Source organism: Arvicola amphibius, chromosome X, assembly GCF_903992535.2.
Source record: "Arvicola amphibius chromosome X, mArvAmp1.2, whole genome shotgun sequence".
Lineage (NCBI taxonomy): Eukaryota > Metazoa > Chordata > Mammalia > Rodentia > Cricetidae > Arvicola > Arvicola amphibius.
In genome coordinates this window covers 92,265,659-92,337,747 of record NC_052065.1, presented here as the reverse complement: position 1 = coordinate 92,337,747, position 72,089 = coordinate 92,265,659, and the positions used below count along the sequence as shown (strand labels likewise).

The 72,089-nt window shown below is 39.7% G+C and overlaps 2 pseudogenes; one reads left to right on the top strand and one right to left on the bottom strand.

Annotated features, from left to right (window-relative positions):
- Window positions 1–17,184: 17,184 nt before the first annotated feature.
- Window positions 17,185–18,634, bottom strand: LOC119804710 (annotated as a pseudogene).
- A 15,664-nt stretch (window positions 18,635–34,298) lies between these two features.
- Window positions 34,299–66,144, top strand: LOC119804379 (annotated as a pseudogene).
- Window positions 66,145–72,089: the final 5,945 nt, after the last annotated feature.

Below are 72,089 nucleotides of genomic sequence, written 5' to 3'. Positions count from 1 at the left end.
AGATTTGGTTTGTTTAGCTGCAGTTTGGTTTTGTAAATAGCTTTTAAAAGGTTGAAGATTGTACCTTCTATTTCTTGTATTGCTTTAGACTTTTTTTTACCAAGAATAAAGAATAATAATTTTTTTCAAATTCATTTTTGACATCTCCTTAGATTTAAACCAGTCACATGTAGTTCTTCCTTTCTTTCTTTGATCATAAGTATGACTGGTTATTATATTCATTATTTTTGAGTTGTTAAACCAACTTACAATACCCAAAATAAATTACATTTGTCTATAATGTTCAACTTTTATAGGAATTTGAAACCTAAATTGTGTTAAGAACTCTTTTAACCTATATATCTTAAAACTATTGCCATGCATGGCCACACCTATGTCATAGCCAAGCATCATAGGATACAGATGCTCAGAAGAAATGGGAGTGGAAACTGGATGAGACAAACATAAACAACAGCTACTCTCCACAGAGTCAGATATGACAAAAATGAGCTTTGAAAATTGGAAATATAGTCATGTTCCTTTCCTGCCCCACCAAACTGAAACCATTTGCTACTGCATTTAGCATAAAACACGAATTAGTTCTAAAACTGACTGCTCTATAGTAGTAATACTTGAATCAATAAGACAGGAAACAATCCCCCACAGACAGGTTTGTGGCAGAACTTATATAGGACTGGTATTTTTCCTAAATATTTGATAGAAACAAACACTGTGGCCATGTTGGCCAGAAGTTTCCATTATGGGGATATTTTTAACTCCCAATTCAATTTCCTTAAGAGGTAAAGAACTTTCCGCATTATCTATTTTTTCACAAGTGAGCTTTGGTATTTTATGTTTTGTGGAAAAATAACAGGAGATGTAACTAAGGCTTCACCACAAACAGGCTTGTTAAAATCAGGTTTTGTGTCACTTTGCCTAGAGATAGAAAGAAAAATAGACACGTTTTAAAATACTGACATGTGATGACAGACAGAAATACTGGACCACTCTCTATGTGAGTTTGGGTAATTCCAAAATATTTGACCTGAAATTTGACTTTGTTTTTGACACGTGATGATTTGTGTATACGAGGATAAGGGGTCTTTCTCCGTCTCTCTGTCTCTATCTCTGTCTCTCTGTCTCTCTCTCTCTCTCTCTCTCTCTCTGTGTGTGTGTGTGTGTGTGTGTGTGAAAGAGAGAGAGAGAGAGAGAGAGAGAGAGAGAGAGATGCCTTTTAAAGTCAGTTTCCACTAACAAAGTAGACTACTTGACTAGTTTCTATTTTCTGCAGATGAGAAGGGATTAGGGCTGTTTCTCCTAAATTTAGAAATCCAGGCAACATGACAAGTTGATTTGCCTTGTTCATGATGCAAGAAAAACTAAACTTCTCTTCTAAAAGAATTTTTGTCTTAAAATTTCAGTCATAAAATGAAGTAGAAATAAGTTCATGTTCTTGGGAAATAAAGGCCGATGTCTTGATCTTCTATGGACTTGGTTTTGTACTTTGTGAGATATCCCCCTTTTATTGAAAATAGATTATTTTCTCTCGAAAATATCTTGATTATAGTTTCTCCTCCTTCTACTCCTCCAAGTTCCTTCCACCTCCCCTCCCTTCTAGAACCACTTCATTTCTGTCTCTCATTAGAAAAGAACAGGATTCTAAGAGATAACAACAAAACATGACAAAATAAAATATAATATGATGAAGCAGGAATGGATGTTGGACATGGCAACCCAACAGGAGAAAAAGAGGCCTGAGAGCAGGCGCAAGAGTCAGAGACCCACTCCTTCACATGGTTCAGAGGCCCATAAAAACATTAAGCTAATATTCTAATGTATACACAGAGGACCTGGAGCAGACCCATGTAGGCCTTGTGCTTGTTGCTTCAGTCTCTGCTCCCATGTTCTTTCCTCGGCTGATTCAGAGTGATGTGTTTTCCTGGCTGTCCTCCATCCCCTCTGGCTCTGAAACTCTTCCCACCTCCTCTTCTGCAGGATTCCCTGAGGCCTGAAGGGAGGGATTTGATGGAAATCTCCCATTTTAACTCTCTCGCCCTATAGTTTCTGACTGTGGGTCTCTACAACTATTTCCATCTGCTGCCAGAGGAGGCCTCTCTAATGATGACTGTATATAAGAGTATAGTAGAATATCATTAGGAATCGTTTTATTGATACTTTAAGTTTCTTAGACCAGAGTGTTTAGTTTTATCCTAGGTCTCTGAGATATCTATTCTCTCGTTCTTGGTTACCAAAGCAATGTTGGGTATAGGTTCCCTCTTGTGGAATAGCCCTTAAGTCAAAACAGACATTGGTTGGCTACCCCAACCTTTGCCCTAGCATGCTTTTCAGGAAGGACATTTTAGGTCAAAGGTTTTGTGGCATGGTTGGTGCCATGTTTCTCTTTTGGTAGCCTGTAGAGTACCTTGCCAGAGCAAAGAGAATAGGATGTAGAAGAGAAGGCTCCATGTAGACATCAGCTCAACTTCTCCATGAGTTGTGTGAGTGTTGTCCTTGGCAAAAGATCCTCACTGTCAGTTTGCAGAGAGTAACACCTTTGTCTTAGCAACAGCCTAGGTTGTTTGATAATTTCCATGAGACCTGCTTGGCAACCAACTGAACTGAATGTACTCGAGTACTACCACTGGAAGTCTTGCGTAGCAATAAGAGATGACCAGTTGAGACTACAATTACCCCTTACTAGGAGTCCTCATTAGGATCACCTTCATAGATTCCAAGAAGTTTCCTCTGTACTAGGTTTCCACACAAAACTCCCCGCAAATGCTCCCCAATTCAAACCATGTCTCCCTGCACACTCTCCCCTACCCTGTTTCCACCACCACCTGATATCCATGTGTCTGTCCCCAACCACCACTAGTCAACCTGTAAAATCCATTTGATTCCCGCCCCCCAGAGATAGCCATGTGACCCCACCCCAACTTTTCCTCTTTACCTAACCTTTCTGACTCTATGGATTGTAGCTTGGTTATCATTTACTTAACAGTTAATATATACTTCTTAGTAAATACATAGCACATTTATCTTTTTGGGTCTGGGTTACCTTTAAGATGAGTTTTTCTAGTTCCATTCATTTGCTTACAAATTTCATGATGCCATTTTTTAACAGCTCTGTAATACTCTGTTGTGTAAATGTGCCACATTTCCTTTATCCATTCTTTGGTTGAGGTACATCTAGGTTGTTTCCAGTTTTTTTCTGGCTATTATGAATAAAGCCTCATTGAACATGGTTGCTCAAATGTCCTTGTAGTAGGATGGAGCATCCTTTGGGTATATGCCTAAGAGTGATATAGCTTAGTCTTGAGGTAGATTGATTCTGAACTTTATGAGGAACTGCCATGTTGATTTCCATAGTGGTTATACAAGTTTATACTCCCACCAGCAGTGGAGGAGTGTTACCCTTACTCCACATCCTCACCAACATGAGCTGTTACTTGTGTTATTGATCTTAGCCATTCTGACAAGTGTAAAATAAAATCTCAAAGCAGCCTTGACTTGTATTTCCTTGATGTATAGGGATGTTGACCATTCTTTAAGTGTTTCTCAACCATTTGAGTATCCTCTGTTGAGAATTATTTGCTTTTCTCTGTACCTCATTTTTAATTGTTTTATTTGTATTTTTGATATCTAGTTCTTCATATATTTTGGATATTAGTCCTCTATTGTATGTGGATTTGGAAAAAATCTTCTCCCATTCTGTAGGCTTCCTCTTTGTCCAGTTGACAGTGTTCTTTGCCTTACAGAGGCTTTTCAGCTTCATGAGGTCCCAGTTATTAATTGTTGATCTTCGTGCCTGTGCTATCAGTGTTCTGTTAAGGAAGCTGTCTCCTGTGCCAATGTGTTCAAGACTATTCCTCCACTTTCTTTTCTATCAGGTTGAGTGTATCTGGTTTTATGTTGAGGTCTTTGATCTTCTTGGAGTTGAGTTTTGTGCAGGGTGGTAAGTATGGCTCTATTTGTATTCTTCTACATGCAGACATCCAATTTGAGCAGCACCATTTGTTGAAGATGCTGTCTTTTTTCCAGTGTGTATTTCTAGCTTCTTAATTAAAAAAAAAACAGCTGTCCATATACCTATGTGAATTTATAGCTGGGTCTTCAGTTTGATTCTGTTGATCAATGAGTCTGTTTTTATGCCTATGCCAATTCCTTGCTGTTTTTATTACTGTAGTTCTGTAGTACAACTTGAAATATGGAATGGTGAGACCTCCAACAGTTACTTTATTGTTCAGGATTGTTTTAATTACCCCATTTGTGATAGTTTCTTTTTATTTTCTTTTATCCCCTCAAGTTTATGAAGGATGGATTTGGTTTTCATCACCATCATTATCATGGTATATCAATTACATAAACTATTATATAGTAATACTTGGATCATATTTACCTCTACCTTACTATAATATCTTCCCTTTGACTTTCTTGTCTTAAAAACCTTAATCTTATGTATGAGAGAAAGACATCTTTTTTGTCTTTCTTGGTCAGGATCCTTTTGCCTAATATGATGATCTTGTTTCATTTTCCTGTAGCTGACACCCCTCCATTCTTCAATGACTGTAATTCTCCATTCTGTATGTATGCCACATTTCCTTTATCCGCTTACCTGCTGAGAGCATTTAGACTGGTTCCATAACTTCTTATTGTGAATAGTTCCAGATTATCTGTGGGCGTACATCTATCTCTATTGTGCCTTACTTATGCTGAATTCCTTTCTTTTAGGTTCATACACTTGAGGGTGGTATATGGTAGTCATCCCACCTTATATTTTTTTAAAATCCCATACTTATTTCCATAATGACTGAAGCAATTTACATTACCACTAATTTGTATAAAGGTGAGGCTGGCTTTCCTATTAGTCATTCTGTTTTTCTGCATCAGAGTCCCTTTTCGGTGTCATTTTCCCCCATCTCTGAGCCAGCTGTAGCTCATTTAGCTTTCTCAACACCTACAGGACTTACAAATTATCCCATCATGACTCAGTATCTTCACAGAAATAACCTAGTTTGTCTCTCAGTCAGTCTCCTGCTACCACACTTGGACTCCCTGTCTGTCTCAACTAGACATTCATTAGATTCCTTTCTCCTGATACAAAAGGCAGAAATGGCAGTGTCCTTGGCCATTTAGACTAAATCACAGAAGAGACAGTCTGTTCTGGAATCCCAATCTTCTCTGTTCCTGAAGGATATTTTTCAGCTTGCAGAGAAATAGGCAAGTCTTCTGTGTGAACATAAGCTCCCATCTAGAAACACTAAAGGATTTTGTTTTCAATTGCCACAAGTTTTCCTAAGGGTATCATATAATAAATGAGCAGTAACGTTCTGGGCCAAGCCACTAAAGCACATGAAATTTACCATGTAAATAAAGTCTAACAGTAGCAAGATAAGCTCTCAGGGTGTAGAAGAGCATGCCCAGCCATTCCACACAGTGCACAGCTGAGGAAACAACTCAATATAGCCACCTGAAATAATTTTCTATGATTTCATTGGAAAATACCGCAGTTCCTCTGAAGCAGTCAAAAAGGTAAGCTATCAGTGAGGGTGATGGGTGTTTTAATTAAACATTCAAAGTTGTTGGCAAAGGAAGGAAGGTGACATTTAAGAATTTGAGAAATGTTGTGTTTGAGTTATATCTCAGTAAAGGTCTTATAATAAAACTAATACCAGAGACTGAAAAGGGGAGAACATGACGAAGATTTCCCACGCAGTGGTTGGAATATGAAAAGTACTGTAGAAAAAGAAAAGTACTGTAGGAAAATTAATAGCTGGTCAATGGGCTTTTTCTTTGTGACTTGTCTATTGCAATGATAAAACAACATGATCTAGGTAATTTGTAGAAGGAAGAAGTTTATTTAGTTTACAGTTCAGAGGGAGAGTCATAATGGTGTGGGAGGAATGGTAGCAGAGAGCAGGAAGCTAAGAGATCACATCTTTAATCACAAAAGCAAAGAGCCAAGTAGAAGCTGGGACAAGGATATAGACTCTCAAATCCCCTTCCCAGTGATATACTTTCTCCAGCAAGGATACCTCTCCTAAACCTCCTCAAGCAGCACCACCAACTTGGAACTAAATATTCAAACTACATAAGTTTATGGGGTACATTTCTCAATCAAACTACCAATGAACCCTATGACTAGAACATAGGAGGTCAGAAATGGGACTGTAATAGGAAGACCTCTTTTAGAGGTCTTTAAATTACATGCCTGAGTTGCAAACATTGAAGGAAGTGTATTTAAATCAAATATTTTCAAGACAAGAAAGACATGATTACACCTAAGCTTTAGAAAGATGCTTCTCACATTCTTATTTTCGTGATAATTAGCTCCTTTATTAGGATTATAGTTCCTCAGTGACATAATGTGTTTTTAAATAATTAAAACAATCTTTTCCTATAGTGCTGAATATTAGGCCTTCATATTCAGAAAATGTGCCTTAAAGCTTGTCTTCAAAGCAGTGACGTGATCTTGATGTGAGGAAAGCTTGGTTCAACCCTGTTCCGCTTCTAGTTGCATGCATCCTTTCTATTTCAATATCTCATAGGTCCATTTCCTCTCTCTAGCCAACCTCCATATAACCCTTACTTGGGCTGCCACCCTCTCTCACATGAATATCAGTAGCAGTCCCTAACTTTTTCCTCTTCCTCTCTACTCTACATACCACCTCCAGAAACATGTTATTTTTTTTTCCTTTTAGAAAAACTCAATCTGACCATGTTGCTCTCCTAGGAAAATTAGTGAGTTCTTCCCTGTGGTGTATTAAACATACAATGTTTCTTTGCCTTCCTATATAAGATGAATTCTTGTAGTCCTTCTCTTGCCATTCTTGTTTCAGTTATTCTAACCTCTTACTTCATTGCATGGTGTGCTCTCTGTCAGCCAAGAGCATTGCATGTAATGTTCTCTTTCCTGGAATGAGTTTTGTCTTGCCTCATCCCTTGACCTAGCTGGTACTTCCTAACTCTTTATACCACACTATCTAAGATAAAACGTCTCCTGTCCCACAAATGAGACCAGATGCTCAGATTGGGTATTCCCATATCCTTGAAAGAGTATCATTTGCTTTTCCAGTGTCAAATAGAAATTCTGAGCTCAGGGCACCACATCTGCACTCTAGAAGAAGTGGCGGGCTGCATCCCGCCACCCAGGTAGCTTTACACCAGAAATAATTACATGGAAACTGTATTCTTTTAAACACTGCCTGGCCCATTAGTTTCAGCCTCTTATTGGCTAATTCTCCCATCTTGCTTTAACCCATATTTAGTAATCTGTGTAGCACCACAAGGGGTGGCTTACAAGGAGAAATCTTAACCTGCATCTCAGAGAGGAGAGGCATGGTGTCTGCCTGAGGCATCTGCCTCATTGCCTTCTTCCTCCCAGCATTCTGTTCTGTCTACTCTGCCTACCTAATTTTCTGTCCTATTAAAGGGCCAGGGCAGTTTTTTTATTAATTAACCAATGAAAGCAACACATAGACAGATGACCCTCCTCCATCATTTCCCCTTTTTTTCTCTTTTTTTCATTTTTTTATTAACTTATATAATTTTACAAATTTTCACCTCCTCCACTCCTCCCATTTCCCCTTCCCTCCCCATCCCCCTCCTCCTCCCTTTCCAGTCCAAAGAGCAGTCAGGGTCCCTGCCCTGTGGGAGTCCAAGTTCCTCCCCCCATCCATCCAAGTCTAGGAAGGTGAGGATCCAAACAGACTAGGTTCCCACAAAGCCAATACATACAGTAGAATCAAAACCCAGTGCCATTGTCCTTGGTTTCTCAGTTAACCCTCCCTGTCAGCCATGTTCAGAGAGTCCGGTTTGATCACATGTTCCATCAGTCCCAGTCCAGTTGGCCTTGGTGAGCTCCCATTAGATCAGTCCCATTGTCTCGGGGAATGGCGCACCCCTCATGGTCCTGACTTTCTTGCTCATGTTCTCCCTCCTTCTGCTCCTCATTTGGACCTTGGGAGCTCAGTCCAGTGCTCCAATGTGAGTCTCTGTCTCTATCTCCATCCAACGTCAGATGAAGTTTCTATGGTGATATGCAAGATAATCATTAGTGTGGCTATAGTAAAGGGCCAGTTCAGGCCCCCTCTCCTCAGCTGCTCAAGAAGCAAACTGGGGACATCTCCTTGGACACATGGGAACCCCTCTAGAGTCCAATCTCTTGCCTATCTTCAAATGGCTCCCTTAATTAAGATATATACTTCCCTGATTCCATATCCACACTTCCTCCATCCCAACTGTCCCATTCTCCCAAGTTCTCCCCCATCCCCCCTTCTCACTTTTCCCTCCTCATCTCCCCTTCCTCCCATCCTACCCCCACCCCCAAGCTCTCAATTTTTGCCTGGAAATCTTGTCTACTTCCAGTATCCAGGAGGATAACTAGATGTTTTTCTTTGGGTTCACCTTCCTATCTAGCTTCTCTAGGATCATGAAATATAGGATCAATACTATAGCTAGAATCCACTTATGAGTGAGTACATACCATATTCATCTTTTTGGGTCTGGGTTCCCTCACTCAGAATGGTGTTTTCTATTTGCATCCATTTGCATGCAAAATTCAAGATGTCATTGTTTTTTACTGCTGAGTAGTACTCTATTATGTATATATTCCACACTTTCTTCATCCATTCTTCCATTGAGGGGCATCTAGGTTGTTTCCAGGATCTGGCTATTACAAATAATGCTGCTATGAACATAGCTGAACAAATGCTTTTATAGTATGATAGGGCATCTCTTGAGTATATTCCCAGGAGTAGTATTGCTGGATCCTGGGGTAGGTTGATCCCAAATTTCCTGAGAAACTGCCACACTGATTTCCAAAGTGGTTGCACAAGTTTGCATTCCCACCAGCAATGGATGAGTGTACCCCTTACTCCACATCCTCTCCAGCAAAGGCTATCATTGGTGATTTTGATTTTAGCCATTCTGACAGGTGTAAGATGGTATCTCAAAGTTGTTTTGATTTGCATTTCCCTGATCGCTAAGGAGGTTGAGCATGACCTTAAGTGTCTTTTGGCCATTTGAACTTCTCCAGTGGAGAATTCTCTGTTCAGATCAGTACCCCATTTTTTAATTTGGTTAGTTAGCATTTTAAAGTCTAGTTTCTTGAGTTTTTTATATATTTTGGAGATCAGACCTTTGTCAGTTACGGGGTTGGTGAAGATCTTCTCCCAATCAGGAGGTTGCCTTTTTGTTTTATTGACAGTGTCCTTTGCTTTACAGAAGCTTCTCAGTTTTAGGAGGTCCCATATATTCAATGTTGCCCTTATTGTCTGTGTTACTGGGGTTATATGTAGGAAATGGTCTCCTGTTTAAACAAAAAAAGGCTTTAACTTTAACATAGTAAAATTACATGTAACAAAACAGTTATCAAGCAAGTATTAGTTACATTATTTAGATCTATATTATCTTTTACCATAACAAAGGAAAACTATAACTATAACTAACCATTCTTCAACTCCATCAAAGACTCCAGAAGAATATAATACTACCTAAGTAAACAAGAAATAAGCAACTTCCAAAACTCTAGAAATGACAGAGACATCTCGCTGCCTGGAAAGTCACCCAAAGTTCTTTTGTACTGTTGGGGCATCCATCTTCAGCCTACAGGCCCATAGTTTCCAGCAGACATTTCCATGAAGCAGGAAATTTCAAAGACAGTTCAGTCACTTTCTGCTGTGTCTTGCATAATGTCTCACAGACTCTTTCATGAATCAGGAACCCCGAAAGACCATCTTACCTTTAGGCAAGTTCAGCCGTCCTGTCTCTGAGGGTTCTCTGTGTCCAGTTTATGCATCAGTCCAGGAAAGAGCAGTTTCTTGCCCAAATGGCTATCAAACTCCACAAGGATCCTCTTCAATGCTCATCTTCTTCTTGAAGTAGATTGGTGCTGTCAGGAGCAGACGTGTCTCATTGTCATGAAAAGCCCTAAATTATTAAAACATTAAATTCCATATTCTGTAGTCTTTGAAAGATATGAAGAATACCTATTTAACTGAAATATATCTCCATATATCTAGAAAATCTAATTAATATGACTACAAGCTTGACTATTATCGATGATTATCCATTAACAACCTATATTTTCTAATTATACATTACATTCTTAAATGAACTACACCATCTTAATACCTTAATCAAGAGCAGAAATACATATACATATAACAAAATTGACCTTAACTTTATACCAATAAAGCAGAATTTATACCAATGTAAATTATTCATATCTATATCATATCCCCCTTTAAATGTAAAAGATCATTTATAAACAATATTTAGGCACATGGGAGCAGTTTTTTCTCTCCAAACTGCTTCGTGCTGAATGGGGGCGCTGTTAATCAGATCTTTCATGGTGTAACCTGTGTGCCAAGTTCATCTCAGTTGGTAATTGAATGAAGTAATTTTTTGAGGGTGTTCACAGCAACCTTTGAGGAGGGCGTGGTCTATCATACCATATTGGGATAGAAGCAATCCATAGGGTCTCATCCTCTGTGAAAACAAAAGAAGAACTTTTCCAAAGCATCATAACCTTAGATCCAAATTTTGAAGTCAAGATACCCTTAGAACATATATGCAGGTTCGGCTTGGCAGCCCATATAATGAAATGTCTCTCTATACTTAGCTCCTTTACAGTCAAAAATTTCAAAGAAAACATAATAATACAAAGAATCCAGACTCTCTGTGAATTTTCCATTTTTACGTGGCTTATTTTTCTTTACTTCTTTTAATCTATAACTATCTGTACTCTGCCTCTTTAAAGACTTTACCCTGTTTTCTTTAAGGCATTAACTTTATTCTCTATATTCTTTTTCTTCTCTCTCTCAAGCCTACATACACTCATCCAACATTGTGACCCATTTAAAGGTCTTTTATGTCTGAATCTGTCCTATTGTGAATCTGTAATTTTTTTACTATCCAGGAGCACTTCTTAAAATGCTAAGTACTTCTTAAAAACTTAAGTTGCACCACGTAGAGGTAATATGGTACCGCCTATTTCCTGCCTAGTCTAAACCTTAACTGCACTGTTATTATAATTATGATAGTTCCTCCCTGAGACCAGCACAGTTCAGCATGGCAGAGCCTTTCTGCTCGTACCTCTGAGCCACTCGCATGGCACAGCTAACATGGTGAAGCTGCTTGTGCCTCTGAGCCATAGCATGCAATGACCCCCTTTTAGGCACACAATGAGTCTAGTTGCCATCAAACAAATCGTAGCACTTTACTCCAAATGCTCCATTCAAAGGCTCTGTCTCCCACAGGGGCCAGACAGAGATTGCGATGGCAGCACAGCCCAGAAACTGGTATTTCAAAATTGCCACTTTTAGTAGACCTGATCCCGTGGCCTACCCAGGCAGGAAGAGCTGAGCCACAGGCATGGTCTCAGCTACTTTGTTCCCGACCCTGAGTGGGCCCAGAAATGCTCTGTAGCCAGAGTTTGCACCGGCAGCATGGCCCAGGAAGCTGCATTTTAAAATGACTCAGCTTTTTTTTCTGCTGTTATTGCTGAAACAGGATGCACCTAAGTTCAGGTCCAGTGTCTGAAACAAACTAGACACTCAATTGTTGTGGGGAGGCCATTCACTCATTCCCAGCTGTCCAGACCCAAAACAATCACCCTGAAACTATATTATTTAAATCACTGCTTGGCCTATTAGCTCTAGCTTCTTCTTGGCTAACTCTTACTTCTTAATTTAACCCATTTCTATTAATCTGTGTATTGCTACGTGGCTGTGGCTTACCAGCAAGTTTTCAGCGTCTGTCTCTAGTGAGGCTACACAGCGTCTCATGGATTCTGCCTTCTTCCTCCCAGCATGCAGCCTGGTTTCCCCACCTACCTCTATTCCCTGCACAGGCCCAAGACAGTTTTTTTATTAACCAATGGTATTCGCAGTATACAGAGGGGAATCCTACATCACTCAATAGTTTTTAGTGTGTGTGGGTGTGGGTGTGGGTGTGGGTGTGGGTGGGTGTGTGTGTGTGTGTGTGTGTGTCAGTGCACATGCTCACAGAGGCCAGAAGTTGACATTGAGTGTCTTCATCACTTGTGCTCTACCATATTTTTGGAAACAGCTTCAAGGATCTGCTTGTCTGCACCTTACCTAAGATTAAAGGCATGTGGTGCCCTGCCTGACCTTGTATGTTGGTGCTGGGGATTAAAACTTTGGTCCTCACGCTCATACAACAGACAATTTACTGATACTGAGCTATCTCCTTAGCTCACTGATATTTATTTTTTTAATGAAAAAACAATTTTGATGTCTTCGTGTCTTAAAATTTTCAACTTTCATAATATTTTGATTTTCTTTCCTATATTATTAGCATAATTCTTATTCTTTAAGCATTTATGTAAGTTTATCCCATAAAACACAGTCTCAACCCTTTGAGATTTGTCTGTTGAGAGTTCTCTATTTAGGTCTGTATCCCATTTTTTTATTAGATATTTTTTTTTTCTTTTGATGCCAAGATTCTTGAGTTCTTTGTATATTTTGAGGATCAGCTCTCTGTCCGATATAGGATTGGGAAAGATCTTTTTCCATTCTGTAGGCTGCCATTTTGTGTTGTTGATCGTGTCCTTTGCTTTACAGAAGCTTCTCAGTTTCAGGAGGTCCAATTTATAATTGTTGCTTTCAGTGTCTACACTACTGAGATTCTGTTTAGGAAGGGGTCTTCTCTGCCAATGCGTTCAAGTGTACTTCCCACTTTCTCTTCTAAGAGTTTCAGTTGGCTTTATGTTGAGGTCTTTGATCCATTTGGACTTGAGTTTTGTGCACGGTGATAGATATGTATCTATTTTCATTTTTCTACATGTTGATATCCAGTTATGCCAGCACCATTTGTTGAATATGCTTTTTTCCATATTATATTTTTGGCTTCTTTATCAAAAATCAGGTGTCCATAGGTGTGTACATTAATATCTGGTTCTTCTATTTGAGTCCATTGGTCCTCCTGTCTGTTTTTATGCCAATACCAGGATGTTTTCATTACTGTAGCTCAGAGTTTGAAGTCAGGGTTGTGTTGCCTCCAGAAGTTCCTTTATTGTACAGGATTGTTTTGGCTATCCTGGGTTTTTCATTTTTCTATATGATGTTGAGTATTGTTCTTTTGAAGTCTGTGAAGGGCATTCTAATTTTTTATTTGCTAAATATAGCCACTCTAATTATTTGCAGACTATGGGACCTGTCTCCTCAGGCATCTTCCAATCTTAACACATGAGCATCCTTCAGTTGTGACCAGTATCTAGACTTAAGAAAATATTGTCTTTCATGGATGCTCAGCAATATTGGCAAAGGGAAAAGTACCATCTATTTAAAACATTATGGGCAACATTTAGATTGTGTGTTGAGCACTTGCTAGGCAACTTTTCTTTTCAAGCAATGCTACATTCCTCTGAGTCCTAACTCATTTTGGATATGTCGAGCTTTTCCTATGCAATCAAGAATGCTCATTTCTCTCTGATGTCCTGACCCTGTCGGTTATATTTGTGTATGGAGTGAATACACTTCAGCAAGCAGATGTTAGAAAGAAGTCCCTTTCAGAACTACTCAGCAGCGTCTGGTGTCGGCTTCTTCTTTAAGATAAAACGTGGGTGACAAGTCCATCTGGTGAGGAGCCAGCTCCCACAGCTCACTTCCTTCTCTTCTCAGACTTTCATTCATAAAATCATGGGGAGCTTTTCTTCAAAGGGAAATACACATTAAACCTGGGATAGAACTCAGTGTGGTTTCGCATGTGTATTTGTTTATATTTCATTGAGCAGATTTTTCTTTAGAACTGTTCAAAGTTGTATTGGATTCTCTATACTATGGTACAATGTTGAGGAACATTGGGATGCTGTTAAAGGGGATCTGATTTAGTGGAAAAGCATTTAGAACCAAATTTGGGATTGAAACCCTGTGACCTTGGGCAGGTGTCCGTTTAACTCTTCAGTCCTCGGTTTTCTCTTCTATGAAATATGATAGTAACAGTGCCTGCCCCACAGTTCTATGAGATAAAAGCTGTGAACTATTTAACTTAGTGCATTACAGATGTTCATGCTGGTAACACTGATGAATGTGGGCCCAGGAATATGTGCAATCCACTCCAGGAGGCTTCTCTTGAATCCTGGACCCTGGGCCCATAAGCAGAGAATGGTTTTTGTTGTTGTTGTTGTTGTTGTTGTTTGATACAGGGTTTCTCTGTAGCTTTGGAGCCTGTCCTGGAACTAGGTCTGTAGACCAGGCTGACCTGGAGGTCACAGAGATCCACCTGCCTCTGCCTCCTGAGTGCTGGGATTAAAGGCATGCACCACCACTGCTGGATGAGAATGGATATTATAAAAGAGTATCTTACTGTCTTGTAACATCTTCCTCATTTACACACTTAGCTGTGAACTGCAAAGAGAAAACCTAGCCTCAAGTCTTCACTTTGTCACCAGCTCTGAAACTCATAGGTGTTGGTGTTGTTTATTTTATCTAGAAAATGGTCAAATAGAAATTCTTTTGTTTCATAATTAGTTATAGGATTCATATATGAAGGCTGTCAAGAAAATGCACTAATGGTAAGGTAATAATGTGAAGTAATTAACATAATCTTGAAAACTGCATAAAAGACGTATCTCTTTCTATCCCTTGTTCTCCCTGGCTGTTCATTTTCAGAATAATCTTGAAGCTAGTTGCAATAAATCCAAGAGGAAAAAGATGGACTAGAGATAGAAATACCTGGTTTCTTATCACAACTCATATCTGACTCTCTGTGTTGGGAAGTCATATAATAGCTGAGCCTGCATTTCCTCACATTTAGAGAGAATTGATCATTGAATGAGCCCCTCTTAAGGATCTCCTGTACAACACTAGTTACTCTAAAGTTCATCCCATCTAACATTTTGAGCATCTTATATATGTCCGGCATTTTGCTAGGGGTATTATGTTAAACCTCAGAAAGACCTGAAAAATAATGCCAGGCATAGAGACATAGAGGATTTAAACTGATTTTTGTTATTAAAAAAACCAAGGCTTTCATCTCCAAAGCCTCAACATCTAAAATGATAGGTATAAATGTAATAAGAAATTGTAGTGTCTCAGGTTTCGTAATCTGGTAGTGAAAGAAATCAAGAGATTTGGTTTTCTCACAATGTTTATAAATTCAAAAGGAAACAAAACTGTTCATTTCCTGGAAACTCCCAGAGTTGATTGATGCTGGTACGAAGACTTTGCTTTAAGAAGCAGTATTTTCTGCTCATAAGTCTCCTCATAAGCAAGATATTCTCTGATTTTCCCAACAGAGCAGCATTCTGACCATACTTCCTGTTTTCCTTATCTTTTCTTATTCTCTTGCATAATGTATATCATCCAACAAATAGCTCACATTAATTGCTTCACTAGAGCAGTGGTTCTCAACCTTCCTAATGCTTTGATCCATTAGTATAGTTCCCAGAAATAGTCAGCATACAGAGGGGCATCCCACATCATCTGGCTAAAGAAACAAGTTGTTGTGCTTCACAATCAAAGGACCTTTGGAAAGACTGTCCCGTAGCAACATGTGATGTTTGCTCAATGACTGGAACATTGAGTGCAATAGCTTTTCACAGATGTTGAAGTGTGAACGTTGAATATGGCCATGGCATGTGGAGTAGTGGGATGGGAAGGGCATAAGTGTTAGCACATGGTCCTTACCATTATGTCCCAGGTCAAAATAGCTTCATTAAAGCCTCTTACACAAGAATTCTGCACTTACAAAGTGTTTGGGAAGGGTGGAACATATTTGCTTATCTAAATGCTAGCAAAAGTGGCACTTAATAGTTTGGGGCCTTGTATACTATGATGAATTATACTGTGTTATGACCTACATTCATGCAAGTGAAAATGGGTTGTAGTAATCAGAATCCATTACATAGGTACAGTTTATATATTGAAATGATTTTTGATGGCATTAGTGTTCCTAAATAAAGCTAGCAAATTAAAAGGGATGTTATATTTTTTCCAGAGTATTATCATGAGCTCTTTACTGCTTCAGAGACTCACTGCACCAATTACAATTGCAGTCCTGAGATTTGAGTAACCAATACCATAGCCCAGCATCACCAGTTCAGCAGGATGTCATATTTGTGACTACTTCATTGTACTTTCCATTATAGCTAAATATCAAAAATTAAATATCAAAAATACATATTGTTTTATTTTAAATGAGCCATATATTAGTTTATAATATATGGATTTAAAGATATCAATAAAGTTTTTACTTTTTGCCCTGGGCATTATGCCCACTGCCTTGCATGCACTAGACAAACACTCTACCATTAAGCTATATCTCTAAGCCATTTTTTCACTTTTTTTATTTTGTGGCAAGATCTCACTAAGTTGATCAGACTATCCTTGACCTTGTGATCTTCCTTCCTCAGCTACCCGAGTGGTTGGCATTGTATTCTTATAATAACTTATTCCTATTATTTTCTTTTCAGGACTACAAAGGAAAAGAATAAATACTTGTAATAGGAGTTATGATGGTGGTCTGATAGAGTTTTAGAAAAACACTGCCCTAGACTATCTCCCAAAGTCTTCATAGTTTTAATTTTCTGTAGGTGAAAATGGAAGATTGGATTTTTTCAGTGGAAGTTGAGAGCACTCAATGGTAGAAAGGGTTACTAAGAAAACCGAGATTTGAGTGGCCCCATACAAGTTAGGATAGAGGACAGGCTTTCTAAGGGCTTTAACTCTGCCCACCTCACTGTAATTGAAGACCTCTGTGGATACTGCCCGGGCTGACATTACAGGCTGACATCCATTGCCTTATGACTAAGGAGACTTCTCTGGTTTCTTTCTTCAGTGACAGAGAACAGCAATGGCTCCCTGTCTGTCAGCTTATTCTGCAGAATTCCTAGGAAACTTTAGTTTCTGCTCCTTATACTTTTTCTTAGCTACTATCATTGGTATTTTATTCTCCTATCTTTTTTTTTTCTCATTAAACTTGTTTTAATGGGTCTCAAAATTCTGTGACAGATTTTTTGGTCAAGTTGTTTCCATTAAAAAGTACTGATTTTGAAAACTAATAACTTAAAACTGCCACACACAAAAAAAAATGGTCCACAAAACATTCTCCTTTCCTTCTGAAGGTTTTACGATGCATTGTTATCATTAACCAGTCTTTTACTATTAAACTTAAATGGTCAATTGAGACAAACAGTTCTGAGACCGTTCTTCCACCACTGATTAAGACTGGGGTGACAGGTGTTAGGGATAATATTCATTTAGCCTTCTGAGCTTTCTGGGCAGACTTGGTGGCCTTGCCAGCTCCAGCAGCCTTCTTGTCCACAACTTTGATGACTCCCACAGCAACTGTCTGCCTCATGTCACGAACAGCGAAACGACCCAGTGGAGGATAGTCAGAGAAGCTCTCAACACACATGGGCTTGCCAGGAACCATATCAACAATGGCTGCATCACCGGATTTCAAGAATTTGGGGCCATCTTCCAGCTTCTTGCCAGAACGACGATCAATCTTTTCTTTAAGCTCAGCAAACTTGCATGCTATGTGAGCTGTGTGACAATCTAGTACAGGAGCATAGCCAGCACTAATTTGGCCTGGGTGGTTCAGGATAATCACCTGAGCAGTGAAGCCAGCAGCTTCCATTGGTGGGTCATTTTTGCTGTCACCAGCAACGTTGCCACGTCTAACATCTTTGACAGACACGTTCTTCACATTGAAGCCCACATTGTCCCCAGGAAGAGCTTCACTCAAAGCTTCATGGTGCATTTCAACAGACTTTACTTCTGTTGTCACATTGACTGGAGCAAAGGTCACCACCATGCCAGGTTTTAAAACACCGGTCTCCACTCGGCCCACAGGGACAGTCCCAATACCACCAATTTTATAGACGTCCTGGAGGGGCAGTCGCAGAGGCTTGTCAGTTGGACGAGTTGGTGGCAGGATACAATCCAAAGCTTCCAGCAGGGTGGTCCCACTGGAACTACCATCTTTGCGAGTGACTTTCCATCCCTTGAACCAAGGCATATTAGCACTTGGCTCCAGCATGTTGTCACCATTCCAACCAGAAATTGGCACAAATGCTACTGTGTCAGGGTTGTAGCCAATCTTCTTAACGTAGGTGCTGACTTCCTTAACAATTTCCTCGTATCTCTCTGGCTGTAGGGTGGCTCGGTGGAATCCATTTTGTTGACACCAACAATTAGCTGTTTCACACCCAGGGTGTAAGCCAGAAGTGCATGCTCACGGGTCTGCCCATTCTTGGAAATACCAGCTTCGAATTCACCAACACCAGCAGCAACAATCAGGACAGCACAGTCAGCCTGTGATGTGCCTGTAATCATGTTTTTGATGAAGTCTCTGTGTCCTGGGGCATCAATGATAGTCACATAGTACTTGCTGGTCTCAAACTTCCACAGGGAGATGTCAATAGTGATACCACGCTCACGCTCAGCTTTCAGTTTGTCCAAGACCCAGGCATATTTGAAGGAGCCTTTTCCCATCTCTGCAGCCTCCTTCTCAAACTTCTCGATGGTTCATTTGTCGATTCCACCGCACTTGTAGATCAGGTGGCCGGTTGTAGTGGACTTGCCGGAATCGATGTGTCCAATGACGACGATGTTGATGTGAGTCTTTTCCTTTCCCATTTTGGCTTTGAATTAGTGGTGGTTTTCACAACACCTGCGTTCTGATGGCAAACCCATTGCGAAAAAGCTTATTCTCCTATCTTATTGAGATCCATGACTTCTATAGTAGAAATATAGAAGCTCTTAATCTATTACAGATCATTTTTCACTGTTGCTTACCCCTGACCCTAGTCCAATATGCTAATTTTTATGGGAGACCAAACAGATACCATATGGAAATGGAACCTAGTTCCAAAATAAACCTCTTGAGTACTCTCAGTTGAAATGTGTAGCTTTCTCCATTTAATAACATGTATGGCTGTTTTCTCTTTCCACGAATTATAAACATTCCCTCAAGAGTGATTTAGAATGCATGAATATTTGGGCATGCAAATACAAAACAATCATAATCCTAAGAAGAAGAATGTTCAATATGAAACAATATGACATTCAGGGTGAAATCTAAAATCAGTATATCAAACCTATCACTTCCTTTTAAGGATTACGAAGGAATATAATAAATACATGTAATAGAAATGAGTTGCTCTCTTAGCTTTATTTGTATTTTCTTCTTGGTCTCTACCAGCTCTGAGCTGCCTCCTCTCAAAGTATCCCTTGATCTTGCTCTCATGAAAATCTTGCCCGTGTGTATACTGTAAAGTGGAGGGCCAACTGGAAAGTGTAAGGTACCACTTAGCATGTCAAAAGCATAGAAGAGAGATAAAATATCTCATGTTGGGAAGGTGTTTGGAATCTAAAATAGTAATATTTTGTCATAGCTCTGCCATCACTACCTTATTATGGAGGTGTTTTGGCGATAAAGTATTGTGGGAATGTTTAAAGAGATAAGAGACCATCTGAAAAATGCACTGTGCTCTCTGAGAATAAGGAAAAGGCACACATTACACAGAGTGAGGGAAGTGTGAGACCAGCTCATAAATATGCCTTTCTTGTTGTGGAAAAAGTGACCATTATTAAATAACAACAACAAAATGTCAAATGATACTAAATCCACTCTAGAGGTAGTTTGTGTTGCATATATTAGCTAGAATTCAAGTTTAGCTATTTTTCCAGGGTGGTAAGGTCAGAATGACAGTTTTCCTCCATTTTGAGTCCTTGAATTGAGGCTCTGGTAAAAAAAAAAAAAAGAGGACTTAAAAAACACTACGGCCCACATGTTAAAATACTTTGAGGATAGTCTTTTTTTTCTCATTTTTTTATTAAAGATTTCCATCTCCTCCCCCTTCCCTCCCCTCCCTTCCACCCATACCCCCACTCCACCCCTCTCCAAGACAAAGAGCCATCAGGGTTCCCTTCACTATGTTAAGTCCAAGGTCCTCCCAGCTCCCCCTAAGTCCAGGAAGGTGAGCAACCAAACTGACAAGGCTCACAGTGAGCCCGTCCATGCTGTAGAGTTCATGTTCATTGCCGTTGTCCTTGGTTTCTCAGTCCTCCTCCACCGTCAGCCACATTCAGAGAGTCCGGTTTGGTCCCCTGTTCCATCAGTCCCATTCGAACTGGACTTGGTGGTCTCCCGTTAGATCTGTCCCACCGTCTCAATGGGTGAATGCACCCCTCACGGTCCTGGCTTCCTTGCTCATGATCTCCCTCCTTTTGCTCCTCATCGGGACCTTGGGAGCTCAGTCTGGTGCTCCTATGTGGGGCTCTGTCATTTTCTCCATCCAATACCCGGTGAAGGTTCTATGGTGATATGCAAGATATTCATGAGTATGGCAATAGGATCTGTACATTTCTGGCACCCTCTCCTCAGCTGCCCAAGGACCTAGCTGGGGGCGTCTTCCTGGACACCTGGGAACCCCTCTAGAGTCAAGTCTCTGCCAACCCTAGAATGGCTCCCTTAATTAAGATATATAATTCCTTGTTCCCATATCCACTTTTCCTATATCCCAACCATCCTATTCCCCCAAGCTCTTCCCATCCTCCACTTCACACTTTTCTCCCCCCATCCTCCCCATCCCACCCCACCCCCATGTTCCCATTTTTTGTCCGGCAATCTTGTCTACTTCCAGTATCCAGGAGGATAACTATATGTTTTTCCTTGGGTTCACCTTCTTATATAGCTTCTCCAGGATTTTTTACGAATTATAGGCTCGATGTCCTTTATTTATGGCTAGAACCCAATTATGAGTGAGTACATCCCATGTTCATCTTTTTGGGCCTGGGTTACCTCACTCAGGATGGTGTTTTCTATTTGCATCCATTTGCATGCAAAATTCAAGATGTCATTGTTTTTTACCGCCGAGTAGTACTCTAATATGTATATATTCCACACTTTCTTCATCCATTCTTCCACTGAAGGGCATCTAGGTTGTTTCCAGGTTCTGGCTATTACAAATAATGCTGCTATAAACATAGTTGAACAAATGCTTTTGTAATATGATTGGGCATCTCTTGGGTAAATTCCCAAGAGGGGATTGCTGGGTCCTGGGGTAGGTTGATCCCAAATTTCCTGAGAAACCTCCACACTGCTTTCCAAAGCGGTTGCACAAGTTTGCATTCCCACCAGCAATGGATGAGTGTTCCCCTTACTCCACATCCTCTCCAGCAAAGGCTATCATTGGTGTTTTTGATTTTAGCCATTCTGACAGGTGTAAGATGGTATCTCAACGTTGTTTTGATTTGCATTTCCCTGATTGCTAAGGAGGTTTAGCATGCCCTTAAGTGTCTTTTGGCCATTCGAACTTCTTCTGTTGAGAATTCTCTGTTCAGTTCAGTGCCCCATTTTTTAATTGGGTTCATTAGCATTTTAAAGTCTAGTCTCTTGAGTTCCTTATATATTTTGGAGATCAGACCTTTGTCTGTTGTGGGGTTGGTGAAGATCTTTTCCCAGTCAGTAGGCTGCCTTTGTGTCTTAGTGACAGTGTCCTTTGCTTTACAGAAGCTGCTCAGCTTCAGGAGGTCCCATTTATTCAATGTTGCCCTTAATGTCTGTGCTGCTGGGGCTATACATAGGAAGCGGTCTCCTGTGCCCAAATTTTGTAGAGTACTTCCCACTTTCTCCTCTAACAGGTTCAGTGTGTTCAGATTGATATTGAGGTCTTTAATCCATTTGGACTTGAGTTTTGTGCATGGTGATAGACACGGATCTACTTTCATTCTTCTACAGGTTGACATCCAGTTATGCCAGCACCATTTGTTGAAGATGCTTTCTTTCTTCCATTGTGTGCTTTTAGCTCCTTTATCAAAAATCAGGTGTTCATAGGTTTGTGGGTTAAGATCTGGGTCTTCTATTCGATTCCATTGGTCGACTTCTCTATTTTTATGCCAATACCAAGCTGTTTTCAATACTGTAGCTCTGTAATAGAGTTTGAAGTCAGGGATGGTAATGCCTCCAGAAGTCCCTTTATTGTATACGATTGTTTTGGCTATCCTGGGTTTCTTGTTCTTCCATATAAAGTTGATTATTGTCCTCTCAAGATCTGTGAAGAATTTTGATGGGATCTTTAAGGGGATTGCATTAAATCTATAGATTGCCTTTGGTAGTATTGCCATTTTTACTATGTTGATCCTCCCAATCCAAGAGCAAGGGAGATCCTTCCATTTTTCTGGTATCCTCTTCAATTTCTTTCTTCAAAGACTTAAAGTTTCTGTCAAATAGGCCTTTCACTTCCTTGGTTAGAGTTACCCCAAGATATTTTATGCTATTTGTGGCTATCGTGAAAGGTGACGCTTCTCTGATTTCTTTCTCTGCTTCCTTATCCTTTGTATATAGGAGGGCGACTGATTTTTTGGAGTTGATCTTGTATCCTCCCACGATACTAAAGGAGTTTATCAGCTGTAGGAGTTCTTTGGTGGAGTTTTTCGGGTCGCTTATGTACACTATGATATCATCTGCAAATAATGAAAGTTTAACTTCTTCCTTTCCAATTCGAATCCCCTTGATCCCCTTGTTTTGTCTTATTGCTATTGCTAGAACTTCAAGCACTATATTGAAGAGATAAGGAGAAAGTGGACAGCCTTGTCACGTTCCTGAATTTAGTGGGATGGCCTTGAGTTTCTCTCCATTTAATTTGATGCTAGCTGTCAGCTTGCTGTAAATAGCCTTTATTATATTTAGGAATGACCCCTGTATCCCTAATCTCTCCAAGACCTTTATCATAAAGGGGTGCTGAATTTTGTCAAATGCTTTTTCTGCATCTAATGAGATGATCATATGGTTTTTATCCTTCAGTTTATTTATATGATGGATTACATTGATAGATTTTCGTATGTTGAACCAGCCCTGCATCTCTGGGATGAAGCCTTCTTGATCATAGTGGATAATTTTTCTAATGTGTTCTTGGATTCTGTTTGCCAGTATTTTATTGAGAAATTTTGCATCGATGTTCATGAGTGAGATTGGCCTGTAATTCTCTTTCTTGGTTGGGTCTTTGTGTGGTTTAGGTATCAGGGTAATTGTAGCTTCATAAAAGAAATTCGGCAATGACTGTTCTGTTTCTATATTATGAAATACCTTAAGGAGTATAGGTATTAGGTCTTCTTGGAAGTTCTGGTAGAATTCTGCATTGAACCCATCAGGTCCTGGGCTCTTTTTGGTAGAGAGGTTTCTGATAACAGTTTCCAATTCTTCGCGACTAACAGGACTATTTAGAGCATTTACCTGGTCCTGGTTTAACTTTGGTATATGGTACTTATCTAAAAAAGTGACCATTTCTTTTACATTTTCCAATTTTGTGGCATACAGGCTTTTGTAGTAAGATCTAATGATTCTCTGAATTTCCTCTGTGTCTGTGGTTATGTCCCCTTTTTCATTTCTGATCTTATTAATTTGTGTGTTCTCTCTCTGCTGTTTGATTAGTTTGGCTAGGGGTTTGTCAATCTTGTTGATTTTCTCCAAGAATCAGCTTTTTGTTTCATTGATTCTTTGGATTGTTTTCTGTGTTTCTATTTTGTTGATTTCTGCCCTCAGTTTGATAATTTCCAGTCTTCTACTCCTCCTAGGTGAGTCTGCTTCTTTCTTTCCTAAAGCTTTCAGGTGTGCTGTTAAGTCTCCAATGTGTGCTTTCTCCGTTTTTTTTTTTTTTAAGTGGGCACTTAGTGCTATGAATTTTCCTCTTAGCACTGCTTTCATAATGTCCCATAAGTTTGAGTATGTTGTGTCTTTATTTTCATTAAATTCAAGAAAGACTTTCATTTCTTTCTTTATTTCTTCCTTGACCCAGGTGTGGTTCAGTAGTTGACTGTTCAGTTTCCATGAGTTTGTAGGCTTTCTGGGGGTAGCATTGTTGTTGAATTCTAATTTTAATCCATGGTGATCCGATAAGATGCAGGTGGTTACTAATATGTTTTTGTAACTGTGGAAGTTTGCTTTGTTACCGAGTATGTGGTCAATTTTCGAAAAGGTTCCATGAGCTGCAGAGAAGAAGGTAAATTCTTTCCTGTTTGGGTGGAATGTTCTATAGATGTCTGTTAAGTCCATTTGTTTCATTACCTCTATTAAGTCTCTTAATTCTCTGTTAGGTTTCTGTCGAATTGACCTGTCCATTGGTGAAAGAGGAGTGTTGAAGTCTCCCACTATCAGTGTGTTTGGTTTGATGGCTGTCTTGAGTTCTAGTAATGTTTCTTTTATATAAGTGGGTGCTTTTGTATTAGGGGCATAGATATTCAGGATTGAGACTTCATTCTGATAGATTTTTCCTGTAATGAGTATAAAGTGTCCCTTTCCATCTCTTCTGATTGATTTTAGATTGAAGTCAACTTTGTTAGAAATTAGTATGGCCACACCGGCTTGTTTCTTAGGTCCATTTGCTTGATAAACCTTTTCCCAACCCTTTACTCTGAGTAGATGTCTGTCTTTGTGGTTGAGGTGTGTTTCTTATAAACAGCAGAATGTTGGATCCTGTTTTCGTATCCAATCTCTTAGCCTGTGCCTTTTTATAGGTGAATTGAGTCCATTGATATTAAGTGATATTAATGACCAGTGGATGTTAACTCCAGTTGTCATTTTTTATTTGGTAGTAGAGATTGTGTGTTTCCTTTCTTTGCGATGTGCTGGTGAAGGGTCGCTAGATGTCTGAGTTATTTTGGGCAATGTTGGACTCCTTTGTTTGTGAATTTCCTTCTATTACTTTCTGTAAGGCTGGATTTGTGGCTATGTATTGTTTAAATTTGTTTTTATCCTGGAATATTTTGTTTTCTCCATTTATAGTGAATGAAAGCTTGGCTGGGTATAGTAATCTGGGCTTGCATCCATGGTCTCTTAGTTTCTGCAAAACATCTATCCAGGACCTTCTGGCTTTCATGGTTTCCATAGAGAAGTCAGGTGTTAGTCTGATAGTTTTACCTTTATATGTTACTTGACCTTTTTCCTTTGCAGCTCTTAATATTCTTTCTTTGTTCTGTATGTTTTCTGTTTTGATTATAATATGGCAAGGGGATTTTTTTGATCCAGTCTATTTGGTGTTCTGTAAGCTTCTTGAACCTTAATAGGAATATCTTTCTTTAGGTTTGGGAAGTTTTCTTCTATAATTTTATTAAATATATTTTCTGGACCATTGAGCTGTATTTCTTCTCCTTCTTCTATGCCTATTATTCTTAGGTTTGGTCTTTTTATTGTGTCCCAGATTTGCTGAATGTTTTGTGATGAGAATTTGTTGGATTTGCTGTTTTCTTTGATCAGTGCGTTTATTTTCTCTATGGTATCTTCAGAATCTGAGATTCTTTCTTCTGTCTCTTGTATTCTGTTGGTTATGCTTGTTTCTTTAGTCTCTGTTCGTTTACATAGATTTTCCATATCCAGCTGGCCCTCGGGTTGTGTTTTCTTCCTTGCCTCCATTTCAGTTTTCAAGTCTTGCACTGTTTCCTTTATCTGTTTGATTGTTTTTTTTCTTGGTTTCCTAGGATATCATTTACGGATTTACCCAATTCTTCAAACTTTTTGTTATTCTTCTCGTCCATTTCCTTAAAGGAGTTTTTCACCTCCTGTTTAAGGGACTCTATTACTTTCATAAAGTCAATTTTTTCTACTTCTTCTTGATTAGTGTGTTCAAGTCCTCCTGTTATAAGTTCGCTGGGTTCTGGTGCTTTCATGTTGTTTTTCAAATTGTTGGAGGAATTCTTGCATTGGTGCCTGCCCATTTCTTCCTCTAAATAATCCCCTTTGGGTCTTCTTTTAGAAGTTCAATTCCCCCCAATGAATTCAATTCACTCACCCCAATGAATGATGGATCCTCTGGCAGACTGTCAGGTCTCCTTGCAGGCCAAGCAGCTGACTGACAAAGGGCCTACCTTGCTGCAGGCAGGCTAATGAAGGAGGGAACCTCCCACCGGCCTGGGTGCAATCAATTCCAGGTTCCCGGCACCCAAACAGGCTGAGCTGTGTGATTTTGTGGCCCCAAAGACGGGAGGATGAGGCGGGGGGGGGGGGGCTCTGGGTGCAAGCTGGGAATGGACAGGAAGAGAGAGGCAGTATCCGGGGAGAATAACCCCTGCAGGAAGAGCAGGAAGTGTGCGGGTGTTGGGGTAGTTGGGGAATGTCAGTAGTCCCTCTCCGGGCAGCTGCCGCGGTTCAGGCACTCACTCCTCACTCACCACAATGAATGATGGATCCTCTGGTAGACTCTCAGGTCCCCTTGCTGGCCAAGCAGCTCTCTGACCTTGAGGATAGTCTTGACTCATGTCATGGTTTCATCTGGTAGTCATCAATCATTACTTGAGCGTCATCTATTGCTTTAGGCATCGAGGTTACAATGTTGTCCAAGACAGATGACATCCTTGATGAAAGAGATTTTGTGTTCTAGTGGGGGAAGACAGTGTGTAATGCTACACATGTAACAAAGGAAGTAACTAGGGACCACCTGAAGGTGAGTTCTCAGGACTGAGAACAGACAAACTGAGACCTCACTTATGAAAAGAAGCCAGAAATAAAGAAAAACCATATGGAGAAGAACATTCCAGGAAGTGACACTGTTCCTGTGGCAAAACAAATCACTAAAATTTTATTTTAAAGTAATTCTTTGGTATGAATGTTTTGAAGATGAAAGCAAATTTGCATGCTAGAGAAAGAGGTATACTATTTATACTTGTTTTACAAATATTCTATAGAGTATTCTCTAATGCAGGATATACAGCATCTTCAAGGTTTCTCAGAGTTGATCAATATTTTGGTATTATAATTGTTAATGCTGAGAACACTGCACTGCATAAATGTGTAATACAAATAAATGGCAGACACATATTTAGGACCAATTCAGAAATTGTTGGAGTGTGTGCCTTAATACCAAGTCAAAATTCATTTAATGATTATAAACTTAAGTCAACAACTTAAATGAGAAATTTTAAAAATCAAACATTCTAACATGATGAAATCCAAAGTTCATGCTGATCTGATACATGCTGAGTAATGATGGCAGGGAACTACTGAACGTCATTGTTTCCTGTAATTAAGTCATTATATGTCTATAAAAGCGGGAAACGTCTCATGTTCTATGAAAATATGGCAGTTCATAATGTGAACTAGTCTTGAATCCGTGCAGAGGTTTCTCAGGTAATGTGGCGACATGCAAAGAGCAACATATTTACACTGTGTGTTCACATGCGGCGAAGCCACTATCACAGCACGGGTGAATGCTGCCAGAAATGCCTCGGACTCGTTGCATGTTTGATTCTAAATTAGTTTTTAGTGGCTGCATGTTGAAAAACATTGTAGTATTTCGAAACTTTTTGTGACTACTCATAGTCTCTGTCACGTGACCCCAGATGAGGTCACAGTCGACAGTTTGAGAAGCTGTGGTTCTGTTGGCAGGGAAGTTGAAGCTCAGGAAGCTGTGTTTGGAGAGGACTCCATGCTGTGTGATAGTGTGGCGTGAGGGAAGGTACTGAGCTGACTTGAAGAAAGTGCCAAAATGCCAGGGAAAACTACTTTATAGCAACCCATTCTGTAGCGACTAATCGAGTACCCCGGGACTCACTCTAGTCCACAGAGATCCAGTTTACATGCTGAGTTTTGAAAACGTACTGAATGCCTGCACATGTGCTTAGAGGTGCATCCGCCATAGAGAGACTGAGATAAATTTAGACAGCATGAGCACGTGTCAGGTTATTTGAGGGTCTTGTAGAACTTCAATTAGTCATCATTGTTACCATCATCATCAACGTCATCAAGCAGAGTAGAGGGGACACTGAAGTTAAAGAGTGCCTAGGATGCTGTGGGATGGTCCTTGAGCAATTTGAATCTGACTCATGAGGTACAGGAGTGGCACTTATAAGGTTGAATGATCTGCTGAAAATAGACCCTGAGAAGATGGGAGCAGGGTTCAGGGTGACTATTTTCATCTCCTACTATTTTTCTAGCATGTTCTCCTGGGTAATTATCTACAACTATTGTTTTGCCAATAAGTACAAATCCATAAATCTCTGAACAACTTCTTCCACATGAGCCCCATATAACACATATTCCCTTGTATTCTGTGTCTGGAATTTTTACTAATGAGGTAGTGTCTGTATCATCATTTCTTAACCAGCTACCAAACTGGCTATTTGATGAAGTATAGACTTTACCTAAAAGGATGCTAATCAGGGTTCTCTAGAGTCAAAGAATGTATGGAATTAATCTCTCTCTCTCTCTTTCTCTCTCCACATATATATGTGTGTATACACACACATATACACATTAGATGATAGATAGATAGATAGATAGATAGATAGATAGATAGATAGATAGATAGATAGATAGATAGATAGATAGATAGATTTATTGGAATGACTTACAGGCTGCAGTCCAACGAGTCCAACAATGGTTGTGAATGCAAGTCCAAGAATCTAGTAGCTGCTCAGTCCCATGATGTCTCAGCTGGTCTTCTGGATGTTCTGACAAGGTGAAGGCAAGCAGGCAAAGAAAAGCAAATCCTTCTTTCTTCCATTGTCCTTATCTCGGCTTCTAGAAGATAGTGTGGCCCAGATTAAAGGTGTGCCTCCTGCCTCAAGATCTGGGTTGTTGTCTTCTTGCCTTAAGATCCAGATCACAGGTGTGTGCCCTCCATTTCTGGATTATAGTTCATTCCAGATACAGTCAAGGTGACAACCTAGAATAGCCATCATACTAACATAAAATGAGTCTTTCTTTCAAATGGCATCATTGGATGAAATCATTAGTCCATTACTTGGTGAAGAGGAATGTGACTAAAGGTTAGATTCCCCGGGGTAATGTTTTCCCCTGGTTCACATGATCTACTAACATTTTCTCTTTTTTAAATAGGGACAGAAGAAGTCCTATGGAAACCCATGCGGGAGCCAAGATTGCAGTGGAGGCTGCACATGCTCCCCTGAGAAAGGAGCAAGAGTAAGTTGCTTATTGCGTTGTTGAAAGACAAATAGTCACAGAGGATGTTATCTGTTTTATATGTTTCCTTTAAAATTAAATAGTGTAGAATTTACTCGTATGACCTCATAGCACAAGCAACGTGATGAGAACAAGCTGGACAGAACTTTGTTCACTACTAATAGGCAAAAAGAGACTGGTCAAATCTCTGAGGGACCATGAAGCAGTTTCCTTCACTGACTTAATGCCAAGGCTCCCTCCACAGTGTCATTGGAGTGTTTCCATGAGCTAGTTAGATTGTGCAAAACCATTATGATAATGTTTGTAGCTATGTGGGGAATTTCATAGCTCATTTATATCCACTTAGTTTCTCTCTGCCACTCTAGGGAACAGGTGATCCCGATTTTATCTACAGATTGGGATGCAACTTCTCCCAAATCACTGGCTTATCGGGGATAGAAGCAAGAGGGTGGGGAAGCTGTAAAGTCCAGAAATGCAGGCAACTATAAAAATGGTTTGCAGATACTCTATCAAAATAAAGGATATGCTTTAAAATTCATTTTACGCATCCATACAAAGTGCCATGTAAATCACAATAAGCACAACATTTTTGTCAGTGCCTATGTACACTTAGCCACCTTTTATTTTCACTAAATAAACCTGTATCTTTAGTATAATGTAGAAAATGTATTCACGGCCATCCACTCTACTAAAATTATAGGTAGATTCCCCCAAGAACTTATGGCCGCCATGCCGTAAGTTTAGATCTTCTAACTTCTAGAATTATGTTATGCTTGCATTCTCATCAAACTCAAATAAGCCAAAGAGCTTACACTGTCAGAGGAAGAGAGTAGCATAAGTGGGCCAAGCAAACCTTCAAACACATAGGCAGAGGGAACATGGTGACCGTTCCACCTTCTCTTTCATTATCTTCCATTTGCAGTAAAGTGAAATGTCAAACTATGCCAGAGTCTGAGGGGAAAGAATAAAAGCCATCTCTTCATCAGAAAGGATCATGCCCATTAAAGACGTGAACTTAGAAAATCATAAGCTATCAGAAAAGGAAGGCATTTTAGGAAGCTGTTCATCTTGTCCACTGACTGTACCAATTGAGAGGGACAATGACTTCCTGGCTTCACACATTAAATTGATGACAGATTCCTGGCTATTGTGTGGGTCTTTTAATTTCTTACCTGTTTGTTTCATTCGCTTACCTACTCCTACCTTCTGGTGAAGCTTTGTTTATTGTAGCCACCAATGCCAGTGCGTTCTTTTAAAAGGATTTTTTTTACATTGATTTGTTTTGTTGGAGGGCACTTTATGCATGTGGAGGTCAGAGGATAACAAGTCTCTGGACCATTTGAGCCTCGGGGGTGGAACTCTCTTTTTTCTCTCTTTGTACTATTTGGGTCTCAGGGTGGAATTCTGGTTGTCATTCTTGGCAGAAAGCACCTTTAGCAGCCGAGTGATCTCGCTGGCCCCAATTCACTTTTCATCAATGTGCCAGGAATACAAAGCAAAGGTCCCCTTGATGCTCTCTCAGGACCACTATTGTCTTTGTGACTCTTTTCTATGTGTAATCAGTAATGTGTATGTACACATATATACATTCACTCTTCATTTTTAAAAACATTTATTTCCCAAATAGAATTGAAATGTTTTGGGGAGAGGGTGTTTATTTTCAGTTTTTGCTCTTGTTGGTTGGTTGGTTTTGGGTGTGTGTGTGTGTGTGTGTGTATGTGTACGTGTGCACGTGTCTTTGTGTGTTAATCCTTAAGGGCTTTCCTTCGACCTCTAGTTGAATGACTGTCCCTTTTGCTGGTAATTTTAGGTTGTTCTGTATTTTTGCCACTTCATAAAGGCAAAGCTGTCTTGAAAATACTTAAAGTTTCTTGTGCAGATAACTACATAGATACTAAAGATCAGAATTAATATATATCCGTTCTAACTTTTAAAACTACTGGAAAATTACCCCACGACGTATCTTTGGATTCATATCCTCATTCTCTTGGTATGTGAATGTTTGTGTTGTCACAGTTTTGCTCATACGATGAGTAAAATGTATCCTCATTCCCTGATAACCTGTGAATCTCAGCACATGTCCACATATTCACCGCAAGTCTGTGTCCTCTGGGAATTTCCTGCACATATCCTTTGAGGTGATGGATCTTATCACTGCAAGGACATGGGAAATCAAAATGGCCCATCTGGAAGCAGAGAAGATATGAAGTTTGACAGCAAACAGTGTTTCCTGATGACTTGTGGGTGGGACAGGGTGATAAGACGCAAGCATCAGGGAACTGAGGAACCCTCGACCACTTGTTGCTTTGGAATCATTTAACAGTGACTGAATCCAGTCCTCCAGAGGCTGGTCCTCCACCAGGCACACATGCCTGGAGCTACCTCACTCTTTAACCCCCAGGCTGAGGTTTAATTTTATCAAGATATTCTGAGGAACCCTCATTTGGGTTCCAAACATTTGGAGCCCAAGTCTAACTTCTCCTTTGCAGATGTGAGTCCTTGCATGGGCAGGGGCAGAGGAAAGTGAGCTATCACTGTGCACAGCTGCGTTTCAGTATTAAGAAGACGTCGGCTCCACAGTTACTTGTGTTCTTAATGTCTGTTTGTCAAGTCTGAGATATCTGAGCCTATTTGCCAGGCTTATCGCAATGCACCAACCTGTGATTTATGAGTAAAGAGCAAGAATGTTGTATTTTTACAAACAGGTAAGGCTCCCGCTCTTAGGACAAGCTGGGAACATAAGTGCTTAATGCCACAAAACCTCTGTGTCCTGTTTTGTCACCCTCCCAGCTCTCCTAAATTCTCAGGAACAAGCAGAGTTGTTTAATCTGGCTTCAGCACTATTAACCATGCAGGACAACCTCTTGGTCCACTTTTTGTGCAGATGTCAGAAAGATTTGAGACTGTTTTCCTTAGCTGAGCAGACAGCCCCATTTGGATTTCAAGCTGTTCTTCTCCAGCTGGGAGGAAGCAGAAGATTGGGTCACTTCTGAGCAATGCTGCAGCCCCTGGCAGGCCGCCTCCTGCCTTGAAGAGACATCAACTACATAACTTGCAGGGCAGTATGTACTTTTCCTTTGCCAAAGGCCTCTTGAATTGACTGGGATATTTCCACAACACCTAACATGCCTACAAACAGCAATCCAACCCTTTTTGGCTGTAGCTATCTTGGACTGATGTCCCCAAATTATGCCATGCCTGGTAAAAGCTCTAGCCAAATATGGAGGAATTGTGTTGACTTTCTAATGCCCCACTGTGCTTTTGTTCATAGGGACTGTGCTACATGACTTGCTTAAATCCTATTACTGAAATCTTAGCCTACTAAAGAAAGGACAATTTTTAAAAGATGGCATATCTCCTAGTGCTAAATAAAAGTTGTTGCCTTAAAACAAAACTAGACACTTAAATTTAATATTTGACTTCCAAATTTCTTTCCTGGGTATAAGTTTGTTACCCAGAGGAACCATTCTTTCCAGTTACTCTCTTGATTTTATTTTTATTTTGTTTTCCTGTGATTTGCTTAACCAAAGCATTTTAGACTGACATCTACCCCTTTCATTTTTCCTTTACAGGATTGGAAAACTGCCTGTGTATTAGGGCCTGGTAGTGTGTGTCTGTCTGAAATTGGGGGTGTGAGGAGGAGCTCTGTTTTGCTGTTGTTTGTTTTGTTTTGTTTTTAATATTATTTCAGAGTTTTACCTGCTTTCACAGCCTTCTGCTGTTTATGTACGACATGGTAAACTCCTCACTATCCGCTGTATCTAAAGGATCATTAACAATGATCCAACAGGATAATGATAATAGAGCAACAGGGAATCTAAGAGGATAATGCAGGAGTATATGGGGGACAGAGGAAGGAAGGAAAGATGTACACAGTCATTGGCTACTTCACAAGAAAAATGGAGAGTCATGTCGGTAGCCATGGCACAAGTCAAACGATACAAGGAATACCAGCTACCAGCTGTTCATAGGAGAATAAAACGACCAACTAGAGGACAGTGCATCTGGGTAAATATATTTTGGATGGGGGGGGGGGCAGCAGCAGGATAGAGATCAACAAGAATTTGAGTCATTTGAGATCAGTTTCTTAGGAAACTGGAGCATCATAAACTCTCAAGATGTGTAGGACATGGCTTCCCAAATCATGAAATGGACAAATGACCTTTATCTAGGGGAAGCCAAGCTGTCTCTGCAAATGGCACATCAAACAATTGCTTACACTAGAAAGCTAGCCACCATCCCTGTGTTTCCTTTCCCCACCAACCCCTTCAACCTGTTGTCAATTTAGCTACCTTAACCAATCTGCTAACCATCCACTTTCTCTCTGCTAGTTTATCCGATCTCGGTCTGTGTTGATATTTGCCTGAATTATTGCCATTGAGTATAGCTTGTTCTCCCAGCCCTTTACCTCACTCTATCCTAATCATTGTGCTTCCCTAATTTTTCCAAAACACACACATCATTATGAAACTGTTGCTTAAATTCCTTCAGTAGCCAACCCTATAGATTCTCAATAAAAGCCTTCATTATTAAATGTTCAAAGTCCTCCAAAACCTGGCCTTTAAGTCCCTCCTCAGCATTTCCTCTCATTATTACACAACATTTGCCCCTTCACAAATGGAAAAGACAAAATTTTAATATGCATATGTAATATATATATTATATAATATATATTATATGTATTATACATATATAATATATTTCTCAGAACCAGGTATGTGTTTTTGATACTGCTACTCTAAGGCTGCTAGCCATTCATTGGCTGTACTTGTTCTCTGCTAACTTGCTTTTGTTAATTCATCCTTTCAAACTAAATACAAGCATCAACGTTCCATGGGCCATAAGGCTGATGTTATCTACTCCATCATCTTTCCTTTATGTTGAATTACAGTAAATTAATAGCTTGTTAGCACTGGCCAGTTTTATGAACACCTGAAGGACAGACACTGTCTTATACCTTGTGTGGCTGGTAAGCATGATAAACTGTTTCATAATGGACTGGTCAACTGACTATGTGTAGTTTCAGTCCTTCTTGACATGTACTGGGTTAGATATGAGATCATTATAAAGCTGTGTATGTCTCCTACCCAGAAAGGACACAGCAACAGTAAAAAGGGAGAACCTAGGGCAAGCACTTCCTCATGTTCATTGGATCCCATTTGGTTGTCAGGGTTCCACATTCTGGCTCTTATTGTTTGCTTTGGGATCCTGCTTTCTCTAACTCCTCTGAGATTTTAACTTTGACTCTTCTTTTGCCTGATCACTTCTTATTTTTTACTTACAAGAGATTTGGCAAAAAAATCATTTTTTTTCTGCCATCAATCTGCTCCGCCAAGATAAGGGCATTCTTAAATAATTCATAACTTTTGGACACTTATTTCCTTCTCCTTACCACCAACTTTGTCCTTAAAGCCTTTTAATCTTTTCCAAAAATGATGGGCTTGCTCTTCACTTGTTTCTTCCCCTCAATGGGGAATAAGGGAGTTGAGTCTGAACAGGGAAGTAGTTGCTGGGTGGCAGTAGGGAAGGGCAGTAAGAAAGGTCCTTTGGTAATTATGTATGGTTATTTAGGTCCAGGAGTAACTGATAATAATCTTAAAAGGTTATTTAGGTCCAGGGGTAATTGATGATAATCTTAAAAGTTAGTGTCTGTGATCAGGCTCAAGGCGAAGTCATAGCTAAGATGTTCACAGATAATCTTAATCATTTTTTGATCATATTGGAACATATATGGAGTTTATTTTCCTTCCTGGAAGAGCAATTCCTATTAGAAAGAAGCCGTGTAGCTGGAGGGGAAGGTGAATACAAGGCTGTACGGACAGGAGGACTTCTTTGGCTCCCCAGAGACCTAAGTGTTATGCCTGAGCTTTGCCAACTACTGTTTTCTCCTTGGAGGGATTCAGTGTACCTTGAAGTAAAATAAAGGCAGTGCATTGTGTGATCTCTAAGAACCTACCACCTCCCATGATGTAACTTAGACGCTCTGTTACTGTGCTCTGAAGTTCTGTTTTCCCCAGAGTGACTTCTTGTGCTTTCTAGTGATCTATTGAGATATAAAGAGCAACACTTAAAAAAAACAAAAGAGCAACACTTGACGGTCGTGACTTTTGGGTGGCTTTAGGAAGCTTCCTCTGTCTTCAATCACAGTGGTGATTTTTTTTTCTTATGAGGTACTAGAGTTCAAATCCAAGGCCCCACATATGCAAGGCAAGCACCCTATCTCTGAACTAGGGCTGCAGCCCCCGAAGCCATAGTTTCTTTCCTGCTGCTACCAAAAGCTCCTAACACTGTAGTTGGTCATTTGAAGATAGTCACAGGGATGGCTATTTACCAGAACATTCTTTCCTGCCTTGCTTAGGAACCGTTCTGTTTACAGTTTTAGCTTTGAAATTCACTCCTGGTTCAGCAAGGTTCACTGTAATTGCAGTGTCTAAGCACATTTCCACCTCTGATGAGCAGGACCAAGGGCACCCTACACACCTGAGGAGTTGTATGCACAGTCATCTGTCCTTAGAGACTGCCCAGTTTTCCTTTCACTGACTCTGCTAATCCATATGACAGAGATACTGGCTATGAAACTGTAAGTGAGTATCTTGTACCTCAATCTGTGACATAGCCTGTCATCCTAGAATCTGCCTTCTTTGCCCCTTGCCAGTTATTTACCCCAATTTTGTCCTTGTTCTTTCTGCCTAGTCCCTAATTTCTTCCTGTACCTCTCTAGACTTCCCTCACTCTTGATTTAGCTTTTCTCTCTCTCCATCTCTCTTCCCTGTTTTCCCAGTCATGGCCTCCTCACACAACTTCCCTCTTCTGCTTTCAGTTTTGTGAGATCACTTCCTGGGTCACCAGTCTATGTCTCTATCACCATCCTTTTATTCTTTGCTGTAACCCGCCAGCGGGTCAGCTTTTCAGGGTTTCTGAAGAGGCGCTATCTGGAAAGACATGGGCGAAAGAGAGAAACAAGACCAAGCAAGATTCTATTGTCAAGGTCTCCGTTTATTGAAGCAGGCTTTTCGTCTTAAGTAGTCTTTCAGAGAGGAACTTGGGCAGAGGGAGGGGGGAAGGGAAGGAGGGACTTGGCAGCTTTGGCAGCTATGTGGGGTAGTTGCAAGGTCAGTGGTTAGAACACCTGCAGTTAGCGATAAGCAAGGAACAATGGGGGCACTCTATGGTGCTTTTCGGACCTTGAGTCTCTAAGATTAACACTCAATGTTTCAGTTAACTTTAAGTTTTCTGTCTCAAGGTTTACTTCAAGGCCCTGTGAGAAAAGAGAGGCCTGAAATGGCCCCTGACACTTTGCCATCTATTCAAGCATGAAAAATTCATCTTCAGGGTATCAGGAAGGAGTCCTTTAAATGCACTTTACAAAAGCATCCCTCTTGTCAAAAGATTCTAAATCTCAGAGTCTAGATCAGTGGGATTAGAGGTAGGGCATGCAAGTCAATCCATTGGTTATGGAAGAAAATATTATTTTAGGATTATGTTCTAAAAATATTGAAAGATGCTAATATTCCAAGGCTAGCGGTGTGGAGCTGAATGGTAGTATGTGGAGCATAGTGTGCTGAGGCCCTAAGTTTGATTCAGAACAAAGGAAGGAAAGAAAGAATGGAGGGAGAGAAGAGGACACTACCTTTGCTGGCTAGTTTTATGTCAACTAGAAACACAGTAAAGTCATCTGAGAGGAGTGAACCTCAATTTAAAAAATGCTTCCAAAATATCTGAGTACAAGCAAATCAATGAGACGTTTTCTTGATTAGTGATTGATGGGCAAGGGTCCTGCCCATTGTAGGTAGTTCCATCTGTGGGCTAGTGGTCCTGGTTTCTATGGGAAAGCAGGCTGAGGAAGTCATGTGGAGCAAGCCAGTAAGCAGCATCCCTCCATGGTCTCTACAACAGTTCTTGCCTCCAGGTTCCTGTCCTGACTTCCTTCAGTGATGAACAGTGTAAGCCAAATAAAGCCTTTCCTCCCAACTTGCTTTTGGTTCTGGTGTTTCATCAAAGAAATAGTAACTCTAACTAGGACACTACCCAAGGCATTTAACATGCTGGTTCATCTTATATATGTGTATATAGATTCATGTGCATGTACAAAGAGTATAATGGTTATATTATTTGTGTAATTATTAGCAATCTATTATAAGACATACATGAGTCAAAGAAGCATGCCTTCAGTGCTAGGCATTGAGCCTAGCTGTGCTTTATGTATACCTGATAAGCACTATGCTGTGATGCTACATCCTGACTCCAAAGTTACTTTTTATTAACTGGAGGGGCTGTTTAATCAAAGGACTACAGGTTTACACTAAGTATTTTTCCTACTCGTATCCCTTTTTGCCCAAGAACAATTTTAAGTAACTGGTCATGTATATAACAAATCAAACATTCACTAATAATAAATTATGAAGGATCTTACCATAAAACAATTCCATATACTTATGATTTCACTATTTGTTGAAGATTAAAGTAAATTTGCATAATAATTAGATAGGTTCGCTTGTTAGTTTTTACATAAATAACAAATCTCTGTTGAATATTTGGTGGTGCTATGAGCTATAGAGTGTGATGGAGTATATTGATCTCTGAGCATATTTGTGAGGAGTCATCTAGATTAAGTTAACAGAGGCAGGAGACCCACCCTACCTGTCAGGTAGAGTGAAAAAGGTGAAAGCAATCTGAGTATCAAGATTGAATGATCAGTTTCCTAACTGTAGAAACAATGTGAGCTCCTACCTATTGCTCTTGCCACCGATCTCTCTCTACCATCATGGACTGTACCCTTGGAACTATAAGCCAAAATAAACCCTTCCCCAAGTTGCTGTTGTTTGGTATTTTGTCATAGCGATAAGATGAGCAACTAATCTATAGTGCATCTTTAACTGCTTTCCAGAGTTCATGGATATTTTTATTGTATAATTGTTGATGCTGAGAAAGACCATTTCACATAAATAGTACAAAGAAATATGTGTACAGTCATTTCAGAGATTCTTGGAAATAATATCATTATTCTAGGCCAAATTCAATTAATAACTCTTTATGAAACTAAAGTCAGCAATTTAAACATCAATTTTAAAATCAAACATGCTACCACAATAAATCCAAATGTACATGCTGAGGAATGATGGTAAAAATATTTAAAAGTCTTTGTTTCTTATAATTAAACCATTCTATAAGGACAAACTACTTTGTATATGTCTTAGGGTTTCTATTGCTGTGAATAGATACCATGAACACAGCAATGCTTACAAAGATAACATTTAATAGACACCATGAGCACAGCAATGCTTATAAAGAGAACATTCAATTGTGGTGGCTTGCTTATAGTTCTGAGGTTTCATCCATTACCATCATGGTGAGACATGGTGGTATGCAGGCAGACATGGTGCTGGAGAGGCATGTTGATATGCAGGCAACAGGAAGTAGACTGCAACACTGGGAGTAGCTTGAGCATAAGAGACCTCAAAGGTCAGCCCCTCAGTGACACACTTCCTCCAACAAGACCACACCTACTCCAACAAAGTCATACCTCCTAATAGCTATTCCCTTTAGAGACCATTTTCTTTTAAACCACCACAGTGTTTAATTGTATTTAAGCACAATTAAATACACTACAATTTATAACATATAGTGATCTCAGACCTGAGTGGATGTTCTTCAAACAGCATCCATTGACAATTGTGTGGTATGTTCAGTACTGAGTGCTAGTGTTATGTGTTATGCAGAATCAAGGCTGCAGTGAAGCTGTTTGACGCCATAAAGGCAAGTGTGGCTAGAAACACCTTGGATTCATTATGTGTTCGATTTTGAATTTAGATCTTGGTCTTTGTGTAGCCATAAACCTTTACTATTGCTAAATTTCTACCAACACCACATTACGTTACAAAATCACATGTGGGGACATGACCCACCATTTGAGAAGTTGTGGCATGGGCCATAGTTAAACTACATGGGAACCAGGAAACATGCATAAGAGAAAAACGGCTATCCACAGATTGCTCAAGCTTTCCATACAGAATACTAGTGCAACCAACATTCACAATACAGTGAAGATCTCAGAACTTTAAATGAGACAGCCAAAAAAAATTTTTTTAAGATTACAGAATCTGCCAGGTGGTAATTGTTCACGCCTTTCATCCCACAAGGAGGCAGAGGCAGGCGGATCTTTGTGAGATCAAGATCTAGTTCCAGGACAGCGAGGGCTGTTACACAGAGAAACCCTGTCTCAAAAAAACAAATCACAGAATCTGGGCCTGGAGAGATGGCTCAGCAGTTAAAAGCACTGACTGCTCTTCCAGAGGACTGGGGTTCAACTCCCAGTACCCATATAGTGGCTCTAGCCATTGTAACTCCAGTCCCATGGGATCTGACACCTATACCAGGCATGTGCATGGCTCACAGACACATATGCAGGCAAAACACACATATGTTTAAAATCAATCAATAAATTTTTGAAACATTACAGAAAAACTGAGGAAGGTTGGATCAAGCACCCATGTTATAAACCATGGGTTGTAAAAGACTTTCATAACACACTCTGGAATATTCTTCCTTCTCATGTTAAACATGAAAATGCTTAGAAGAAAGTATCCAAAAGGTTAAGAGACATCCGAGGCCTCCTGCAAGTGACATAGCTGAGGCTCATCCTCATGCTTCTTGTTCTTTTTATTATGTCGAATAGCTCTTCTCCCCATGCCCATAAGCATCTCAGCTCCATGCCTTATTCACAGTGCTTGGACTACTGTGAATTGAAGACTTGGAGTTGAGAAAATATGCTTAGAAATAGACCAAGTACTTACAAATCAATTGCCTTTCTTTTTTTCTAGCCCAGCAAATAGTTACTCCGTACTGCCAGGACACCGTCATATCATTGGATTTTAGAATGTTTCCTAATGTTTTTGTGTTTTAAGTCTAAAGAAATGAACTTCATGCTTAAGCCTGGTTTTCTTCTGTGGTGACAAGTTTGGGGAGGAATCATGTCATATCTTAGAGTTCTAAGCAGGACTTTTCCCTTTTTGCAGGCCACTCACTATATGGAAACTCACTTCATCTCTATACTTATGTCAGAGAAGTCATTTGGTGTCTACTTTGGGGGTGTGTATTGATGGGAGTCTTCCAAGAATGGTCAACAAAATTAATTGCACAACATCTCTCTTGCACACTAGTAAAAGTCAATGGGAAAATGTACATTACTTTGTAGAAATTGCCTTCACTGTCATCTTTTCAAAAGGGCTTTTATTTTAACAAATGTGGCACATATCCAATTATTTAATGGCCTCCTCCACTTAAAAAATCTACAGAGGTGGATGTCCTAGGCTAGATTCTCTATTTCATTTTTCTCGTTGTGTTATGCGAGGTTCAAACCCTCTAGACAAACATTTAAGAAAGCACTCAGATGCCCGTGCCTCTAGGCAGTGCAAACATATTACAAACACCAGGCCTCTCCTGGAAGAAGAGACGGTGGAGCGCTTACCTACCTGGCCATGCAGATGGATCAAAGCGTAAAGAGCACAAAACCCCCAAAGCAGAGAATTTTGTATGATATAGCATTACTAAGAAAATCTTTAAAATATTGTTACAGAAATGTTTCTTTGGGAATGTTAAGTTGGTGAGGAATAAATGGGATGGATTGAAGTGAGAGACAGAAAGGACAAATACCAGGCTCCTTGTTGGTAAAAGTTGAGTAGCATGTCCCAAACCTCTAGTGTAGAGAAAGCAAGGTTTACATTGTCTGCTGTTTAGATGCTATCTTTCTCTGAATGCGTCCACCTTAGAAAGCACACACATACATTCACCGGAGCTGGTGACTTGGTGCTGCCTGGCTTCTATTTAGATGGATGTATCATGTTTTTACTGTTTGAACGCTCTTGTAAATAGTGCTTGCTCCTTTTTCTTACATTCCCTAACCCCTTCAAAGCATTGCATGTCTCCTGCTGATCCCATTGAAAGGCATTCTTCCTCAAGTCAAGTGAAATCCACATCACAGAGGAAGACTATGAGATAACCTTTCTCTGTGGGACATTAGAATCTCCCAATTATTTCCTATGGTATCCCGGGAGGAAGATCAACTTGATGGTTTCTCCAAAGTCATCTGTTTCCTGCTCAATGAATTCTGTTGTGGAGACTTTGAATGAAGAACAGAGGTTGGAGTATCGTGGAGGCAGGAAAAGGAAGTTTTTTTCATGTGAGACAGGTTTTAAAGTTTGGTCAGTGGAAAAAAAAATCAGCCAAGTACCTTAGCGAACCAGCTGTGACCATAGCAGGGTCATAGTATGCACAGACTTACTTTTTCATTTTCAAAAACTCAAAAGAAATGCTCATTCCTTCCACCTTCAGAAAGATTAATGTATATGATTTATTATCATTCATATCAAAGAAATCATGGCTTCTGTCCCTGTGCATGTCTTTGCTAGTTCAAGTAATTGTAGTGACTTGGCATTCCACGGCTTTAGTTGGGTTCCCTCACAGAGCTGACACGAGTCAGTGATTTCTGTCCCCTTCCCGTGTTGCTGGGAGAACTGCCAAGAAAGCTATGAGCAACCAAGGGAGCTATAGAGAAACATGCTGTGGGGCCCAGAATGGAGTGAGAGGTAACCAGGGTTCAGGAGCCAGGTTTCCCCAGAGAGAGACAAAAAGAAAACAAACAAAAGGAAGAGACAGGTCTAAACAGGCTCCCCAAACAGGGCCTCTTTGCTGTAAGAATGGAGCCTTAAATTTCATAAAGCTCAAGGAAGGGAAGAAGCCTGGAGTTAAACAGTCTTTGCAATGCAGATGAAGAATTATTAACTAAGCACACATACAGTGAATGTCTTTAGGCACTACATGAACTAAAATATGTTCCCAAACCTGTCTATCAGCATAGATATTAATATTACTCTCCCAAATCACAAAGGTCCCACAAAAAACTCCAGAAAGCAGAGGGAAGCTCTGCAACAAAGAATCACGGGGGCTCAAAATGCCTCTACCCGGGGTTGCTTTTCTGAAGCATGTGGCAGGGAGTTGAGTGACCTAGTAAAATCCATTATCAAAACTCCAGGAGCTATGACTCCAGTTGCTTGTTCAGAACAGGAATTTGACTTCTTCCTAAGCTGCACACTTTAAATCCAAACAAACTTGAGCACCAATAGCAGGATGGAAGCTGGTCTCGCCAGCTCCACTCCTATAACAATAAGAAACTGAATTCTTTCTACCCTATTTACAGCTTTTAAGTTTGGCTGGCTCCATCAGAGCTTCCATGAAGATTCTCATATTCCTGGCAAGAATCTGATCTAACCTTGAAATCAGTATGGAACATTCATTTTATCCTGAGAAATCCTCAATTCTCAGACCCCCCCAAACACACACACACACACACACACACAGAGAGAGAGAGAGAGAGAGAGAGAGAGAGAGAGAGAGAGAGAGAGAGATTCTGGTCCCACGGGCAGCTGGCCTCATAATATTGCCTACCTGTACATCAGAGATACCAGGTCACCTCTCAGGTCAGTGACAATACTTCTGAGATAAGGAACTCTGGTACCTGATCCCAGCAGGTGGCCATGAACCACTGACCTGGTGGACCTGCTACCCTACCTCGCCCACCTTCAACCCAAGTCAGAGTGGCCCTTGGTCCTTAGAAATGGGAAAAACAGGAAGAAGCAAACATGACATAAAATAAGCCCAGCCTGGAAACTTATTAGTCCCAGCTTCCAAACTGGAAGTTGTCAAATATCCCTTGCCCCTCCCCAAAATGTTTACTTCATGAAAACCAAGAGGACATGTAAACAAACAGTACAGACATCAGAGCCAGAAGGCCACCTTAGGGATAATGTGGTCCAGCATTTGTATCTTTCATATGGGGACACTGAGGCCCACAGTGGCAACGAGATTTAAACTCTGAAGAATCATGATGACCAAGATGAAGTGTGAACCAAGGTTGAGTGAGGGACAGAGAAAGATAGCGAAGAGAGAGAAAAATAAAGAAGGAGGAAAGGAAGGAAGGGAAGAGGACACTATTCAAATTCCAGCAAAGGGAGTTGTGAGCAGGAATTCATATTAGAGGACAAATAAATGATTCTGTAAGTCTCACATTCACTACACTCAAGTGGCCAAATATCATTGCTATTTCCACGGGACTCATAGGTACCTAAAGCATGGTAGGGAAATTTGCCATCATCGGAGTCAAATTGTATATGGTAGTTGAGAGGACAGACTTTGGTTGGAGTCAAGTAAATCAATCTTTGGAGTCCTGCCTCTACTATTTACTAGATGATCCTTCTCCAGCAGTTCTCAACAGAAAGAAATGCCCCAGAGAACATTTTACAACATCTGAAAATATTTCTGATTGCCACGAGCAGTGAAGCATCTAATTGGTAGAGTACATGGAGGTTGCTGAACTCCTTACGATGCATAGCCCTGCAATAGGACTCAACATGTTAGTGGTGCCAAGGCTAAGAAAGTCAGCATTAGACAAATGTCCCAACCACTGTACACTTCAATTTCTTCATTTGTGACTTAGAAATGACAGTACTCTCTAAAGATCATTAAATATGCTGAAATATATAAAATAAATACCCCATTAATTATTGGGTATTATTACTATTAAACACCCTCAACTCCTTATCCCACAGTTAATCTTGCTTCCCCCCCCCCCCAAGCATAGCTCCTTGAACTGACTGTTTATAATGAAAATCTCTACTTTGCTTATTCTCCCTTGGACCATTCCTAAAAGTCACCAGTGGCACAATTGCTAGTTCTGTTTTCATCTAATTTAACCTACCATCAACATTTTGAACCTAGAGGATGGTTCTGTGGTCAAAAGTACTTGCTGCTCTTGGCAGAAGAACCAGGTTTGATTCCCAGCATCTACATGGTGGTTTAATACTTTCCAAACTCCAGTTGCATGGAATCAGGTGCCCTCTTTTGATCTGATACCCTCTTCTGAGCTCCACAGGTACCAAGCCCTCACATACAGGTAAGGTATTTGCACAAATAAAATAAATAAATAAATTTAAACAAAAAAGAAATGTCATTTTACTCTCTCTTAAAAAGGAGAAAACGAAACATTTTGGTATAACTTTCAAGATACCAATTCTTTGATTATCCCCCTACCTTTATGGACCAAGTTTCCCTTCTTGTTTGCTTAAAAAGGAGAAGAACTTGGCCTGATTTGTTTTTTGAAAGAGTGACTAAATTACTATTTAGAATGAGAATTAAATGAGATGATATGTATAAGGTGCTTAGCAGACATTAAACAATCAATGGTCATCCATTGCTACCATACCACAATTGTTATTATCAATGTTCCTGACACTATTATTCTCTCTTACTGGGTCTAAGCCTTTTGAATTAGGAGTAATATGTTCTTTGTGATGAAGTCTCTTGTATAGATATATGCCTGGCCGTCGGTGATGCACATCTTTAATCCCAGCATTCGGGAGGCAGATATCTGATTTCAAGGCCAGCCTGGTCTATACAGTGAGTTCCAGGACAGCCAGTGTTACACAGAAAAACCCTGTCCCAACCACCCCAAGCAAAAGAATAGGATATATATATATATATATATATATATATATATATATATATATATATATATATATATATATTGTCCAGAAAATAGTTTTCCATGGGCAGGAGTAGTTGATAAGAACATGAGAGAATGAGACTGGAGGAGAGCCTTAAGAAAGAAGCATGTAAAGTGAAGCTTAACTGGGGTGGGGGTGGCTAGAGGCTCATGGGACTAGGGTTCTAGAAGGGAGTTACACACTAGCCATTTGAACTCCCTTTTTTATTAAAAAAATGGGACCATAAAATGGAGGGAGTAACCATGTGTACCCATTAATCATGCCAATACATTCCCCCCTGGGTTTGGAGGAGAAATTGGAAGATAGCCAGATGCTACCAAGAATAATGCTTATCTATTGTAACTGACAAAATGCATAACATAATTTCACTTTTCTTATAATACTAGATTAATAATATTTTATTCATCTTGAACTTTGAGCAATTTTTTACACTTATCAGTTCCTATAGACAGCTGTATAAATTTACAAATGGAATTTATATTACCCTGAGAATAAAGCCCCTTGGGTGATAGGCATTAGAAAAAGTAAAGAAATCAAATTTTATTATAAAACTTGTGAAATTCAATAAATCCATTAGGTGTTGATGATCTAATAACATAATTTCTCAGTATTTTGAGTGAGAATGCAGTAATTATCAAATGGGATCTTTGATCCAAGTTTCTTTTTACCACTGAAAATAGAATATCTAGTATTTATAATCATTCAAGCCATTAACCACTGCCAACTATGGCATTACACTATGGCCTCTTCCTTTTCCTCTCACTACTCACATACAAAAATTTGACAAGTTGCACCATGACTTTGAAGTACTAGTAACTAAAACCCATGCAATTCTAGTTAGTCCTTGGCCATCTAAATCCTACATCTTTGGTTACTTGTTATACATCTTATCCACAGTAAACAACCTGCTCTCCAGATGGGTCAGCCTATCTGCACATTGCTAGATGGTTCCTGCCCAAGGACAGAGAAAAACATCATAATCTGTCTTACAAAGTGGAAGACATGAACCCACAAATCCAAAGTATTCATTTTGAAAGGAATAACAATTAGACCTGCTGGTGTAATTCAATGCTGGAACACTTTTCTAGCACTTTCTAGTCTCTAGGGGTTGGGGTGGAGAGAAATTTTAGTAATAGTCTTTCAAATTGGCATTCATTTTCCCTTACTTGAAGTTTGAACTTGCCAGTCAAGTCAAAATTGTTCTAAATATTAACTTAATTTCTAGATGTCCTTAACTTTTAGAGGGCCTTGTATTTAAGCCTTCCAGAGGTGTTTAATATACAAGTGATATAAAGACCTCCATGATTTTCTAATTTCTACTGTTATTTGTCAAAGATCTTTCAATGTCCATATGGGCTCATAGGATACCAAGGCTCCCAAAAGAAATGTTGATAAATTCTTCAAGTGAAAGTTGTAATTTTTTCTAGCTCTTAGTTAGTTTAGGTTTCCTTATTGTTGTGAAGAAACACCATGACAATCACAACTCTTATAAAGAAAACCATTTAATTGGGGCTGGCTTACAGTTTTAGAGGTTTAGTCCGTTATCATCATGGCAGAAAGCATGCTGGTAGCATGCAAGCAAACATAGTGTTGGAGACATAGCTGAGAGTTCTACATCCCAATCCTCAAGCAGCAAGAAGAGAGAGCAAGACTTGAGGCCTACCTTGAGCTTCTGAAACTTTAAAGTCCACCCCCTGTGGACTCCAACAAGCCTGCACCTCCTAATAATGTCACTCCCTATAAACCTATTTTGTGGGGGGGAGGGCATCTTCATTCAATCTACCACAGTGACCCAGCTGCCTGAGCCTTCTGAGCCTTCTGAGCCTCCTATTCATGCCAAATGAGCTCCTATCCTAGTAATCCCATCTGTGATCCAAATGTATCCAGACATAACTTATTCTCTCTCTCTCTCTCTCTCTCTCTCTCTCTCTCTCTCTCTCTCTCTCTCTCTCTCTCTCTCTCTCTCTCTCTCTCTCTCCCCCCTCCTGCTTCCCAATGTCCTTATTAGGGGTGGGATATAGGGCCTTAGGTATGCTGGGAAAGAGCTCTACCCACGAACTTCAAGTCTTCCTCTTGATTGAAGTGTCCACAGAGACAAAACTTTTCTGTCAGAGCTAAAAAGAGATGATCTTTGATAGCTCTTTCACCGCCACCATCCTCACTCAATGATAAATGTAACACATACCATGAACTTAGCCATTTTTACCAGAATAAATAAAGCTTTTACTTTGTCAAACATTGTCCTAGGTATATAGACTCTTGTCATTTCTAATGCGCTATAAGTGTCAGGCATTTACCCTTTAAAGGAATTCAGTTCAGTGGTGTTTAGTATATTCACAAGACTGTGCACCTGTTGTCACCAGAATTCCAGTTATAGCATCACCTCATCTCATTTTAATTTTCCTTGCAGCTTTTAAGTAGTCTTTTTTTTTATTTTAAACTCCTTTTACAGATGACGCAACTACAGTTTGCAGGTATCAAATAACTTGGCAAATTCCCACAGCATATAAGCGATGAAGCTGAGCATCAAAGACAGATGTCTCTGATTCCCAAACTCATACAACACCCCTTTCCTAATTTCCTCTGTCTCTCATTTGTGCCGTGAAATAATTCTTGTTAATAATGATTCAAAAGGGGACATTTGTTGTGTCTCATGTTCATTTCTTGGACTCTTTTACTTTGTCCCCAAAGAGACTGGTGGATTCTGTTGTGGTTGCTGCTGTTGTTGTTGTTGTTGCTGTTCTTCATAACCACTCATGTCTGGACCACATAGTATCATATAGCATACAGGGCCCCTGATGAAAATCTCTCTCAGATGATGATATGGATTTGCATTAAATGTCTAAAAGGTGTGATTTTGTTAGTCTGTTTTGGATTTTTGAGACAGTGTCTCAGTCAGTAGCCTAGGCTGCCCTTGAACCAAGGCAAGCTTCTTCCTTCAGCATAGTTAAGTGCTAAAGTTATAGGAATGAACTGCCACACTGCAATGGAGATTTAGGAAACCTCTGTTTGATAGATCTTTCCAACCATACTTTCAGTCCCTAGTACATCATTATTCAGTATAATGATAAGAACAACATTTTGGCACTGAACATATATATATATATATATGTGTGTGTGTGTGTGTATGTATGTATGTATATATGTATGTATGTATGTATATATGTATATATAGTGTTGTGTGATGCTTTATTTAACAACTAAATCCAAAATATTGTAGCATGTAATCACTTTAAAAATTATTACTTGAGATAATTTTATATAATTTGTGTTCATGTTGTCTTTTAAGTCTCTTGTGTGTTCATGCAAGTAATTTTTATTCCATTTTATTTCTATTTATTTAAAATTATTCCTTTTATTTTATATTATAGTATAGGTATCTCATTTCTCCTTTCCTGAAGACAGCGATATCTGGTGCTTAAAAGAAATCTCACACTGGCTCAAAACTGAGAAATAGACAGTTATTTATTTAGGGTGAAAAGTACAAACTAGGACTTTCTGCTTGAACGATGGATAGGGAACAAGGGGAGCAGAGAGAAGAAGGGGACGGATGCACTTCGGCATCTGGGTAAAAAGTCTATGAGGCCATGCCCCAGTAGGCAGGTAAACCTTCCTGCAGCACCTCTCCTTTTTGTTTAAATAACAGAGTTCTAAACCTAATACAAAATTATATACAATAAGAACAAATATCCTATTCTAACTAGCTTAAGTCTTATATAATAAATAACTTGGCCAAGTCATGGGAGAAAAGTAACTACATTTATCTAGTCTTCAACCCCATCGAAGATCCGAGAAGGGAAATAATGTTACTTGAGTGAGTAGGAAGTGCAATTAAGCAACTTCCAAAACGTACAACAAAGGACAGAGACAACTGGATACCTGGACAATCACCCAAAGTCTCATTTGCAACACTCAGGCAGCCAACTTTGGCTAAGGCCTAGAATAACTGACAAACTATTTTTAAAGGCAAGAAATTTTTCAAAACCATCTTACCCTGTCTTGGCAAGATTTGACAGTCCTGCTTATCCATTTTTGGATACTATGTATTTTGTCAGTGGTTGAGGTATGGGCAATTCCTTGCCCAAAGGCCAGTTTTGCCAAGAAGAAAAAAAAGCTCCAAGTGGAGTGTCTTTGGTGCTCAACATTCTCTGGGAATAGATCGGTGTTGTCAGGAGCAATTGTGTCTCACTTTAACAGAACTATAAGTTATTTAAATGCCATGTTTTATAGCTCTTTGAAGTGGTTGAAGACCATATCTATGCAGAATATAATCTCTATGTATCTAAAGAACCTGATTAGTCTAACTATAAGTATGACAAACATAGATGGCTATTAATTCTTAATACTTATATAACTTAAAGGCTAAGACAATAAACAACCGTGCAATAAATGAGGACAATGACCTCCAAATGTAAACAATTTATAAGTATCTTGATCAAAGGTAGAAACATATACTGCAATATGGTAAATATATATATATATATAAATGTTTTAAACGGAGGTAGAAGCTCATGTGTACAATATTTAATATTATGTAACTTTGTATCACTATACAAGAATCTATACCAATGTAATTGTCTATAAATAATAACTCACAAACCAATCTATTATCCCATCCAATTTTCCTTTTTTTTTTCAAAAAGATCCCTGAGCTTATAAAATTCCTCCCCCAACCCTCAACCATATACCAATTATAATCAACCCCTAAGTGATGTCCCTAAGATTCTGGCCCATGAAGCAGCTCGGAAATCCGCCCGAGAGGCATGGAGTTTAAATCCACGTGGGCGCCAAGTGAAGACAGCGATATTGGGCACTTAAAAGAAACCTCACACTGGCTCAGAACTGAAAGATAGAAAGTTATTTATTTAGGGGGAAAACTTACAAACTGGGATTTTCTGCTTAAACAATGGATGGAGATTGGATCCTAAACAAGAAGAAAGAGCTAATAGGAAGAAGTGGGGCAGAGAGAAGGGGCTGGACATGCTTTGGTAAATGTCTATGAGGCCACGCCCCATATACCTATTGAGGCAGGTAAATCTTCCTGCAGCACTTTCCTTTCTTTCTTCCATGCCCTCCCATATACCATACACAGACTTGTGTGTATTATTAAAGTTTGAAGTTTTTTTTGAGAGATAGTTTGAGCTTAGATATTTAAGTTCTGGTCTGGTTACCCCATGCACTGTGCTAATTATATAATTGGTCATTTAAAAACTGTAAGCCTCCTTTTCCTCAGCTGGGAAATACCAACAATAATGGCCTACACATCACAGGATTGTTATGATGTCTAAATTGAATGTACATGGTAAATGTCCCTCAAACAGCTTAATAGATGGCAGGTAGTAGCATCAGAGAGTGTATAAAAGGTGCATGATAGAGAATCCACTGTTACATGGCCTAGGCTGCCTTCCCACAAGGCAAATTTTATATATTAAAAAAACCTATTTATTAGGGAAGTACCTGCCTTGTAATATACCAATCAAATTAAATTGTTCTACAAATTCTTGCCAGTTTAATCAACTAAAAGCATAAAGACCACTTTTGGCATTAAATACCAGACTGCCTTTCTCAAAAGCAGTCATGTCATTTTTCCATCTTTAAGAATTACCAGTGATTCCCGGTTGTCATCAAACAGCAAAACTCCCCTTGGCCTGGAGTATACATAGCAAGGCTAGGAGTAACACAATGTCAATGTCAGCCAGGGTATGACCTGCCTAACTAGGCCAAGTCATCCTGCTAGAGAAATGTGGCTGAGCAGAAGCAAAGGCCCAAATGTAGTTGAGATGATAACCCATGCACTACTGAGAGTCAGGAGATTGGGGACAAGATCTCAAATAGGACACAGGCAGGTTATCAGTTTAAGATTGACATGGGCATGGTAAACAGTGAGCAGAGGTGCAAATAGGGGCTGTTGCTACATACTGTAAAAGCAAGGAAACCCAAATTTGATGATCAGTAGTTGTCCTTAAACACTTAAAATTAGTGTGATACTTTGCTAAGGACTTGACTATTAATTGCTTTATCTAGTCAGTAGTTTGCTTATTTAGTTAGTACTGTGATCATTTACATTTAAAAGGGGGAGACAGGGTTTAAGCTGCAACATTATAAAGCTAGGCTGCAATCCCAGATCTGTCTAGTTCAAACATACATGCACCCAAACATCAGAATGCCTCCCCAAACGCAATGCTGCTAGTAACTAAAGAATACACACTTAGCCACTTGAACACAAGAATAAAATTGTCTCAGCAATAAAACTGACTTGTCACTTGACCAGATAACTGTTGAAGTGATCGTCTTCCTTGTTTTCTACTATGTGATGCCGGCAGTGTTATCAATTAAGACTTTCAGGGAAAGGCTAAGAAATCCTCTGAGCTGCATTGGAACAGATTTCTTCAGCAATTTGCTTTAGGATTTGATTCTTTCGCTGCTACTAAGGTTACTTTGCCCTATACATGCATCTTGAAATTTTTGTCTTGATAACTTCCCATAGTCTAAAGTTTCAGTGGTCACAAGCAATGTAATGGTTTCTATCACTATACCTTTATCTACGAGAGATGATGCAACAAGCTGGAGGAGGTGGCTTTTTCTTCCACTGAGAACTCATGCTGAAAAAGCGACAGCAATTTCTTTAAGAGATGATGTCACACTTTACAAGGATGGAGTTTGCTTTCTACAGCAAAAGGACCAGAAAGAAATAGGTAACTGAGGAAGACAGTATTAAGTGGCAGCCTCTGTTGGAAACTGTCTGGGTCCCTTTGGAGGACAGAGAAAGCTGAGGTACCTCAGAATGCTTTCTACTCTCTAGTGGTCAATGAGAGAAGGAAATAATGGTAGTATAAACTATGCCCATTTTTACAGTAGATACAATACTAAATTAACATTCAACCAAGATAGATTTCTTGAGACTTGAGCTACAATGGCGACTGTGTTTCTGATCAAGGATACTGTAATGAATGAATTATAAATAGAATCAGTAACGTATCATGTTATCAAAGGTACAACAATTATGTTGGAACTATAATAATTATGAACAATTTAGTCATGTGCCTCATGGTGGGCATAGAAGTACTCTACTAATGATTATTAAAGAGACCTCTGATGTATTGTGTTTATAATATGTATCTAAGATGCTCCCCACAATAGACAAGGCAATACATACTGAGTAAACATTTCATTTACAATTTGTTTTACAAAATTCAGGGTTGGATTCTAAGAGGAGAATGGCAGGGGGCAAAGGAAAATGTAGAGCTCAATAAAAATCAATTAAAAAAAGAGTGACTGTGACTTTGAAGATCTTAGTTCTCAGCACTTAAATTGAGCTCCTCACTACTGCATCTTACTCCAGCTCCAGGGAATCCAATACTTTCTTCATACCTCTACAGATATATGCACACATGTATACACTCTAGCCATGCACCACACATATACAACAGAGGGGGCAAGGATTTCCCAAAAAGGACTTCAATAGTACAAGAAATAATCTCAAGAATTGACAGGATTATATGGATTTAAGAATCTTGTATATAGCAAAGGAAACAATGGCTAGAGTGAAGAGAAAACCTATAGAATGGAAAAATTCTTTGACAAATATACATTGGACTATGGATTAGTATCCAGTATATATAAAGAACTGCAAAAGTTAAGCATACAAGGAAATAAATCCAATCAATAATTGAACTAAAGAACTAAATACACATTTTTCAAAAGGGTTACAAATAAATGCCATCTTTATTCATTGGGTAAATGCAAATTGAAACTTCTTCAAGAATCTATCTAACATCACAATAACTTCCACCAAGAAAACAAATCTTAACAAATACTGATGCTGAATCCTTATTTCCTGCATGTGGGTGTATAAACTTCTACAGCTACTATATAAATAAGTATGGAGATTGCTTTTCAAAAAAATGAAAACATAAATAAAATATAAATAGTCATACAACGCATGCCTACATATTTGGAGAACTTTAAGGCCACATACCACATGGACATCCTTGTTTATTGCTACACTTTTCACAATAATCAAGAAATAGAACTATCCTTGATATACACTAATGTGAATGGATAGAGAAAATATGGTACATATACACAATGAAATTTTATACAGCCATAAAGAAAAATGAAATTATGCCATTTTCAGGAAAATGGATGCAGCTAGAAAACATTTCATTAAGTGAACTATGCCACTAAGAAGGAATTACTGTATATCTCCACTCATGTGTGCTATAGGAATTCCTATTGCCAGTAGCCTTTAAATTAGCTGCCCACTTGGGCATGTCCTCTTATACTATTTGTGCCAATGCTCCTGGCAGCGCCCATGTATTCCAGAGAGAATGTTGAACACCAAAGACACTCCACTCGAAGTTTGTTTTCTTTTTTTGGCATGATTGGCCTTTGCTACTGATAAGGTACACAGTATCTGGAAATGGATAAGCAGGACACAAGGAAAAAGACTGTCAAATCTTGCCAAGACAGAGTTAGACAGTTTTGAAATTTTTTCTGCCTCTGAAAATGGTCTGTCAGTTATACTAGGCCTTAGCCAAAGTTGGTTGCTCCAACGTTGCAAATGAGACTTTGGGTGATTACCCAGGTAGCCAGTTGTCTGTCATTTGTTATACATTTTTGGAAGTTGCTTGATTGTACTTCCTGTTTACTCAAGTAATATTATTTCCCTTCTCAGATCTTTGATGGGGTTGAAGACTTGATAGTTGTAGGTACTTTCTTCTCATGACTTGGACAAGTTATTTATTAGACAAGACTTAAACTTAAACTCATTAGGATAGGATAATTATTGAAACATTTATCACATGCTTCTTGCTTGATATATTTGTTCTTATTTATATAATTTTGTATTAGGCTTAGAAATCTTTTATTTAAACAAAAGGGGAAGGTGCTGTGGGAATTTTTACTGCCAGTAGCCTTTAAGTTACCTACCCACTTGGGCGTGGCCTCTTATACTGTTTATGCTGATGTAAAGTGTGCATCCAGCCTCTTTTCTAGCTGTGGGATTGGGTTGCTATTCTTGTTTCAGCAGAGGATTGTGACTTGTAAGTCTACCCCTAAATAAATAACCCTCTATTACTCTCAATTCTGAGCTACTGTGGGATTTCTTTTAAGTGTCCTTCTTCACATGTGTGTAATAGATGTATGTGTGTATATGTGTGTGTGTTATGTGTGTGTAACTATATCTATGTACCTGTGTGTAGTATATTTATATGTATCTATAAGTCACAAAACTGGAAAGAGAATCATTAGAAGGGGAAGACATCTTAAGGAACATAGAAAATTGAGAGACGGAGACAGAGACCGAGAGAGAGCAATGGAATACATGCAATAAGAAAATAGAAGGAGGGACTAACTGGGGCAGAGAAGAGCTGAAGGGAGGCACAGGTAGGCAGTAGGGAAAGGGAACCAAGCATAATGACACATATCTATTAAGGTAATGACGGTGGCACACATTACTTTGTATGCCAACATAAAATAAATTTAAAAATAAAGGTTTTTCCCCTTTGAGGATGTTATTGACCTAGAAAAAATGTTTATTATAGAATATTAATTTGGAATTATGAGAATCAAGTGTTTGGACAGCTGTCTTAGGGTTTCTTTCACTCTGATACAACACCATGGCCAAAAGCAACTTGGGGAGAAAAATGTTTTTTCAGCTTGAAACTTTCAGATCATACTCTACCACTGAAGGAAGCAGGACAGGAACCCAAGACAAGAACTTGGACACAGGAACTGAAGCAGAGGTCATGGAGGGTTGCTGCTTACTAGCTTTTTCCTCATGACTTTCTCAGCCTGCCTTCTTATAGAACCCAGAACCACCAGCCCAAGGGTGGCACTGCTCACATTGGCCTGGACTCTCTCACATCAACCATTAATCAAGAAAATGCACCATATATTTGCCTATAAACAAATCTTATAAGGTATTTTCTCAATTGAGAGTCTTCTTAAATTGCTCTAGCTTATGTCAAGTTAACGTAAAACTAGCCAACACAACATTTTTATATTAATAATCATGGTAGATAATTAATAATTTTTTAAAAATTAATACATAAGTCCCAAAATTACCAGTGGCTTTCATCATAAGAGGGGATTATGCATGCTGCCATGTTACTTACTGTGATGACAATGGACTAAACCTCTGAAACTGTAAGCCATCCCCAATTAAATGTTTTCATTTATAGAAGTCGCTGTGGTCATTGTGTCTCTTCACAACAGTAGAAGTCCTAACTTCTACTAAGACAGAGGGAGTCACTTATAGGAGTAAACAATGACTCAAAGACAACTGCATCACATGATCCTGCCCCAGCATGGATGACAGCTCACAAAAGTCTGGGACCCTAGAGCACACTGCACAGCCTGCAAGTAACCCAACAGGTTGGAGAAAGTCCTTTCCCAGTGCATCAATCATTTTGAACATCTTCCAGGCCACTCAGCTTGTTTTTTCTTATTCCAGGGAACTAGTTTGGTCTCAGAACCTTCCTTGCAGCTTGGCTTGTGTGAGAGAGGCTGTCAACAGTGTTTATTGTTCACTCTTGGGAAGGAGGGTCCTAAAGAATCTGCTCAGTTCCAAGGACTTCCTGAAGTTTATTTTGATTTATTTACATTTTGTCTTAAAGAGTTTCCCTGCAGAAAGGAATGTTTCAATCATGGAGGAAACTGTTATCCAATAGAGCTAAAGTGTGGACATCAGGCACAGAGCTTATTTTTAGTATCAGGCATAAGAGTAAGAGAAGTAAGTTTAGGGTAGTGAGTTAGGATATGGAACAAGTTAAGGAAAAGCCCAGAGGAATTAAGGAGCTTCTTCTGGTGGCTACTATGATTGAAGCCTGCAAAACTGATACGTAGAGTAGTTGCAGTATTGCACTGATTCATATATCTCTCTGTGTTTCTCTCTCTCTCTCTCTCTCTCTCTCTCTCTCTCTCTCTCTCTCTCACACACACACACACACACCCCACACACATTAAATCACCACTATACTCAGGAAATACAACATTTACACAATATATAGGTCAAAAATCTGCATTCCAATTTCAATTTCACCCACTCCTCCCAGTGATACTCTATTAGCTGTGTTTTGTTTTTGTTTCATGGCTTAATCCAATGAAATACTGGGCGTTGCATTTAGTTTGTCAGTTTCTTAGATTTCTGTTCAGAAGCTAGAACAGCATTTCTCAACATGTGGGTCACAAACTCCTTTGGGGTGTCAAACTACACTTACACAGGGGTCACCTACGATCATCAGAAAAGACAGATATTTGGATTACAATTTGTACCAGTATCAAAATTACAAATTACAGTTATGAAGTAGCAACAAAATTAATTTTATGGTGAGGGGTCAGCACTGTATGAAGTAAAGGATCACAGCATTAGGGAGGTTGAGAACCCCTGCTCTAGAAGTTCTCAGATTCTACTTTTTCTTTTGTCTTTTATGACATTGAGACTTTTTTAAGAGTTCAGGTCAATATTTTGCAGATGTGTCTCAACTGGATTTGTACAATTTTTTCATCATAAATGGATTGTGATTAAACATCTTTTTCACCACAATGTCATGCTCTCATGAGGAGGAATAGAATGCCCTTTTCTCCACTAGTGGTGATGTTAATCATTCATTAGGATCGTGTCCAACATATTTCTCTATTGCAATGTTATCAGTAAAGCTCTGAATTTGTGTGAATATAGCCTGTTCAGGAGCAGCCTCTTTAGGCTGAAAGTATAAATTACTTGGTTCACTGCAGAACCTTGATTTGAAAAGGCATTATCCCTAATTAAAAGGGAAAAAAGAGAAGAGATTTATTTTAATAAAATAAGCTGGCACTAAGCTTCTTAGCCAAATTCATGAGCTATTCACATGACAAGGGACCTTATCTATAAGCGGTCCCTTATCCAAATTGTGAAATGCTTATGGATGACTATGTTTCAGTCTTTTTGGATGATTCTTGCCTTGGTCTAAGTTAGTTCCCTTACACATACGGTTTGATCAGTATACATGCTTATTTTTTTTTTTTACGTTTCTTTCTTTCTTTTTTTTTTCTCATGGTTTATTTTTTTTGTATTTAAAAATTTCCATCTCCTTCCCTCCTCCTCCCCCCTCCCTCCCCTCCTTCTCCCCCTTCCCTCCCCTCCCCTCCACCCATACCTCCCCTCCCTCCCTCTCAAGGCCAAGGAGCCATCAGGGTTCCCCACTCTATGCTAAGACCAAGGTCCTCCCAACTCCCCCCAGGTCCAGGAAGGTGATCGACCAAGCTGAGAAGGCTCCCACAGAGCCCGTCCATGAAGAACAATCAGAGCCCAGAGCCATTGTCCTTTGCTTCTCAGTCAGCCCACGCTGTTGGCCACACTCAGAGAGACGGGTTTGGTCGCATGATCCATCAGTCCCATTCCAACTGGAGTTGGTGATCTCCCATTAGTTCTGTCCCACCGTTTCCATGAGTGAACGCACCCCTCTCGTTCCTGACTTTCTCCCTCATGTTCTCGCTCCTTCTGCTCCTCATCGGGACCTTGGGAGCTCAGTCCAGTGCTCCAATGTGGGGCTCAGTCACCTTCCCCATCTGTCGCCAGCTGGAGGTTCCCACACGGTCCTGACTTTCTTTCTCATGTTCTCTCTCCTTCTGCTCCTCATCAGGACCTTGGGAGCTCAGTCCGGTGCTCCAAGGTGGGGCTCTGTCATTTTCTTCATCTATCGTCAGGTGGAGGTTCTATGGTGATATGCAAGAAATTCATCAGTATGGCTATAGGAACTGGCCTTTTCAGGCTCCCTCTCCTCAGCTGCCCAAGGAACTAACTGGGGGCGTCTCCCTGGAAACCTGGGAACCCCTCTAGGGTCAAGTCTCTTGACAACCCTCAGGTAGCTCCTTAAATTAAGATATATGCTTCCCTGCTCTCATATCCACCCTTCCTATATCCCAAGCACCCCATTCCTCCGAGCTCCCCCCGCTCTCCCCTTCACACTTTTCTCTCCCCATCTTCCCTTGGCCCAGTCTTGCCCAACCCTCAAGTTCCCAATTTTGCCTGGCGATCGTGTCTACTTCCAATATCCAGGAGGATTACTATATCTTTTTTGGGAGTTCACTTTCTTATTATCTTCTCAAGGATCCCAAACTTATAGGCTCGATGTCCTTTAATTATGGCTAGAAACCGAATATGAGTGAGTACATCCCATGTTCATCTTTATGGGTCTGGGTTACCTCACTCAGAATAGTGTTTTCTATTTCCATCCATTTGCCTGCAAAATTCAAGATGTCATTGTTTTTTACCGCTGAGTAGTATTCTAGCATGTATATATTCCACAGTTTCTTCATCCATTCTTCCACTGAAGGGCATCTAGGCTGTCTCCAGGATCTGGCTATTACAAGTAATGCTGCTATGAACATAGATGAGCATATGCTTTTGTTGTATGATTGGGCATCTCTTGGGTAGATTCCCAATAGTGGAATTGCTGGGTCCTGGGGTAGGTTGATCCCGAATTTCCTGAGAAACCACCACACTGCTTTCCAAAGTGGTTGCACAAGTTTGCATTCCCACCAGCAATGGATGAGTGTGCCCCTTACCCCACAACCTCTCCAGCAAAGGTTATTATTGGTGTTTTGGATTTTAGCCAATCTGACAGGTGTAAGATGATATCTCAAAGTTGTTTTGATTTGCATTTCCCTGATAGCTAGGGAGGTTGAGCATGACCTTAAGTGTCTTTTGGCCATTCGAACTTCTTCTGTTGAGAATTCTCTGTTCAGTTCAGCGCCCCATTTTTTAATTGGGTTAATTGGCATTTTACCGTCTAGTCTCTTGAGTTCCTTATATATTTTAGAGATCAGACCTTTGTCAGTTGCAGGGTTGGTGAAGATCTTTTCCCAGTCAGTAGGCTGCCTTTGTGTCTTAGTGACAATGTCCTTTGCTTTACAGAAGCTGCTCAACTTCAGGAGGTCCCATTTATTCAATGTTGCCCTTAAAGTCTGTGCAGCTGGGGTTATGCATAGGAAACGGTTCCCTGTGCCCATTTGTTGTAGAGTACTTCCCACTTTCTCCTCTATCAAGCTCAGTGTGTTCAAATTAATATTGAGGTCTTTAATCCATTTGGACTTGAGTTTTGTGCATGGTGATAGATATGGATCTACTTTCATTCTTCTACAGGTTGACATCCAGTTATGCCAGCACCATTTGTTGAAGATGCCCTCTTTCTTCCATTGTGTACTTTTGGCTCCTTTATCAAAAATCAGGTGTTCATAGGTTTGTGGTTTAAGATCCGGGTCTTCTATATGATTCCATTGGTCAACTTCTCTGTTTTTATGCCAATACCAAGCCGTTTTCAATACTGTAGCTTTGTAATAGAGTTTGAAGTCAGGGATGGTAATGCCTCCAGAAGTACCTTTATTGTATAAGATTTTTTTGGCTATCCTGGGTTTCTTGTTTTTCCATATAAAGTTGATTATTGTCCTCTCAATCTCTGTGAAGAATTTTAATGGGACCTTGATTGGGATTGCATTGAATCTATAGATTGCTTTTGGTAGAATTGCCATTTTTACTATGTTGATCCTCCCAATCCACGAGCAGGGGAGATCCTTCCATTTTCTGGTATCCTCTTCAATTTCTTTCTTCAAAGACTTAAAGTTCTTGTCAAATAAATCCTTCACTTCCTTGGTTAGAGATACTCCCAGATATCTTATGCTATTTGTGGCTATTGTGAAAGGTGATACTTCTCTGATTTCCCTCTCTGCTTCCTTATCCTTTGTGTATAGGAGGGCGACTGATTTTTTGGAGTTGATCTTGTATCCTGCCACGTTACTGAAGGAGTTTATCAGCTGTAGGAGTTCTTTGGTGGAGTTTTTGGGGTCGCTTATGTATACTATCATATCATCTGCAAATAATGAAAGTTTAACTTCTTCCTTTCCAAATTGAATCCCCTTGATTCCCTTATGTTGTCTTATTGCTATTGCTAGAACTTCAAGCACTATATTGAAGAGATAAGGAGAGAGTGGACAGCCTTGTCGTGTTCCTGAATTTAGTGGGATAGCCTTGAGTTTCTCTCCGTTTAATTTGATGTTAGCTGTCGGCTTGCTGTAAATAGCTTTTATTATATTTAGGAATGACCCTTGTATCCCTAAGCTCTCCAAGACCTTTATCATAAAAGGGTGCTGAATTTTGTCAAATGCTTTTTCAGCATCTAATGAGATGACCATATGGTTTTTTTCCTTCAGTTTGTTTATATGATGGATTACATTAATAGATTTTCGTATGTTGAACCAGCCCTGCATCTCTGGGATGAAGCCTACTTGATCGTAATGGATAATTTTTCTAATGTGTTCTTGGATTCGGTTTGCCAGTATTTTATTGAGGATTTTTGCGTCAATGTTCATGAGTGAGATTGGCCTGTAATTCTCTTTCTTGGTTGAGTCTTTGTGTGGTTTAGGTATCAGGGTAACTGTAGTTTCATAGAAGGAATTTGGCAGTGACTCTTGTGTTTCTATATTATGAAATACCTTAAGGAGTATAGGTATTAGGTCTTCTTGGAAGTTCTGGTAGAATTCCGCATTGAAACCATCTGGTCCTGGGCTCTTTTTGGTAGGGAGGTTTCTGATAACAGTTTCTAATTCTTCGCGACTAACAGGACGATTTAGAGCATTTACCTGGTCCTGGTTTAACTTTGGTATATGGTATTTATCTAAAAAACTGTCCATTTCTTTTACATTTTCCAATTTTGTGGCATACAGGCTTTTGTAGTAAGATCTAATGATTTTCTGAATTTCCTCTGTGTCTGTGGTTATGTCCCCCTTTTCATTTCTGATCTTGTTAATTTGCGTGTTCTCCCTCTGCCGTTTGATTAGTTTGGCTAAGGGTTTGTCAATCTTGTTGATTTTCTCCAAGAACCAGCTTCTTGTTTCATTGATTCTTTGGATTGTTTTCTGTGTTTCTATTTTGTTGATTTCTGCCCTCAATTTGATTATTTCCAGTCTTCTACTTCTCCTAGGTGAGTCTGCTTCTTTTCTTTCCAGAGCTTTCAGGTGTGCTGTTAAGTCACCAATGAGCGCTTTCTCCGTTTTCTTTAAGTGGGCACCTAGTGCTATGAACTTTCCTCTTAGCACTGCTTTCATTGTGTCCCATAGGTTTGAGTATGTTGTGTCTTTGTTTTCATTAAATTCAAGAAAGACTTTAATTTCTTTCTTTATTTCTTCCTTGACCCAGGTGTGGGTCAGTAGTTGACTGTTCAGTTTCCATGAGTTTGTGGGCTTTCTGGGGGTAGCATTGTTGTTGAATTCTAATTTTAATCCATGGTGATCCGATAAGACACAGGTGGTTACTAATATTTTTTTGTAACTGTGGAAGTTTGCTTTGTTACCAAGTATATGGTCAATTTTCGAAAAGGTTCCATGAGCTGCAGAGAAGAAGGTATATTCTTTCCTATTTGGGTGGAATGTTCTATAGATGTCTGTTAAGTCCATTTGGTTCATTACCTCCATTAAGTCTTTCAATTCTCTGTTAGGTTTCTGTCTGATTGACCTGTCCATTGGTGAGAGAGGAGTGTTGAAGTCTCCAACTATTAGTGTGTGTGGTTTGATGGCTGCCTTGAGTTCTAGAAGTGTTTCTTTTACATAAGTGGGAGCTTTTATATTAGGGGCATAGATATTCAGGATTGAGACTTCATTCTGATAGATTTTTCCTGTAATGAGTATAAAGTGTCCCTTTCCATCTCTTCTGATTGATTTTAGTTTGAAGTCAACTTTGTTGGAAATTAGTATGGCCACACCCGCTTGTTTCTTAGGGCCATTTGCTTGATAAACCTTTTCCCAACCCTTTACTCTGAGTAGATGTCTGTCTTTGTGGTTGAGGTGTGTTTCTTGTAAACAGCAAAATGTTGGATTCTGTTTTCGTATCCAGTCTGTTAGCCTGTGCCTTTTTATAGGTGAATTGAGTCCATTGATATTAAGTGATATTAATGACCAGTGCTTGTTAACTTCAGTCATTTTTAGTAGTAGAGTTTGTGTGTTTCCCTTCTTCTAGTTGTGCTGGTGAAGGGTCGCTAGATGCCTGAGTTATTGTCGGCGTTGTTGGACTCCTTGGTTTGTGATTTTCCTTCTATTACTTTCTGCAAGGCTGGATTTGTGGCTGCGTATTGTTTAAATCTGTTTTTGTCCTGGAATATCTTGTTTTCTCCATCAATGGTGAATGCAAGCTTTGCTGGGTATAATAGTCTAGGCTTGCATCCATGTTCCCTAAGTGTCTGTAGCACATCTATCCAAGCTCTTCTGGCTTTCATGGTTTCCATTGAGAAATCAGGTGTAATTCTGATAGGTTTCCCTTTATATGTTACTTGACCTTTTTCCTTTGCAGCTCTTAATATCTGTTCTTTATTCTGTATGTTTTGTGTTTTGATTATTATATGGCGTGGGGATGCTTTCTTTTGATCCAGTCTATTTGGTGTTCTGTAGGCTTCTTGTACCTTCATAGGAACATCCTTCTTTAGGTTGGGGAAGTTTTCTTCTATAATTTTGTTGAATATGTTTTCTGGGCCTATGAGTTGTAATTCTTCTCCTTCTTCTACCCCAATTATTCTTAGGTTTGGTCTTTTCATGGTGTCCCAGATTTCCTGAATGTTTTGTGTTAAGAATTTGTTAGATTTGTTTAGTTCTTTAATCTGTGAGTTTATTTCCTCTATAGTATCTTCAGAGTCCGAGATTCTTTCTTCCATCTCTTGTATTCGGTTGGAAATACTTGTCTCTGAAGTTTCTGTTCGTTTACTCAGAGTTTCCATTTCCAGTCGTCCCTCAGATTGTGTTTTCTTCAATACCTCCATTTCATTTATCAGGTCTTGTACTGTTTCCCTTACCTGTTTGATTGCTTTTTCTTGTTTTTCTTGTTTTTCTTGGGTATCTTTGAGAGATTTATTTATTTCGTCTACCTTTTTGTTTGTCATCTCCATTTCTTTATGGCAGTTTTTTACCTCCTGTTTAAGGTCCTCTATTATTTTCATAAAGTACTGTTTAATGTCGGTTTCTTCTATATCTTCTGGGGTAGGGTGTTCAATTCTTGTTGTTTCGGGATGTCTGGCTTGTGGTGATGTCATGTTGCCTCTCATGTTGTTGGAGGAGCTCCTGCATTGGCGCCTGCCCATCTCTTCCTTCAAAAGGAGCGCGGAGGTGTTTGGTGTCCAGTTCAGATGGAATGTCAGGGCACAGGATCAGGGATTCCAGGCAGCCCAGGGTCGCAGCCCAGACAAAAGGGCCAAGGTGGGGGCAGGGCGGGATGGAATACCACACAGCGAACCTGGCAGCACAATCTGAAGGAGCCCGCACCCCTCCACAGGAATCCTCAGACCTGCCTGGAGGCCAGAGTCTGACCCCTTTGGGTGGATGGCCTTAGAACTGGAGCAGGACACCCCAAAGAATGATGGATCCTCTGGCAGACTGTCAGGTCCCCTTGCAGGCCAAGCAGTTCTCAGACAAAGGCCTACCTTGCCCTGGGCAGTCAAATGAAGGAGGGGACCTCCCACCGGCCTAGGTGCACTCAATTCCAGGTCCCCAGAGCCCAAACAGGCTGAGCTGTGGGATTTTGTGGCCCCAAAGACGGGAGGATGAGGCAGGGGGAGGGGGGGAGGATTCTGGGTGCAAGCTGGGAAGGGACAGGGAGAGAGAGGCGGTATCCGGGGAGAATAACCCCTGCAGGAAGAGCAGGAAGTGTGCTGGTGGCAGGGGGAGTTGTGGAGAGTCGGTGGTCCCTCTCTGGGCAGCTGCCGGGTTCGGGCACTCACTCCTCACTCACCCCAAAGAATGATGGATCCTCCTGCAGACTGTCAGGTCCCCTTGCAGGCCGAGCAGCTCTCAAACAAAGGCCTACCTTGCTCCGGGCAGTCAAATGAAGGAGGGGACCTCCCACCGGCCTGGGTGCACTCAATTCCAGGTCCCCAGAGCCCAAACAGGCTGAGCTGTGGGATTTTGTGGCCCCAAAGACGGGAGGATGAGGCAGGGGGAGGGGGGGAGGATTCTGGGTGCAAGCTGGGAAGGGACAGGGAGAGAGAGGCGGTATCCGGGGAGAATAACCCCTGCAGGAAGAGTGTATACATGCTTATATTGTTAGAACTGGGCCTCGTGCCTAGGCTATAGTAGAAGCTCAAAGTCTATGGAATACATTTTTACCCAATTACAACTACTGTAATCATGAGTGAGAATCTAATCACACTAAGTGGGAAATATACTTGATCTTGTCAGCTCATACCAGCTGGAATGAATTTGCATGGGAAATGACAGAACTTTCGATTTTCATCCAGATCTTTGACTTTCTTCTTCAGGTGTTAGTTGGGGTTGTTCTGAAAAGGATAGCTTCTTTATGTTGAATTTAGGAGCTGTCCTAAGCAAACCAAGGATCAACCCTGTGCTTGTTAGGATTCCATTTGGCTGCAAATGACAGAAACCCCCAAATAACAGTGGGTTAAATACTAGAGCCGTTTATTCCTCTCTGATGTATGGTTCCTCACTTCTGGCCAAGGTAGCCTAACAAGAACCAGATTTACTCTCCTGCTGGAAACCAGGGGAAATCAGACCAAATGAAAACAAGAGCTTTCAGACTTTGGAAGTGAGGCAACAGCAACAACAAACAAAACACACAAGCAAAGAAAAAACAGTGGCCCCTGGAAGACAGGAGACAACAAAGGCAATCCCTGTAAGTTTTTCCAGCTTAGTGCCTGGAGGGCTTTCAGGCAAAGATATGGGGAAAGAATACCAAAGCTGAGTTTCACAGGTGAGGAGATAATCCTTGCTCAAAGTCCAGGGGCATCACAGCAGCTAAAATTTGCACAGCAAAGTCTTAAAGAGGAGAGGGCTATGTGAAAGAACATGAGATCTGTAGTAAGTCTCCATCGTATCTTTGATTGAGTACTAGGAAACGTGTGTGTAAGGAATCTAATCTAAAGCAAAGAAAGAGCCATCCAAAGGACCAGTAATAGCAGTCACAGTCTTCAGACACATCAGTGCTTCAGTGCTAAGCCAGAGTGGAAAAGTCTTTATTCACAGAGCATCATGGGATAGAGTACTCAAAAGGTCTTGTTTCTACAGTGGCGTCAAAATATCCTTAGATTCAAGGGTGTTCTAGACCTGGCTAATAAAACAAGTACAGAAATACTCTTTTTCCAAGTAATTTAACTGTTTCCCAGAAAAAAAAAAGTCCACGGATATTTATAGAAATACAAACTGTCCAGCAACAATCAAGATAAAATTCATATATAGCATTCAATAGAAAGCTGTCAGTCAAATAAGCTGAAAATACTGACGACACATGAGAAAAGTCAGTAAATCCAAACTTTTCTATAAGTAACAGATGACAGAATCAGTAGACAAATATTTAAAAATAATTAATATAAATGTTTTGCACATTTTCAAGATCCTAAAGGAAAGGGTGAACAGGTTAAGACATTAGAAAGGCCTAACTAGAGCTTGGAAAGACGAAGAATGCAATGTTGAGATGCTGTTCACCTCTACCTAGGCAGTTACATATTGAATGGCAGCCCCATAGGCTCTTTCTATCTTGTTACCACTCCATTTATGATTTTCAGATTGAGTTCAAAGTTATAGCTTAAATCGACACAACTTCATTGAAACAGGGCAAAAGACTAGAGAAAACAGGACCCCCTCCATTTAAAGACACATGCATTTTATGGTTTGTAAGTTTGTTTTCTATTACTGTGATGAAGCACTGACCAAAAACCTGCTTGGGAGGAAAGGACTTCATTATAAAATTCTCGAGTTACACTCTATCAAGGAGGAATTTCAAGTCAGGTACTCATGGCTGGAACCAAACTAGAATCCATGTCGGAATGCTGATTACTGACTTCTTCCCCATGACTTCCTCAGTCTGCTTTCGTAAATCATCCAGGACCATGAATCAAATGGTATAACCACACACAATAGACATTAATCATCAATTAAAACAATACCCCATAGCTTTGCCTGCAGGCTGATCTTATGGAAGCATTTTCTCAATTGGTGTTCCTTCTTCCCAGATGACTCTACCTTCTGCCAAGTTGACAGAGACTAATACATGTAACATCACTTTTTGCTTGCATTGCATAAGCCAAAACTTTAGTACCACTGTTGGCATTCATCTGAAAGTGAAGTCAGAAATTATAGTCTTGCTTTGCCCTTTCTACAAGAATAAAGACTATTCCTAGCAACAAGACTGTTTACACTCCAGAAAATGTCAGCATCACTCAAAAGCACCACAAAGTTATTATTAAGGGCCCCAGAAGAACTCTATGGAGAGACTGCAATCATAAAAATGTAGAACTCAGTCTCCTTAGAAAGAAAAAGAAGAAACTGTAAGTGGACAAATAGTGGGGAAATAGAAAGGGACTGGCTTCTATTCGTACTATCTGCAGCTATGTACGGAACATAGTCAAGGATGTTATAGAGAGATTCTGTTACAATATGAAGCGTTTTTACACTCAATTCCCCATCGATGCCATTTTTTCCCAGTAGAATGCATCTTTTGTTGAAATCCCAAATTTCTTGGGTGAAAAATACATCCTCGGGGTTTGGGTGAAAAATACATCCTCAGGGTTTGGGTGAATACAGATGCCACTTGTTTAGGATCTCAGGTACGGAAAGATGAGTTAATCCTTTGAAGGAAAAGATATTGAACTTGTTTCAAATTTAGCTGCCTACTTTGGTTCAGCAAACCACAATAATTAAGAACAAAGATATCAAAACATTTTGGGATAGTATCTATGTTTCTGAATAGGAAGAGGCTGCTCATTTGTTCCCAGCTGCTTAGACCCAAAATAACCACTCAGAAACTGTATGGCTTCTCTGACTTCACCTCCTTTTTCCCAGCATTCAGTTTACTTTTCCCCACCTAGCTCTGTTCCCCTAGAACTCTGCTATTGGCCCAAAGCAGTTCCGTTATTAACCAATGATATTCACAGCATACAAAGGGGAATCCCACATCACCTCCCCTTTTCTGTTTAAATGAAAAGGAAGACTTTAACATTAACATAGTAAAATTACAAATTATCATAACTAAGAAAAGCTATAACTATAAATTCTTCAACTCTATCAAAGACTCCAGAAGGATATAATATTATCTAAATAAACAATAAGTTCATTGTAAGCAACTTCCAAAACTCTAGAGTTGACAGAGACTTCTCACTGCCTTGACAGTCACCCAAAGTTCTTCTGTACCATTGGGGCATCCATTTTCAGACTACAGACCCATAGTATCTGGAAAACTTTTCCCTGAAGCAGGAAATTTGAAAGACTATTTTGCCTCTATTGGAAGTTTGTCAATCACTTTCTTCTGTGTCCTGCAGAATGTCTGGCAGACTCTTTCATGTAGCAGGAACCCTGAAGGATGGTCTCAGCTTTAGGCAAGTTCAGTAGTCATTTCTCTGTAGGTTCTGCATGTCCAGTTCATCAAGCAGTCTAGACAAGAGCAGATTCTTGCCCAAATGACTAACCAACTCCATAAGGAGCCTCTTTGATGCCCATCTTCCTTTTGAAGTAGATTGGTGTTGCCAAGAGCAGATGTGTCTCATTGCCATGAAATGTCCTAAGTTCTTAAAATATTTTAAATGCCATATTCTTAAGGTTTCTGAAAATTTTGAAAAATGCCTTTCTATCTGAAATACATCTTATATCTAGAAAATCTAACTAACAGGACTACAAGCTTGACTATCATAGATGATTATCTATTAACCTATATTTCTTAATTATACATTATATTTATAAATGAGCTCTACAAACACAATACCTTAATCAAGAACAGAAATATATATATATATATATATATATATATATATATATATATATATATACAGTATAACAAAATGGACCTTAAATTTGTATTAATAAACCAAGATCCATACCAATGCAAAGCTCTATAGCCTATTCCCTTTAAATATAAACAAGCATTTACAGACAATATTTGGGAGTATGGGCATAGTTCTTCTCCAAACTCCTTCCTGCTGTTTATTGGGTAAAGTAATCTTTTTGAGGGGTGGTTAAGGCAACCTTTCAGAGGGTTTTGTTCCATCAAACCGTATTAGTCAAGAAGCAATCCACAGGTTCTCATGCTCTGTGGAAACAAAGAAGAACCTCTTTTCAAAAGGAACATATCCTTAGACTCAAAATTTGGATTCAATATACCTTTAAAATATATATGTTAGATTAGCTTAGCCGTCCCCAGAATCAAATGTCTCTTTGCAGTCAAAAAATTTAAAGATAACACAATAATATACATAATCCAGACTCTGTGAATTTTCCATCTTTACATGGCTTGCTTTTACTCTATTACTTTTTCTGCAAATTTAATGTTTATTTTATTATCTTTACTCCTTTAATCTATGGCTGCCTGTACTCTGTCTCTTTAAAGACTTTGTTTTATTTTTTAAAAGACTATTTATTTCTTTTTATAACTCTCTGTACTCTTTTTCTTCTCTCTCCCAAGTCTATATACATTTATCCAACCCTGTGATACATTTAGAGGTTCTAAACGTCTGAATCTGTCCTATGGTATATCTGTAATTCTTTACTGCCCAGGAGCACTTCTTAATATGCTAAGCCCTTCTTTTGAACTTAAGTGGCCGCATTACTAGGGGAAATATTGCACTTCCTGCTTGTCCTGCCCAGTCCAGCAGGGTGGAGTTGTTTGCTGCTTCTGAGAGCCATGCTCATAGCCCCACTTTTAGGCACACAGCCATTCTGTGTTGCCATTAAGCAAGTTGTAGCAGTCTGCTCACAGACTCCATTCAAATGATCCATAGCCAGACCTCTAGAAAGAGTCAGAGTTTGCACTGGCAACACGGCCCAGAAAGTGGGCATTTCATAACTGCCACTTCTTCCCTGCTACCTCTGAATCAGGAAAACCTTTCTTAAAGGAGCTTCAGTATGCTGCCAGCAAAATGCTGGCTACCAAGATGCCATGCTTAACTCTGTTCTTTTGTGTCTAAGATTCCTTCCCAAGCTTTCTCAGGTTTTATGTGGATTTTAGTCCACCACGTTGGCATCCCAATTTGTTGGAGGAGGCCACTTGTTTGTTTCCCAGCTGCCCAGAAACTGAAATAACAACACAGAAACTATATTAATTAAATCACTGCTTGGCCCATTAGCTCTAGCTTCTTATTGGCTCTTACATATTATTTTAGCCCATTTCTATTAATCTGTGTATTGCCATGTGGCTGTGGCTTACCGGCTAAAGTTCCTTCTGGTTCAGGTGGGGCTCCATGGCTTCTCTCTGACTCAGCCTTCTTTCTCCCAGCATCCAGTTTAGTTTTCCCCACCTAGCTCTGTTCCCCTAGAGCTCTGCTATAGGCCCAAAGCAGTTCCTTTATTAATCAATGATATTCACAGCATGCAGAGGGGAAATCCCTTATCAGGGAACAGTGCAGCTGGGTAATGAGTAAGATCTGAGTTCGCCAGCTACATAAACAATACACTGGATTATTAAACCAAACTGTCGTATTTTAATGATACAATTAAAGACTTCTGTTGCTTTGAGGTGTGTTCTTAATCTCTGTAAACTAGTTGGTAAATAACACAGATCAACCCAAGGAAAACATAAAGGGAAGCATTCCGACAATTTATGAGGTAAAACTGTTAATCCCTTAGACCCACAAGGTAGAAGGAGGGACCTTGAAGGACTTCCTACAGCAGGACCTGACTCCCCCAAGTTGTAGTCTAACCTCTATATGCTCACTATGATGGGTGTACACTGCCCCTAAATAAATACATGCATTCATAAATGTAATATTTTAAAAGAACTAGTCCTTATTCTGCGTGGCTACTATTCCCAGATAAAATATCAGAGTCCTATCAGTTAGCAAAGAATGGGAGAGTAAGAATATGGAGGAAGCAGACCATCACCTGCCCCAGTTCTCAAGAGGTTCTTATCCATGTTTGAATAACGCTGTGATTCTTGACTTTAAAATAACCTTACTAAAACTCACCATCTATATTTTGTGAGATGCAGAAAATTTAAACCTGTATAGTTTGACTTTTTTTTAACTCCAGCCCACACGTCTCTGTATACATTGGGGTTCACCTCAAACTGCCAGAGTTATTCCATTTTCCAAGTCCGTGGCACCAAGTTAGAAGTTGAACTTACACTTTAACTTTTAACTATGTTTATTGTGTGCCAGATACCAAGGCCATTCACCTTGTTTACACCTTACTTCTGAAATGGCTCATCATATTTCCTTCCTAATAAAGACATCACCATCTATATCTGAAACCAACTTTTACAAGATCCTTCACGCTGCATGCTGTTGAACTTCATTGTCTTCTTCCTGAAAGGAGTAGTTGTCACCCAGTAGGTACAACCTTTTCTTTCAACTGTGTAACATCTATACAGACTGTCTTCTGGTTGTCTATATAACTGATATGACGTGTTGAATCACATTGCTACAACTCCATGGCCATTTGAAGGGCTTTTCGCTATTTACAGGCCATTATTGCTCTCATCATGTCAAACCAGGCGCCATTCTCCTCAGGGGATGGTAGTGGCCATGTTGTTGGTCAATATTCTTCCTCAAGCAAGAAAGTATTGCTGAAAAAAATGGCAGTTCTTTCAAGATACTGCACAAATCACATGTCATAGCTGGCTCACTAAGTGTTCCTGCAGAGCATTTTGCACTAGCTCTGTGTGTTATCTTGAGAACACAGACCAAAAACTCGGTGGGAAGTCAGGCCTGGGTGCTTTCCAGTTGCTAATGGCTTTGATTGCTTTAACAACCTTTCCCTCAGACACTGCAGTGTGACATTTTCGCTTTCCCCCATAAAAGCTCTCTCCTCCTGTAATCATATTTGCTTCTGTGTGATTAGCATCATAACCATTATTATTCTGTAGGCCAAGTCATAGTGAAGCTGCAACTTAACATGCATAAGGGTTTGGAAGAGAAAACCAGCATCTTAAAGAAGTGCTTTTGTAGAAGAAGTTAGGATGGAACTTTCAGTGCTGTTTTGGATTCCAGATTATGAACTCAGGGGAGGATGCTTTCCCTGCTGGTTATTCTACTCTAGATCCTGAGAGCTAGCTTACTGTGGACCTGTAATGAAACCTGTCTAGTAGTTGTCCTCTCTGCTTTGCTGTGCTCTGTCTCAGTTGATTTCCTGTTGAGCACCCAGAGTCAACAGCCGTGGGCCACTTGGGAGAGTGAAAATTTCTGACTTTGTGTCAGGACCCATTTTCTTTTTGGTAAGACCTCACTGTTGTGGGAGAATTGCTCACACTGACACTCTGCTGGGCCAATAAAGGCACCTTCTGTCAAGGACGGAGTCAACTATTTGCTGACTGGGGTGAGCCATAGAGAAAACTGAGGAAGTTGGATAGAGAAGGACAGGAGGAGAGAAGAAGGGACTGAAGGAGGTTTCTGGGGCTTTTGGACCAGGAAAACATGGAGAGTAGGGTCAGCAGAACATGCCTCTGCTGTTCCTTGGATTTATCAGGTTTTTAACCTCAATTTCTGACTCCCGAAGTTTATTAATACTAAAGCAATTTAGATAAACACTATACTTTGCCATTGTGTAAAAGAAAAGATAGAAGTAGAAAACTGATGTGAAACAGAAACAACTTATGAGAGCACACAGATATTTTCATAATAAGAAAAATTATTTCCATAATCATAAAATATTTTCATAATTTTTAGAGGATTACACCTAAAGCACAAGAACTGTCTGCCTGTCCTCCACCAGTCAGGCAGTATATTATTTTCATAAATGGATATTAAGATGTTAAACTCCTTTCCAGGTGAAATAGAAAAATCTTTTTCAACATGGATTTTAGAAACTTGATGCTGTATGATCTCCAAAACTAAAACTTGGTTCCATTTATTTTAAGTATTATCTCTTTGACCATGACTATCAAAGTTGGGATGACAGCTTGAACTGTCCAATACGATTAATACTATAAATTGAGAACACTTGCTAGCTAAGTACCTCTCTTTCTGACTGCTTTCTTTTTATTGATTTGTAAAATGTAGCATTCTTTGAGCTGGCTTGCACTAAATCTGTGAGAGTCTAAATCCGAATAGTGATTCTTCCCAGGGGAGACAGATCAAGGAGGGTTCTGGGGGTTTTCAGGGAAAAAACAAGAAAACAACAACAACAACCAAAAAAAAAAAAAACCCTCCTTGTTGAGAGTTTCATCTAATGACATATAAAAGGCCGATTCAGCTTTAAGTTTCAGTGCCTTTCTTTTCAGTGGATTACACCTAAGCACAAGAGAGCTGTCAGTCCTCCTCCAGACAGGCAAGGCAATGGAGCTGTATTAGCAAATCAATAAATATAAAATTAAGCTTTTTTCTGCCTCTGTATTTTGGGCTTCTTTGTCTTGATCACCTTTCTTTCTTTCTTTCTTTCTTTCTTTCTTTCTTTCTTTCTTTCTTTCTTTCTTTTTCTTTTCGTGTTTTTGAGACAGGGTCTCACTAAGTAGTCCTGACTGTTCTGAGACTTGCTATGTAGACCAGCCTGCCTCTGTCTCCTGAATGTTGGGAGTAAAGGCAGGCTCTACCATGTCAGGCATTTGCTCACATTTCTTGAGTGTGATCCTTCTTTAGATTTATCAGCAGAACATCTTTTAAAAAAATTACTCCCCAACGACCTTTGTCCCACACCTGTCCCCGTTCTTTGTATTAAAGAACCTCTGTCTGTATTCATTCTGCCTCTTTCCCCTTGGAAGTCTGTGACCATTCT